Source organism: Sminthopsis crassicaudata, chromosome 3 (genome assembly GCF_048593235.1).
Source record: "Sminthopsis crassicaudata isolate SCR6 chromosome 3, ASM4859323v1, whole genome shotgun sequence".
NCBI lineage: Eukaryota > Metazoa > Chordata > Mammalia > Dasyuromorphia > Dasyuridae > Sminthopsis > Sminthopsis crassicaudata.
The window spans coordinates 310,514,656-310,586,744 of record NC_133619.1 but is presented as its reverse complement, the minus strand read 5'-3'; the positions used below and the strand labels follow the sequence as shown (position 1 = coordinate 310,586,744).

Below are 72,089 nucleotides of genomic sequence, written 5' to 3'. Positions count from 1 at the left end.
CAGAGAAAGAACTATGTACTCTGAATACAGATTGTAACATACTATTTCCACTTTTTCCTTGTTTATTTTTTCTTTCTTGTGTTTTTTCCTTTTTATTCTGATTCTTCTTTCAACATGATTATTGTGGAAATATGTTTAACATGACTGTACATGTAAAACCTATATTAGACTATTTGTTACCTTTAGGAAGGGGGAGAGAAGGGAAATAGAAAGAAATGTTTGGAACTCAAAATATTACAAAATTGAAAATTGACTTTACATGTATTAGAAAAACATAATAATATTAAGTGTAAAAAAAGATTGGAATGTCTAATGCAATATATAGTACATGGCTTGGTTTATGGAATCCCTAGTTGTTGCCCCCCCCCAAAATTTAGCTTGCTTCTAATGCTAAGAGATAATATAATAATGTAATGTACACAGAGTTTCTTCACTCAATATCCTACACCCATCCCAAAAAACTCAAAGCACTTTACAAATAGCATCCCATTATAGTCACACCATTCTCTTGGATATTTTAGGCTATATGTTTATACTACCAATCATCCAAATATTTTACTTTAAGGTCTGTTTCAGCAAAGCAAGGGTAACAACATTGTTGTTGTTCCTCCTGAGTGGGATTGTAAAGCTGACCATTTAAAAATAATTTTGCAACATTAGAAGTGATGGTATGATATTTCTCCAAAGAGCTTGCACACAGTCCTTGGTGAATACATCTTATCTGAAACTATTTACTCATACTTCCACTGACATTTTTTTCCCCTAAGATAAGCACTCCTTCCTTTTACAAGCTTCAAAAACCTAGGCCTTAAACATTTGAAGGCGTCTAACATTCTTTATCTTTCATTCTTTCTGATTCTTTCAGACTTCCCTCCTCTATGTCTTTTTATTTGCTTTGTATATATTTTTGTATTTACTTATTTGCGTGCATTTGTGTTTCTTACCAGTAGAATTTAAACTCATTGAGAGAAGGAGTTATTTTGTTTGTTTACCTTGGATACATAGTGCCTTATGATCAAATCAGATGAGATATTTGAATATTGTAAATGCTCACATATTATATTGATACCTTGGAAATGCTGGACATTAATGTATCCTGGGATAGTCACTGAATCTCTATCTCTGTTTTCTCAACTCCAAAATGGGGAATAATAGAAATGGCTTCACCAGGTTATTGTGAGAATTAAAGCAGATATTTGTAAAGAACAGATATTAGATATAGTAAGTTCTAAATAAATCTTTCCTTCCTTCCTTCCTTCCTTCCTTCCTTCCTTCCTTCTTTCTATCTTAGAAGCTGGATCCTACTTTCCTTTTTGCAGAAAACTAAAGGTGACTCCTGATTTTTTTGATAAGTATTTTTTTTTTTATCAATTTCCCTTATCCTTTCCCTACTATTGAAGTAGAAAGAACACTCAGCTGAAACTTTTTGTTCTAACCTTGCCTCTGTCATAAACTACCTATATGACCTTAAATAAGTTATCTTACTTCCTCATTTTTTATCTATAAAACAAGTTGGTGGGACTCAGTATATATATAAGGCTCCTTTCAGCTCTAATGTTCCATGACTTTATAATTTTCATGCCCACCTGACTTAGAAGCTTTAATGCCTTTATTCTCCATAATATATCATTATTATGATCTCATTCTGATCTTTATAATGATGATAACATCCGTATCTATGATTTTATTGAGTATAGATAACTCCCAGTTTGAAAAATTCCTTTTCTGAATACCAGCAATTTATTTCTATCTTATAGAGTCCCCTTCCTGTGCCTCATCCACCCAACCAGTAACCCTACATCTGACTTGTCAAAAGAATTGATTAACAGATATTGAAGAAAAGAATCATACTGGGGAAAGAGGGCATGGTCAAAATCATGATCCTTGAGAGCAAATATGATGACATTCCCTAGAAAGTCTAAATTCTAAAGTAACCATATACAAAGGAAGAATAAAGGAAAGGAGTGTGTCAGTACCAGTATCAAATTGGGGAGAAAACAGCATGAAGGTCAGTGGCAAGTTTTGGTGGTATGTTGTGTGTCTTAAGCTACCTAATTGCAAGAAGCAGGCTTCCTTTAACTAAGCGTGCTCCATCTTTGCTCTGCTGCAAGAGCCCTTATGCAAGTCAATAGCTTCTGACTCTTCTTGCTTTCCTCTGGCTCTTTATGACTTCTTATTTCTGAGCTCCACATATTCCTTCCCACTCTAGGCAATACACGTAGACAATCAGACCTCTATTCCATGAGGGCACTTAGTCATGTTTTCATTTTGCCTGGCTTGTCTCTAGACTTCTCCAAATCATCATCTTATAGAACTCAGCACCTTCTCTGATGAGGGTACCCCATGCTGGGTGGTCCTGTGCCATTGTCTCCTGTCATGCAATCAGTTCTTAAGTTTTTAAGAGAGACTTTGAGAATGTCCTTGCATTGCTTCTCTGACCACCTTGTGAGTGCTGTCCTGTGTAAGTTCTCCATAAAATAGTCTTTTTGGTAAGAGTACACTTGGCATTCAAACAATGTGGTCAGTCCAATAGTGTTGTGCTCTTTGCACTAGAGTTAGAATGCTTGGCCATTGAGTTTGAAAAAAGATACCAGAGCTCAGTGGCTAGTATCTTGTTGAGTCAGGCAATCATCAGAATCATCCCAAGACAATTCATATGGAAGTAATTCAATTTCCTGGCATGGCCTGATATATTGACCAGGTTTCAAAGGTATACAACCACAAGGTCAGCATAACATCTCTGTAGACCTTTAGTTTGGGAGGCAGTATCATACCTTGCCTCTCCCATGTTTTTCTTCTGAATGTCCCAAACACTGAAATGTAAAGTCTGGCAATGCGTGTGTCAATCTCATTATCAGGGTGCACCTCCCTGGAAAGTATACTGCCAAGGTAAATGAAATTGTCTACAGCATTCACAACTTACCATTTCTTGTAACTGAAGGCTTCACATCTGGATGTGTAGTACTAGCTGATGGACCACTTGTGTTTTCTTGGTTTTAATTGTTAGATCAAAATTAGTACAAGTAGCATAGAATCAATCCATTCTTTGTTGAATCTCAGTTTTCTAGACTGCATTGAGTATACACTTATCTGAAAACAAAAAAGAATTTATCATCAGTGCTCCATGTTTGTCCTCATTGAAGGCATTTAATAGTAGTTGAAAACATAATGCTAAAAAGCATGAAAGCAAATAAAAAACTATGCATCAACACTCTTTCCACTTTAGTTTTGGCTTGTAGCTTTTTCAAGTGAAATAGCCCAGTCTGATGTCATGTTTGTTTTCATTATTATTCATAATTCATAATTATTCACATAATTAGTATGTAGTACAGAGCAGCACAATTGGGTGAGAAAGACTGAGATTGTGACTTTGATTTTCACCTGGAGCAAGATTTCCGGCCAATCATTAGATTGAATATTAGGGTACATTTTTTTTTTTTTGGTAAACTAATTGATATAAAAGTTTTAATACCAACTTGAAATATTTTCCTTCTCCATAGTATTTTCACTTACACAGTGGAAACTGTACTGTATGTGGAAGAGGTGGGGGTTTCAATCCTCATCAGCTACTAACTAATTGTGTCATTTCAGGAAAATCACTTAACTCTTACAGGTCTCAGTTTCCTCATCTTTAAAATATGAAGATTTAAATATATGACACTAAGATATCTTCTGGTACTAAATCTACGATATTATGTTTCTAAAAGTCCAAAGGAAGAAGTATCTAAAAAAGTATGGGCGAGGGCAGGAATGGAGTGCAGTGTTCAGGAACATAGTTTGAATGGTGGGGTATATGCCTATGTCACCATATCGTGGGTCTAGAGTTTGAAGGAATCTCTGAAGCATTTGAATCCAATTGCCCCCAATTTTACAAATGAGCAAACTGATGTGGGGGTGGAATAAATGACTCAATAATCAATCTAAAATAAACATCAAAAGCAGTATTTGAACCCTTCTCCAACTCCAACTGCAGATTCTTTCTACTGCACTATGATATATGTATATGATGGGTGTGTCATAGGGAATCTTTCACTTCAAATCAAATATTTAAGGCCTCCTAGTAGCCAATGTAGTATCATTCTTACAATTTGAAAAAAAAAACTATTCATTTATGTCCAGTCCCTATGTTACATAATTATCATTGTTTATTAAATAACAATATTACTAGCCCAGGCTTTTCTATATGACTCAAATGCTCTTTCTATAAATATTATTTATTGCAAGGATTACGCTATAGAGTGAAGAAATCAATGAAAATCTAGGTTCAAATTCTGTGCTTAATTCTTACTGTCTATGATCTTGGACAGATCAGTTAACCTAATTTCCCTAATTTTTGAAATGAAAGGTTTGGACTATATGACTTCTAACATTTCTGCTAGGTCTAAATCTATGATGCTTGTATACTAGTGTTTTTCAAAAGGAAAATTTACCCCTTCCTTTCAGATGCTTGTATACTTGTGCTTTCCAAAAGGAAAATCTACCCCTTCCTTGCAGCAGCCTCTGGCTCAGTTTTGTAACTGGCTTTCACTGCCACATCTACCCTAACCACCGCCCCAGAGCTGACACAACAGTCCAGGAGAATGAAACAATCATTTTCCTAAGTGTGCACTTCATTAGAGATCATTTCCCTTTCTCCCGTGGTACTCTGCTTGCCTCTGCCTCTCATCATGTGCAGTCACAATGACAGCAAACTCAAAGCAAAATAAACTCTCTCTATAACAATCCTTCAATTTCAGAGTCTGCTGAGACACACACATCCTGCTGGTCTATATGGTAATGTGCGGAGGACAGCCGCTACCCTGAAGCTAAAAGAGCTTTAAGGCTCTCAGAAAATGTATTGCTTCCCTGTACTCCCTCCTTTTCCAGTTCTTTATTACCTAGGATCACTCAAAGTCTGAGACCTACAAAAGTAGTATTTAGAAAAACAAGTTATTTTCATTATTTAGCAGTGATCCCAGGAGATTATGGAATCATAGGCTCATAAATTTAGATTAGAGCTAGGAAAGATTATGGAGGACATGAGTATAACCTGCTTATTTTATAGATAATATCAATAATTAATAATGTCAATATAGTAGTAAATATTGTGTAGCATATTAAGGTTTATAGAATCCTTCTCATATATTATTTCTTTTTATCCTCACAACAATCCTGTTGTATAAATATTGTTATTACCCTTCCCCCTTTTTACAAATGAAGTCTAAGGAAGGTTAAGTGACTTTTCCAGATTTACATATATAGTTAATATCTGAGGCAAGATTCAAACTCAAACATTGCTGATTCCAAGTCCAATACTTTTTCATCTGTGAGACAAATAAATAAAAACTTGTAAAGTGTTCCACAAAGCAAATCATCATCAATATTTTTATTAGTATAATTGTCATCAGCAGTAGCAGCTTCAACAATTTTTAAAAGTTAACACTAGGTACACCTCTCCACCCAATTATCACAAGATCTACCATATGGAAAGGCCTATTGTCTAAATCACATTTAAGTAGGAACCCCTATTTGACATCTTCTGGAAGCAAATTTCAGTGATCACTTGAAATCCTCCAGTGAAAGGGCAAAGGCAGCACATTTTACTTTTCAATAGTTCTCAATTTTAGAGAGCTTTCATTTCTATTAAGTCCAAGCCTCCCAGTTTATATTATTAATCCATTGACCCCAATTCTGCCTTTAGAAATCAAGTAAAAATTTAATACATTTTTCATATGATATCCTTTAGAATATTTGAAGATATGCTTGCCCAAAATCTTTCCTCTCTACCCACTAATTCCACAATCAATCATTTCATGAAATGATTTGGAGATCTTAAATTATCTCTCTCACAGCATGTTAGACATGATCATTTTATCCCTCTCTTTTCTAAAAGGTGGAATCCAAAATAGGAACTAGTACTCAGGATGTAGCATAGCTGAGGCAATTTCAAACAACAGTATAATAACTTTCCTTGTCCTAAAAGGATAAGAATTGGTATTAAAGTGGTGATTTCATTAATATATGTAATGGTATGCTGGGACCAGCTAGTTCTGAATCCCAAGAGTGATTGCTAAATTTTCAGTGTAAGCATTTTTACCTCAGAAATATTCAGATGATACAAATCAGAACTTGATTTATTATTTTATCAATTGCCAAAACTAAAAAGTGATGGTAAACATATTAATAATTTAGATTCATCTTAAAAGTATGCCATATTAAATTTTTGTTCCCAGAAAACTAGTTGTCAGAATGCAAGACTATATGAAATATGTAGATGAAGAAATTACTCCTACCAATGACTATTAGTACCATTTCTATAATTTCTAGCTTTAGAGACTTGCCCAGATCATTGAGAAATTAAATGACTTTTCTACATTCATGTAACCAGGAAGTTTCAGAAGCAGGCTTGACTTTAGGTCTTCCTAGCTTCAAAGTCATTATTCTGTGGTGCCTCTCATATAGTTTGTTCTGAACACTATACTTATGGGCATGTGAATTTCTCAACTGAGTATGTTATTTTTATTGTAAAATCTTCTAGAGAATCTTAACTGATATTTATGGATGAATGGGAGACATCTTATTCTAAACCAGTACTTAGTTTTATCAAATTGCTTTTTTCCCCACAATCAGTAAACAGTAAGCATCATAGAATCATAGGGGAGGATTTCTCAATTAGGAAGGAGTTGATCCTTCTGGGTGTGTTTTATCACAACTGGGTCTATAGATCCAAGGAGAAATAAAAATGATTTATCAAAGCTAAAAAGAAAAGAGAGTTCTTCACTCTCTTAGTATGACTACTCTCTGGTAGCACCTCTGGCATTGTCAAGAAATGGTAGTTGGTTAAGTACGGAACAGAACAGTACAGTAGGTTATGTACAGCATAGTAGTCAGAGTATAGATTATACAGCCATTAAGCATCATTTTGCTGCATTTAACTGGACCAATAGGATAATGTTCTGCCATCCAAGGAAAAATTACTGAATTTATCTTCTATTAACAAGAGGTTCAATAGTTTGGTGCATCGCCTTTTTTCCAGGCTGTTTATCCTTATGTCCTGATTTATTATTTTTAAATATTGATGATTGGGAAGCCCTTCTAAGAGGAAGGAATAGAGGTATCAATTTAGTAACATGATATGTTTCTAAAATTGTGTCTTTTCTTCTACAGGAGCTTAAATTTTCTTCAATCTTTTAATTAATGGTGAAACAATAAAGAAATTGTCTATTCTTGAATTTTGCTTACAAAATCTTATTGTTTCCTATGAATACCCTCATCAAGTGTGCCCATAATTCATTTGCACATGATTCTAACAAAGATTTTGAACAGATGAACAATAGCATTAGAAGTCATTTGATATCCTCTCCTCCTTTTTCTATAGTAATAAGTTCAAATCTCTATTTTTCCCCATAAAGAATCATAGTATTTGAGAATTGTAAAGAAATCCATCAGATATCATCTAACTCTTACACTAAAGGAATTTCCACACAACACCCAAAGGGATTGTCTGGCCTCTGCTTGAAGAGGCAATCCACCACCTTTCCAGACAGCCTATACTACTTTTGGGCAGCTCTAACATCTACAAAGTTTTCCTGACATCAAACCTAAATTGGCTTCTTTGCAAATTCCACCCATTGCTACTAGTTCTGTCCTCAGGGGCCAAAAAGAACAAGTCCAAAACCTGTTCCACATGACAGCCCTTGAAATGCTTGAAGACAGCTCTCAATTCCCTCTGGGTCTTCTTTTCACCAGGCTAAACATACACAGTTCTTTCAATCGATCCCCATATGTCATGGACTCAAGGTCCTTCATTACACTCATTGCCTTCCTCTGGAAAATCTCCAGTTTATCAATGTCTTTTTTTTTAAGCCACAGCACTCAGAACTGAATATAATAATCCCAGATGAGGTCTGACAAGGGCAGAGAACAGCAGGATTTTCATCTCCTTATTCCCTGACTCTCTTTGCACAACCAAGATTGTCTTAGCTATTTTGGCTACCATTGCACATTGATGACTTATAGTATGCTTGTAGTTCCCTTAAAACCCCACATCTTTTTTCAAAACAACCACTCTCTAGATTGCCTCCCAATCTTATATTTGCAAGGTTGATTTTTTTTTGCATTCATATATAAGACTTTACAACTTTTCTTACTGAATTCCATCTTCTTACATTCAGCTCAGTGCAAGATATTGCAAGCTTGGTGTAATCTGGAAATCTGATAAGCATGCTATTTATTCAACCACTGATAAAAGTTGCTTTAAAAAAAAGCATGGGGCCATGTGTAGCTCCCCCGGGGCCTCCCCTTTTTTAGGAGTTCTGTCTTCCAGTTTTGAATTTGTATTATTGTCTAATACAAGAGGTAACTGGTGTTTCAGCAGATAGAGCACTGGGATTTGAATCAGGAAATTGTCATTTTTGAGTTTTATTAGTCATGTCTAAGTCTTCATGAGCTAATTTAGAGTTGATGCAGATATTGAAATAATTTTCCATTTCCCTTTTCAGCTCATTTTATAGATGAGGAAACTGAGGTATACAAGGTTAAGTGACTTTCCTAATGTCACACAGATAGGAAGTGTCTGAGGGCAGGTTTCAACTCCAGGACAGGTGCTTTGTGCACTGTGCTACCTAGCTGCCCCTATTTTTACTCATCATCCTGTACCGAGATATGTCTTTATCTAAGTCATTAATAAAAATGTTAAATGCACTTTGGTCAAGCAGAGAGTCTTGAGAAATTCCATTAGAGACTTTAAGCTATATGAATATCAACCCCTTTTTTAGACTTGATTCACTTTTAATTCAAACAACTCAAGACTTATACACACAATCATCTAAATCCAATTTTCCATCTTTTCTACAAGAACACAAGAGATTTTTAAAAACCTAGATCTTGTTTAAATAATAATTGTTTTTTTTTTTTTTTGTTCTGGCAAGAAACTTTGAGGATGTTTTCCTGCAAGACATATATTTTGTGATGGCAAATTAAACCATCTTCTGTCTCAGTTTTATCTAGCCCTGGTCACTGAATGAACATTGCTTTAGAGAAACTAAAGCCCACAAAAATGACCTTCATTTAGCAAGGCCAAATTCATCTACTGTTTCCTGGGCTTTGGCCACTGGACTTTGATGGCTCTGGAAGAGAGAGTGAAGCTGACAACTTAGTTCTACCTCACTTAATATCAATTCATGCACACGTTTAGACATCATACTCAAGATTGCTTTGGTCCTCTCCAAAAATAAGTGATACACAACAACAGTTGGTGGGCATTTCCCTAGTTTTTAGTTTTTTGTTATGGTAAATGGCATTATATATGTATGTATAAAGCATGTGTATATATATGTATATGTATATACATAATATGTATATATAATATGCATATAAATATGCACATGCATACATATACATATATGCACACGTGTGTACATGTTTATATATACTTATCTAAAATTTGTTTATGAAACATTAAAGTTTCCTAATTATGTGTTTCCTGCTAACTTTAACTGCAATTATTTTGAATATGGAATGTCTTTTAAATTTTACATAGTCAAAATTGTTCTTTTATCTCCTGTGAGATTCTTTATTCTTTACTCATCATGATTTTTTTTCCTATTTATGGATTCCATGATCCTTCAAATATCACTGATATTTGATATCAACAGTCACATATACTATTTCAGACTTGACAATACTTCATTTGAACCAGGTGCCTTGACTTCATGAAGAAAAGATAGGTACTTCAATAGATATGATATATTCCTCACCTTCAGTGCTTTAGATATTATTTCTTCACAATTGTTTTGCTTCCAGCAATATGTTTACTCGATCCAATCTGGTTGTTTCCCCCAGCCTTCTTCTCATCATAAAGATTGTGCTCTTCGCTTTTAAGGATTTAAATGTGGTGAATATACTATCCTTAAGGGAGAAAACAATTTACTGTAATAATATCTGCCATTCTTTTCCATTTTTTTTCTTCTTTTCATAATTGTTTCATTTTTATCTTAGCTTCTTGTGGCACAGTAAGGAGAAGACAAGAGTTGGAAACTGAAAAATCTGAGAATTAAAACCTGACCTTGAATGCTAACTGTATGACGCTGAGCAAGTCACTTTCTTCCTGTTTCAGTTGCCTCATTTGTAAAATGAGAATAATCATAACACTTACCTCCCAAGATTGCTGTGAAAATTAAATAATATTTTAAAGTGTTTTGCAAATCTTAATGAAATAAAGGTTACATATTATATTATTGTTATTTCTATCCTTAACCTTTGGATGACTTTGCTTACTTGAATTTCTTATCATCTTGAAAGTCATACTTATATTATTTCATCTAAAAATAATGTTTGATGATTGTTTCACTGTTGACAGATAAATCTTCTAAAAAAACAAACAAAATCAATCCAAGTCCTTTTCATATGAACATGTCATATTTCTACCACCCTTAGGTAACTGATTTCAAGGGAACCCAAACATTTAAGGACATGAAATTTGTCTCAATTAAATTTCATTTTTCTAGAGTCAGCCTACTATTCTAGCTCACTACTATTCTAGCCTTTGGCTTCTCCATTTTGATTTCAAACATACTATGGTTCCATCTGTATCTTCTACAAACACGAGAAGAATTTTTCTTTATCAAAGTTATTGATAAAAATATTGAAAAATAGAGTGAAGGACAGGACTCTGTGCTTCTTCCCTAGAGATCTTGTTTCAGATTGACATTGATCCACTGATAATCCTTATTTGACATTGCTAGTGGGATTGTGAACTGATGCAACCATTCTGGACAGCAATTTGGAACTATGTCCAAATGTCTATCAAACTGTGCATACCCTTTGATCTTATAGTGTTTCTACTGGGCCTATATCCCAAAGAGATCTTAAAGGAGAGAAAGAGACCCACATGTGCAAAAAGTTTGTGGCAGCCCTTTTTGTAGTAGCAAGAAATTTGGAAACTGAATGGATAGCCATCAGTTGAATAATGGTTGAATAAATTATGGTATATGAGAGTTATGGAATATTATTGTTCTATAAGAATTGAGCAGCAGGATGAATACAGAGGGGCTTGGAGACACTTGCATGAACTGATGATAACCAGGAGATCATTATACACGGCAACAACAAGATTATATGATGATCAATTCTGATGTAAGTGGCTATCTTCAACAATGAAATGATTCAGGCCAGTTCCAATGATCTTATGATGAAGAGAGCTATCAGGGAAAGAACTGTGAGAGGTGAGTGTGAATCACAACCTGGTATTTTCACTCTTTTTGTTGTTGTTTGCTTATATTTTGTTTTCTTTCTCATTTTTTTTCCTTTTTGAGCTAATTTTTCTTGGACAGCATGATAATTGCAAAAATATGTATAAAAGAATTGAACATGTTTAACATAATTTAGATTACTTGCCATCTAGGGAAGGGGTGGGGTGAAAGAAGGAAAAAACTTTGGAACACAAGGTTTTGCAGGGGTGAATGTTGAAAATTATCCATGCCTATGTTTTGAAAATAAAAAGCTTTAATTAAAAAATGATGACTATGGGGAATATAGATGGTGATTCTATGGATATGAAATTTTGTATTCATCAGGATTTTTCTAATTGTATTAGTTGATTTTGACAGATTTCTTTTCTGTTCTTCAAGTCTTTTTTATTGTTCCTGTTAATTTTTATTATAACAAATTACTTTGGGAGTGGAAAGAATATAATATCAAATAATATTTTGATGATATAAAACAAAGTATATTAATAAATTGTTATTTTTTATAAAAAGATAATCCTTCTTTGGAGTTTTAATTATTCAATCAGTTCTGAATCTAGCTATCTGTAATAGAATCTTGAATGCTTCATCTTGTCCATTATGATATTGTGAGTAATTTTAAAAATCTTTTTTGAAATCCAAGTGGAATTATGTATAAATTTCCCTAATATGCCACCCTAGCAAATTTGCTTGTTATTGTTTATGTGACATTATTCCAACCTCCTAAAGCAGATTTCTGTCTCTGATCTTATTCTTGTCCTGAGAATAAGCATAAAATATATTGACTATACAATTTATTGCAAACAGCCTGGTCTGAGCCTTTAGCATTCTTCACATCTTTCTCAGAGAATTATGGTACTTCTTAATATTCATTGTCAGTTATTTGCTCTTGCTTCTCGTTCTTTCATATTTTTCATTCATAGCTTTTATTTTTCATATCACAATCATTTCTAACTATACCTGATCCTTCTTGTCTCCCCTCTCAACCAAAGAATTGAATCCTCTTTTGTAACATTAAAGGGGGATTGGGGAATGGCTAAATAAATAGCGATAGATAGATATGATAGAATTTTACTGTGCAGTAAGAACTGACAAATATGATTTTTAAAATAAGCTTCACTTAGATATAGCAGAAGAATATTCAGCAATGATATGCACTAAAGCCCTGTTGAGTTGAATTAGTTGAGTGAATTTCCTTTGCCTGGCTTGTCCACTCTGATCCATCAATTATTAGAGACTTCTAGAGCTCCTAAAGACGATTTTGTACTCAGATGATCATGAAGTGATAACATTTTGAATCTGTAGTCTTTTGAGCCAAACAAGTTCCAAAGATGCCTTCAAAACCTTTTAAGGAAAAACTAGCCTAACTTGCATGGGGAGTGGAGATTAGTGTATTTCTTCACCTCCCTTTAATAGCCAATAGGCACAATTTGATTAAAATAAAATACTTTTCAAGGTGGCCTGGGTATAAAACAGTTTCGCTCTCAATATGGCACACATGAACACATGTAGTTCTTGTGGAAAAAATTACCACAAACTTGGAGTAAAAGACTCATACTTTGTGGCCCCAAGTCCTTTCTTTTCTCATCTCTGAGAGTGCTCCCTGACTGGCAAAACAATTGAATTCTCAGTTGGACTCGTTGGAGCCAGGGCTTATTCTCCCTGGAATCCATAGTTGCTCTCTTCCCTGCTATCAGAGATCACACGCTTTGAAGCTGCAGTTTTCCTGGAAAGCTCTTTCACTCTGCAGTGTATATAGAGTGTTCAGAGGGACTTCTGACACGAGGGCTTTCCAAGCTCTTTTCAGGGCTATTCATCCACCTTTTGTTGTCTCACCTGTGGCTCCAAGAAGCACACTGTGGTAAAACTATCTCGGCAAACAGTTAAACAAGAGTGAGGGAAGCAACTCAAACCTTGGGCGAGTTAGATGGGCAGACACTGCAGATGGGAAGACTTTGCCCTCACAGAACCAGTATGTAAGAACGATTTGTTCCAGTGCTCTAAAGCAGTTTTTTTTTTTTTTGGGGGGGGGGGGAGTACATATAATACATTGGTATGTTTAATCTACATTGTTACCATTTTACCATAATCTACATTGTTACCGTTTTACCATCAGTTACTTAAGTTAGGACTATCAATAGAACAACAAATCAAACAAAGAATTGTAGGCTTGACAATTTTCAAGGTGTAAATGCTTTTTAACATTTAACAATAGGCTTTCCTGAATCAGTTCATCCTGATTCCAACATGACTTTAACTATACTACAACACTTCTGACAAAATGATTCTAGCTTTCAGCCTCTTCTTAAAAATCAAATTAGCCAATGGTTTATCTATTTTATGATTCCCCCCCAAAAAAAAACAGCTTCTAGTTTTATTTATTAATTCAGTGTATATACACTCAATTTTATTAATTTCATCTTTAATTGTTAGTATTTCTAATTGAGTGTTTAACTGGAGATTTTTAGTTATTTTTTAATATTCAAAAAAATTTCATAGCCAATTCATTAATCTGCTTTTTCTCTACTTTATTGAGACAAGTATTTAGAGACATAAATTTTGCTTTGATTATGGCTTTTGCTGTATCCCATAAATTTTGGTATGTTGTCTCATTATTGTCATTCTCTTAAATGAAATTATTTGTCCTTTCTATTATTTGTTCTTTAACCAATCATTTTTTTAAGATTAGGCTGTTTAATCTCCAAACTGTCTCAAAGTTTTGTAGATGACTCTAGCCAATTTTTGTCTAGTCAATGGCCAGGCTCCCCTTCCAGTTCAATAAGATTTTTTTTTCCTATTTTGTAAAGGAATTACATGACACCATACATCTTTGAAGATTGTTAGGATATCAATTATTTATTGGAGATATTAGGTCATTTTGGAATCCTACCTACCATTGTTTAAGGAAATCTACTCTACTAAAATTGAAGGTATATGTCTGCTAAGATATCTCCTTCCCTTTCAGAAATATTAAGATGAAATAATCATTTCCTTCAAAGGTTTCTGCCCTTTCTACTTATGACAATTAATATCTTGTTATTTGATAGATTCATGTCCAAAATAAATAGTATCTGTCATTTCTTCCTTTATCTTTTTGAGAATAAAATTATCATTAAGGTAAGTTTTGTATTTCTTAGATGTTCCATAGTTAAACAATATCATTCTGTAAGATTTCTATGTTGTTAAAATTGCCTGTCACTGCCTTTATGCCAGATTTAAGACCAATTCCCCAAACTTATTATTCATCTTTTTCTTCCAGCTGTGCTTGTCTATTTCAAATGTCCAATACCTTTTTTTCATTCTCATCTTGATGCTGTCCATAAAACTCACCACTTCTTTTTTTTTACAAATTACATCACATGAAGATAGCTCCATGATATGCAATGCCATTTACCATTTCTTTTACCTCATTTGATTCTAATGTAGACTGGTTAGACAAAATGACAAGGAAGGAAGGAAGGAAGGAAGGAAGGAAGGAAGGAAGGAAGGAAGGAAGGAAGGAAGGAAGGAAGGAAGGAAGGAAGGAAGGGAGGGAGGGAGGGAGGGAGGGAGGGAGGGAGGGAGGGAGGGAGGGAGGGAGGGAGGGAGGAAGGAAGGAAAGAAGGAAGGAAGAAACAAAGAACAAAGGGGAGGGAAAAGGAGAGAGGGAACAAACACTTAAAAATCTTTTATGACAGACATTGTATGGATTGCTTTATAAATATTATCTCATTCAATCTTTATAACAATCCTATAAAGTAGATACTATTATTATCCCAATTTTATAATTGAGGAAACTGAGACAGACAGACATTAAATGACTTACTCAGGATCATATAACTAGTAATTGTTAGAGATTGTAGTGAACTTTGCTTTTCTGACTCCAGGCCCAACTCTATCCATTTTGTTATCTAGGAAAGAAGGACATGTGCCTAACCACAGAAGTTATAATAGAAGAATACATAAATGTCCTCATTCTTCTAAAAAAAAATCCTACTAATTCCTGTGTTTATACTTTTGGGGCCTATTTCTGATAAGTGAATTAATATAAAAATGTCCAGGATTTTATAATTTTTAATTCGTGAATTTAGAAAAAAAAATCTACCTATCTCTTCAGTATAAAATCAGGATCCTACTAACCATCTGAGTCATGTGAAATAAATCCAAGATATAGATAAACTTGATTCAATGGATTTTCCTGTTTATATTATTGAATTAGAATTAGATTGATTTAGATTTATATTATTGAATTAGAGATGAGATGGACAACTTGTCTTCTCATATCCTTTTCATTCGAGTAAATGTTTTGTGTGTGGTTTGGATGTTATCAATACATGTTCTTATTAGCTTACAGGTGGTAGCAAATATATTTCTATTTCTTGAGGTCCAGAACTGTTAGCCAATCTCCTTTTAAATTTAACATAGCTGTCATTGAAATATAGTCATGATTTATCACAAAGTCTTAGTAGTCAACCTATGAGATCTATTTTAGTTCTGTATATTAAAATAGCACTGATTTCATTCCTAAAAGGCCATGACTTTTGTTAAATGACAATAGATAATAATGAGCTAATCAGTTGAAGCAATTCCTATTATTACTCCCCCTCTCCCTCCATCTTTTTAAGCTAATGTATTAACCCTCTGAATACATAATATTTAAATTCAATTCAGATGTCCTTAGAGAATAACTAGCAATTTTGTCTATTCCAAATGATAGCAAGAAAGATTTGGGGGAAGGGACTTTTATTGGAGTTGTTGCTTTATTCTGCTACCCTTAGGCAATCAATGAATTCTTACTTGATAAGAAACAACAAAGAAATCACTATTATTCCAATACTTTTTAAATGGGATTTTATTTTGTATACTTATGATGTTTAAAAGTTGGGAAACTGTATGAAAAAATGCTCTAAATCACTTTTGATTAGAGAAATGCAAGTTAAGACAACTCTGAGGTATAATTACACAACTCTCAGATTGAATAAAATGACAAAAGAAGATAATAATAAATGTTGGAGGGGATGTGGGAAAACTGGGACACTGATACATTGTTGGTGAAGTTGTGAAATGATCCAATCATTGTGAATAACAATCTGGAGCTAAGCACAAAGAGCTATCAAACTGTGCAAACCCTGTGATTCTGTAGTGTCTCTACTGGGTCTGTAACCCAAAAAGATCATAAAATAAGGAAAAAGGACCCACATGTACAAAAATGTTTGTACAGCCCTTTTTGTAATATCAAGGAAGTGGAAATTCAATGCATGCCCATTAGTTATGGAATGGCTGAATAAGTAATGGAATATGAATGTAATGGAATACTATTCTATAAGAAATGGTGAACAGGCTGATTTCAGAAAAACTTGGAAAGATCTCCATGAATTAATGCTAACTGAAGTGAGCAGAACCAAGAGAACAGAGTTCATAGTAGTATGAAATGATAGTGTCATCACATAGTATGTGATGATCACCTGTGATAGGCTTGGCTCTTTTCAACAATGAGGTGATTCAAGACAATTTCAATAGACTTGTGATGGTAAGAGCTATCTATATCTGGAAATAAATATGGAGACTGAATATGTATCAAAGCATAGTATTTTCAGCTTCTTATCATTGCTGTTTGTTTGCTTTTTTCTTGTATTTCCCCCCTATTTCTGGTTTTTCTTATTCAGCATGATGAATATGGAAATATGTTTAGAAAAATTGCAGATGTTTAACCTATATTGCTTGTTGTCAAAGGAAGGGGGAGGATGGCAGAGAGGGAGAAAAATCTGGAGCAAAAGATTTTACAGAGGTGAATATTGCAAAGTATCTTTGCATGTATTTGGAAAAAATAAAATACTATTAATTTTTTTAAAATTTGGGTAAATGCATTAAATTTCCCTGTTCAAAGTAGAGGACTTTAATTCTTCAGTTAGTTTTGAAAGGGAAGAATGACAGCTTTAAATATAATTAATAATAATTATATGGTTTTATATATAATGATTATTATATAATTATATATAATACATTATATAAAATAGTTATATTATATATAATATAAAATGTATATATAATTATATATAATAATTTATATAATATGTGAATTATATAAACATGAATAATAATACATAATAATGATATAATATAATGTAATCATTAGTAATGGAAGAAACAATCATATTGAGTTCCAATGGAGATATTAGGCAATTTACTTCAATTCTTTGATACTAGTATCATCTATAAAATGAGAGTACCAGTAATAAAAAAAAATTATCTCCTTTATAGATATAGTTGTAAGGATCAAGTGATAAGATGCTGTACGTCAACAACTATGTAGATTTTTTTAATTTTGTATTGAAAATATTCCATCAGTGAAACTAGAGACTAAGGCTTCAGAAAAGAGCCCAAATGAAAAAAAAAAGTTCCTGGACAAACTACGTTCTCCCTCTAGTTTCTTCAACTAGTTTTTCTAGCTACCAATCCTTTGATCTATTGATCTGAGAGAAATATGGAACTTTTGTAAATTAACATGTATGTAGGATCAAAAGGGGTTAGTTAAAAGGACCAAATGAACAAATGTTGAATTTTTATGAAGGAAAAAGGAGGGTAAAAGAAGAAGAAAAATTCTTCATTTCCATGCTCCAGAGAATTTTGCATTGCAAAAGTGTCAGGGTCAGAAGGAGCACAGGTTTCACTGGCAAGGCTGTTCAGAATGTTATGGCTCATCAACTACAGCAGATTATTTCCTAGGTGTCTTCATGATTTTTTGCTGATGTACTCATGCTGCAGTGGTTCCTCTCTAGTGAAAAAGATCTGGGCTGAGAAGAAGGGGGAGAAAAGAAAAGAAAGCAACTTTTCCACAATCACATTTTAGCCATATCTATCACTTATTAAAGACCTTTTGGGAGCTGTGAAGGTTACTGAGCATCTCTGACTAATTGTAAAGATCTCCACCATTAGTTAGTTGACATTAAAGCAGAATACTTGAAGCTGTGTGGGCATGTTGAAAGAAAGGGTCATATTTTGAGGTATGAAGCACACAATGGGGTTGATTTCATTTTAAAGAATTAAGGAAAGGGGCAATATGCCAGCATTCTTTGGATGAAATGAATTTCATACTTAGACCAATAATTATATGATGAGAGTCATTATGTAAAAATCACCAGAAGTAATGTAATGAAATCTGAAGTCTGAAAGTTCTGGGAGTTGCTTTCTTTGTAGATTTTTTCCTAATATTCCCAGGCTTGGCAGCTTGAGAACTATGTTTGTCTTTCCTATCACCAAGTGATTACAGTAAGTATACATGATTGTTTGGAAGCAGAGGAGGAAGGAATCATGCAACATCTGTTGTTGAAAAGTAACATTTATTTCTGTCTTAGACATTTTTATGCTTTGTTTCCTTCCTTCCTTCCTTCCTTCCTTCCTTCCTTCCTTCCTTCCTTCCTTCCTTCCTTCCTTCCTTCCTTCCTTCCTTCCTTCCTTCTTTCCTGCTTGTCTTTCTTTCTAATTTGTTCCCACCTCCCCCATCCTCTTTCCATCTTCTTCCTATTCTCTCCCTCTTCTTTCCCATCCTTCCTCCCTTTTCTTACTTTACTCTTCCTCTTCCTCTCCTCTCCTTTAAAAAAGGAAGAAATTTCTTATCTACTGTTAGGAAAATTAATTTGCAAAATATTGGGAAGAGAGAAATCACTTAAGCATTATATAGAACTTTTAATAGCAGTATATGACAAAATTTAGAAAATATAAGAAAATAGGATGAACCTTCAAGTCTTTGCTCATTAAGAACTTATAGTCTAAGAGGAAATCAAAAAAGTATGCAAAAATGTTACAGGTCTTAACAGAAGAAAAAAGAATAATAATTATTTTTTGCATAAAAATTTTCAATTTATGAAGCTTTTCACATGTACAAGATAAGTGTGATTATCTTCATTTTATAATTAAAGAAACATTGTTATTCTCATTTTTAATTGAGTGGTTAGGGTTTGTTCATGTGGGAACTGTCATAAACTAAGCTAAGTCCTGTGTTTTATACCCTACCCAGTACTATTGTGTTTTAGAATCAAGAAAGATCACATTTGATTGGGGGAATCAGGAAAGTCTTCATAAAAGAAGTGGCATTTGAAATGAGCATTGAAATACTCTCAGAGGGGGGCAGGTGCAGATTATGAAATAGTCTTCTCTGAGGGTCTTTAAAAATTATCTGTATTTTCATAACAGCTCTTAACATATACAAATGATTTAGGAAAGAGGGTTAAATTAAAACTGCACAGATTTAAAAGATAATCATCATCAAGTGACTTAAAGCACTTACATCTGTGTAACCATGGTATAAATACTTTTCAGTTTAAAAAAGGTTGTTGGAACTCAAAACTCTTGGTGAATTCTGTGAGGTAAGTTATGGGATGCTTCTAGAATAAGGGGGAAGAAAACAGCAGTGGGGAAATTTTGGAGGAAGTTTAATTTCCAAAAAGTAGGAAAGGATGATTAAAGAAAATTGAAATTGTCAGAAGCATTGTGAGAAGATAAATAGACTAATATTGGTGGACATGTGTGTTTATCTAAATTCTTTGAAAAACAAGTTGGAATTCTGTAAGAAAAGTATGAATATCCTTTGCTCTGTGATACTTCTTTGATAAAGGAATTCAGAGATATGGGGAAAGGTCTCACATATCAAATACTTATACCAGAGCTTTTGATAGATTAAAACCTTAAAATGAAGTAGATGTTGGTTGGTTGGGATATAGCTAAACAAACTGATATATAAACTGGGCTATATAAATTGAATGAAATATCCCTACTGTGTAATACTTTAATGAATATTAGAAATTCAGAGAATTATAGGAAATAATGTATGAGCTGATATAAAAAACATAAGAATTAGCAATATGTACACAATGATTACAATAATATAAAGCAAACATCATTAGAATTCAGGTGAATCCAATAGTCAATCTTTGACTGATAGTAAGACTTAGGGTAAAATGGTATCAGGGAGGATTCTGAGAAGATGGTGGAGTAGGTTGGTAAATTTCAAACTTTCCCAATTTCCCTCACAGAACAAATTTGCCTTTCAGGGTGAACATAGACCGTTGAAAAACCAAGAAGATTTGGGACAAAACAGACCTGTTACAATGGGACATGCTCTGAAGAAAGGCCTTGGCAGGGATTAACCTGTCTGAAGTACAAACACCTCCAGGCTAGCTGCCCAAAAACATCAAGTGAGGAACCCTTGGAGCTACCTGTGGCTGGACCCTCAGGAGAAACCACAGAGACTTTCACCACCTAGACCATTTATTTAATGGGGGGTTGAGTCTGGAAACACAGAGTGAACCACAGTTGATTAGGAATAAAGTTGTGCTACTGAGATGTGGCCCTGGGTGAGAAGGAATCAGTACCTGTTTAGTGCAGAAACAATGGGGAAGGTACACTGGTTGCTGTGGGCGCTTGCAGGAGGATAGATCTTTTGGTTTGGCATTTCTGGTCAGACAGAGAGCTTGAGGGAAGCTTGAGGTACCATCCTCCCATCCCATGATTAGAAGTGCTTACACTAATACCTCTTATCAAAAAAAAAAAAATGAACTGGCAAAGAAGAAAGGATCTCACCATTGAAACATATTACGGGAACAGGGAAGACCAGGATCCATCTTCAGGGAAGGACACTTTAGTTAAAAAAAAAAAGAAAGAAAGAAAGAAAGAAAGAAAAAATAGCATAATTGTGAAAAGTCTCCTTGCCCAGAGGGAATTTATGGAAGAACTCAGAAAAGAATTCAAAAATCAAAGGAGAGACATTGAGGAAAAATTAAAGAAAAAAATTAAAACTATCCAAGAAAAATGAGATTATGAAAAAAGTCACCCAATTAAAAAAGGAGGTACAGAGTTTCAAAGATGAAAATAACTCTGAAAATTAAAGTTGGGTAAGGGGAAGCCAGTGAAGCTATTAGAGACCAAAAAAAAATAACAAAACACATTATAAAGAATGAGAAAATAGAATAAAATGTGAAAAAATGCATAAGAAAAATAACAGATATGGAGAACAGATCAATTGGACTGCCAGAAAATTGTGACCAGAAAGAGGACCTTGACACAATAATGCAGTAAATAATCCTAGAAAATTGTTCTGGAGTGATACAACATTAGGGAAAGTAGAAATAGAAAAAAAATCTACTGATCACCACCTCAAAGACATTCTTTGTGGAAAACACATAGGGATATTATTGCCAAATGTTTAAATCACTAGATCAAAGAAAAAAATTTGCAAGAAACCAAAAAAAAAAAAAAAAAAAAAAAAAGAAGCCAAAAAACTTCCAAACAATTCAAATATGTTGTATTTACAATTAAAATTATATGAGACTTTTCAGCAGCTACAATAAAAGATTGCATATCTTGGAATCATATCTACAGACAAACAAAAGAATTAGGCCTGTGGCCAAAATATCATAGTCAGCAAAATTATCTATAATTTTCAATGAGGAAAAAATGGACATTCAACAAACTTGCAGGTTTTAGGATTTCCTATCAATCAAATCTAACTTAACAGAAAATATAATATATGAATAAATATCAAAGAGCAATTTTAAGTAATTCTACATAAACAAATTGTCTAAACAATGACAAATTATATTTTTTCTATATGGGAAATGTGTACTTTCTGTTTAAGATTTACATCAACAATAAGGTAAACTCAAAAGAAAGATTGGCAGGGTAAAGGTAAAATATTAATCATGTTATACAAATGAGGAAGAAGAAATAGAGACATCAGAGGGGGAGGAAGGCTTGTAGCTCTGGAAATCTACTCACATTGGGAATGGGCTCAATAGCTCAACAGGCAACACTATATATATATCTATATATCTATATATAGATATAGATATATACACACATATGTATGTATATATACACACACACACACACACACACACACATATATATATATATATATATATATATATATATACATACCATAAAGGGAATAGCACCCTCCAAAATCTATAAAGAAATAAGGAAGGAGGGATAGGTGATGGGGAAGCAAAGGGTGAGAGAAGAAGACAAGGGAAGGTTCCCTATGTGGGGGGAGATTAAGTAATAGTAAGTCAAGTTTTGGAGCAGAATTTAATGAAAAAGTCAGCAGGGATGGGAAAGGCATGTATATGTGGGGTATGTGTGTGATTGTGTGTTTGGATATAGCTAAATATTATATATATATATATATATGTATATATATTATATATATTTTTTCTTCTTAACTATAGCTTGCTTGAGGTTGGTGGGGGGATGAAAGGGAGATATGTGTATATCTATGTGTATGTATATGTATATATAAATATATCCTTTCTTAATTATAAATTGGGGTTGGAGAGGGATGAAAGGGGCGAAAGAATAAAGTAAATAAGGTGCACAGCAGAGAACAAAAAAATAATTTACAAGGAGATAAAGAGAAGATGGACACTTATGGATATAATTTATTCTACTAATGCACACACACATACATACACACATACTTTCTTAAATTATTTTTGTTTTGTTTTGTTTTTATATATTTTGAATGCTCTCTGAAGTTCTTCTGGGCAAGCTTTTTTTGTTTGTTTGTTTGTTTTGTTTTGTTTCACTGCTCCTATTCTTCAGATTGTCACTTTGTTCACCATAAGCTTGATCCTATCTGACTAGGAAGAGTATCAACTTTTGTTCATTGACTAGCATTGCTACTTTTATTATGTTTATTTGGAGAAGAAGAAGGCATAGAGGGGAAAGGAAAGAGAAAACATGGGGACAATATTTAATAATGAAATTTCTAAATGTCTTCTTTAGGAAGAAAATTAATGCAATACTAATATTTAGCAACCAGATGTGGGCTCTTCTTTTTAATTAAAAAAACACAATAGTAACTGGATTCTTATTATTTGGAATGCTTGCTGAGTGTGTACCCTTTAATATAAATCCAGGGACAGACCTTCTTTGAATCAACAGCTGTGGTATTCATGAACTTGATTTTTTTTTCCTTTTGAATCTCTTTGGATTTGCTTTCAGGAGGAAACAATAGATAAGGCTTCCTCCTTTCTTTGATTTAATAAATTGAAACTTCCCATGCTTACTAACTAGAAAGTGAGTTGTTTACTAGAGGAAAAACAGAGTTATGCACAAATACCATTAAATTTGTGCTTGTATAAAGACTATTAATGTCTTCCATGAATGCATTTTAAAATTTATTAAATCTTGCTATTCTTCTAAAGCAAGAAAAACAATTATATCTGATTCAAACATTCTCACTCTTTAATAAAAAGCAAATTGGATGAAAGTCAGCTTATCCAGAAAGATGGAATTCCTGTGAAGACAATTACAATGGAAACAGATTGAGTCTGGTTTGTATGAGTGGCCTGTGAAGTTAAGAGATAGGATCTGACTATCTTAGAAGGGAATTTGGCATTTAGTTTTTTGGGGAAACCATTGAATAGCTGGGAGGAAAGGAGGTTCTGTGCTCAGTGACCCCTTGATACTCTGACTAGCTGCAGCACTATAGTACTTGGGAAAGAAATGATCTTTTCCTTATAAATTCCAAGTCCTCTACTTGTGGCTGACATTTTACTTATTATGGTTGTCTTTTTGATCATCCTTTCTCCTCTTCTGATTTTCAAAATTCTTTTCTCACCTTATTATTCATTTTTCTTTAAGTCAACAAATCAACAAATATTTAAGTGCCTTCCATGTGCCAGACACCGTGCTGGGTAGGGATACCTTAAAAGGAAATAACAACAACAAAACACCCCGCTCTTAAGGGATTCCTTGACTAATCAAAAAATAATATGCAAACACATTATAAAAAGAATAAAGTGGAAATAAGTAGCAGAAGAAAGTCTCTATCATTAAGGAATATGAGGGAAAACATTTTTCTAGATGATGAGATTTTAGATGGGACTTGAAAGAAGCCAGGGAAATCAAGAAATGATTAGAAGAATTCCAGGCATGGGGGATAACTCTTAAAAATACATGAAATACCAAAAAAACAAAGGATGAAACCAGCATTTATTACATTTATGCTATGTGCCTAGTGTTAGGATTACTAGGTGAGAAGTCAGGTTGTCTGGAGAGTGACAAGGTGAGAATTCAGGTTGTCTGGACAATTACAAGGTGAGAACTCAGGTTGACTTGACAGTTCTCTGGCTCAGACCTTTGGTTTGGGCCTTTAAAGGGAGTTTACACCTTAGGAATTCTAAGAGGAGCCAGCTCATTGGTTGGAGTACTTCTCCAGAAGCTGCCGATTGCTCTCTGGGAGGATATCTGCTGTGTCAACTCAAATCTCTTGGACAGATTCTTCTTCCTGTAGAGAACCGTTGTCGCCAGACAGTTGCTGTTAACTCTTGTCCAGAGAAGTGACTTCCCTTCCTGCAGAGAGCCACGTCAAGCCTGATGTAGCACAGAGACTTCTATCTCTGGAGTGCTGTCCTCTTTTATCCTCCCAGAGAATGGGCGTGGGATAATGCAAGGGCTTCTGGGAAGAACCACTTCAACCAATGAGCTTGCTCCTCTTAGAATTCCTAAGGTGTAAACTCCCTTTAAAGGCCCAAACCAAAGGTCTGAGCCAGAGAACTGTCAAGTCAACCTGAGTTCTCACCTTGTAATTGTCCAGACAACCTGAATTCTCACCTTGTCACTGTCCAGACAACCTGAGTTCTCACCTAGTAATCCTAACAGCCTAGTACCATATTAACTAATTTATAAATATTGTTTATCTTTACAACTAATAATAAATAACAGCAGGTAAGTGCTATTATTATCCTCATTTTACAGTTGAAGAAATTAAGGCAGATAGAGATTAGATGACTTGTCTAAGATCACATAGCAAGTAAACGAGGCTGAATTTGAATCTAAATGTCTAATAAGCCCAGCACTCTAACTACTGTGCCATTTAGCTGCCCCTTTCAATTCTCCTCTCCCCCTTTTTCTTATATTTTTATTTTCTCTTTCCTTCCTTCCCATAATCTTCCACCAGTCAAAATATCCTCCCAGAATTTAATGTGAAAAATTGAATGATAAACTTTAAAGTAAGTGGACTAGGGGTAACTAAGTGGTGCAATGGATAGAGTACCAGCCCTGAAATCAGGAAGATCTGATTTCAAATGTGACTTCAGACACTTCCTAGCTGTGTGACCCAGGTCAAACCACTTAATCCCAATTGCCTCACGGGGGAAAATAATAATAATAAAGTAAGTGGACTATCTAAGAATATTTGCATTTTGAAAGGTGATAAAACTAATAGGAGAAAAAAATATATCCCTAATGGTAGAATCTTGGTCATTAGTAATATAGGCCTTGTGTTTTGTGTGTTTGTGTGTGTGTGTGTATGTGTGTGTGTGTGTGTGTGTGTGTGTGTGTGTGTGTGTTTGAGTGTGTTGAGGTGGTGGAGGTATTATCCACTTGTATTTTATTTAATAAGGAAATTTTGTGTACCTTTAAAATGAGAACATTTGTTTATTATTTTTTTATTAATTTTATAATTATAAATTTTTTGACAGTACATATGCATGAGTAATTTTTTTTATAACATTATCCCTTGCATTCATTTTTCCAAATTTTCCCCTCCCTCCTTCTGCTCCCTCCTCTAGATAACAGGCAATCCCATAAATATTAAATTTGTTACAGTATAACCTAGATACAATGTATGTGTGTTAATCCAATTTTCTTGTTGCATGTTAAGAATTAGATTCCAAAGTTATAAGTAGCCTGGGTAGAAAGACAATAGTACTAATAGTTTACATTCAATTCCCAGTGTTCTTTCTCTGGGTGTAGCTGTTTCTGTCCATCATTGATCAACTGGAAGTGAGTTGGATCTTCTTTATGTTGAAGATATCCACTTCCATCAGAATACATCTTCATACAGCATTGTTGTTGAAGTGTATGTATAGTGATCTCCTGGTCCTGCTCATTTCACTCAGCATCAGTTGATGTAAGTCTCTCCAAGCCTCTCTGTATTCATCCTGCTGATCATTTCTTACAGAACAATAATATTCCATAACATTCATATACCATAATTTACCCAACCATTCTCCAATTGATGGACATCCATTCATTTTCCAGTTTCTAGCCACTAAAAATGAGAACATTTGGGCAATAATTTATCCTAATGGTTTCTAAGTTTGAATCCATGTTTGGTTTGCTTTTTTATTCGCTTTAACTTTTGTATTTGCATGTAACTAACTGAGGAGCCATTAAATGGTGCATTGGATAGAGTGCCTGTCCTGAAATCAGGTAGACTCAACTTCCTCAGCTCAAATCTGCCCTCGCACTTACTAACTGTGTGACTCTGGGAAAGTCACTTAACCCTGTTTGCCTCCATTTCCTCATCTGTAAAATGGGCTGAAGAAGGCAATGGCAAATCACTCCTGTATTTTTACTGAGAAGACTGCAAAAGGGGTCATGCAGGGCTGGATACAACTGAAAAGGACTGAACAACAAGAACATGTTCCAGACACTGTGCTAATCCCTTTGTAAATATGGCCACAATGATCCTAGGAGGTAGGTGCTATTATTATTTCTATTCCAAAATGAATTAAACTGATGGAGAGAGAATGTGACTTGCTCAGAGTTATACAGCTAGTATGTAAGATTTGTGTTCTTTATACTCACCAATCAAAGAATATATAGTGCTGTGCATTCCACAAGACTGTTGCAGTTGGAGCTGTAGGACATGAATTCAGATCCTGTGTCTGCCTTTATTTTAGCTCTGATGGTTAGTACCTCTGTGACTTTGGACTTGAGTTTCTTCATTTGTAATATGAAGTGGTTGGATAAAGTGACCTGTCAGATTCCTTCTACTTCTTAATCTATGAAATTAGAGTCTTCAAATTAGAAGATTTTTCATTCATAGTACAATTTGTAACTATCAAAGCCAGGATTTCAGTCAAAGATTTTCCTGATTTCAACTCTATTGCCTTTGACACTGAAGGTAACCTCTCAGTCTGTTAACTTATGAATAAATATACTCAGGATTTATATATATATAACATACACACACATATATATGTATATATATAATATACACACATATATATGTATACATACATATATATGTATATACATACATATATACATGTAGATAAAACTATATACATGTGTATATATGTACATATACTTTATACACATAGATAATTGATACTTGAATACATTAGTATAGAGAAATACTTCCTGATATGGAGATTCCTTCCTATGACTGTCTTCTATCAAAAAGACCCGAATTCAAAACTCACCTTACACACTTACTAGCTGTGTGATTCTGGGCAAAGCATTCAACCTCTTAAATGTAAAACAGGAATGATTATAGCAACTACCTCACAGGGCTCTTGTGAGGATCAAATGAGAATATTTGTAAAATGCTTAGTATAGTACCTAATGTGTAGTAGGTACTCATTCCCTTTCTTTCCATTTTTCTTCTCCATCTCACCTAATAAATGGTCTCATAGAGTCTCATAGTTCACTAGTGTCAAACTCAAATAGAATTGGAGGCCACTTATACATAATGCTTGAGGACTGCATATTGACTTAGAAATCCATAAAATAATATTATGTTTTATTGTATTTCTATTAATTATGTTAAATATTTTTCAATTATATTTTAATCCAATAGTATTGACAACTGGTAGTATGTTTGATTCTCCAGCTGGATCACTAAGTTTTTAATTCATTTATTTGATCGTCTATAGCTCAGCAAATCCAGGGCTCCCTGATTTCAAGGCCAGATATTCGTCTAGTCTTCTATACATCAGAGCAGCATAATATATGTTAGTGATTAATAAATATTTGTTGACTGACATATACATATATTTAGACACACAACACATATACTATGTCTACATATATATTATAAGCAGCATAAATGTAGGCAAACAAAATACTTTTCAAAGAGTTGTCTAATTACACAGAACACTGAACTAATTAAAATCCTGGTTAGGCTGAGTAGTAGCAGACAAGTAAGGTCAATGAATATTAATGTATAAATCCTTTAAACACAGTTAACACTCCAAACCAAGAGGCTATAAAATATTCTATTTATAAAAATGCAGTATATCAGATCAACACTTCATTTTGTTTATAGTCTTGTAATGATTTGTCCTGGAATTCAGCAAAAAGGGACATAACAACTTACAAGGATAATATAATATTTTATTATAAATGTTTCATTTGGATTGTTGTTTAGTCATTTCAGCCATGTGTGACTCTCATGACCTATTTGGGATTTTCTTGGCAAAAGTATCATAGTGGTTTGCCATTTCCTTCTCCAGCTCATTTTATAGATTAGGAAACTGAGGGAAAAAGGATTAAGTGACTTATCCAGGGTCAAACAGCTAGTAAATGTCTCAGACTAGACAGGTTTTCCTGACTCCAGACCCAGTACTCTATTTATTGTGTCACTTAGCTGTCCACCTGTAACACAGTAGTCACTAAATGTTTGTTCTTTTCATCACCAAATCTTCTACTTCCCCCAATTCAATTTGAATGTGTGTTGTAACATCCTAACAGATTTCAAATCTTATAAAGTTAAGGACTATATCTTACTTAGTGTTTTCCTTGCCCTCATTGCCTAAAAAAGTGTTCTGTGCAAAATGCAAAATATTTGTAGAATTGTTCATATGGATGTGAGTGTTGGTTAAAAAAATTGATCAGGAAATGTAAAAGAGAATTATTTTGGATAGTGGAATTGTAAAACTTGGGAATGAGGAGAACCTGGCATCTGAGTATCTCTTTCTTCTGAAATAGGTTGTGTGATCATGGGCAAATCAATCTCCTTGAGCCTTAGTTTTTTTCACCTATAAAATGGGGATAATAATACCTCTCAAAGCACATGGCATAGATATCTCTTTCCCTTCTAACCAAAGGCATTACTTCATAATACTTTTGTCTCTAAAATGAAACCTCAGGATATAAGTTTTCATTTTTATGCATTAAAAAACTTAAGTGCTTCTCCTTCCTAGATTTCAGTTTCCTGGATATAACCTGACTTTACCAAACTAAGAGGAAACTAGCCTACCACTGCTGTTTAAAATCTTGGAGAAGAGGAATATCAACAAATATAGATGATAGATAAAGAAAAATTTAGTGAAGAAAAAAAAAAAAGAAAACTTGAACAAAAAGGTCAGAAATAGAAATCCTCTGTTTATCCCCTCAGATAAAGGGACTGAGTATGGGTAATAGAGTTAGACCCTGGAAATGTCAAAACAATATAAGATATATTCCAATGCCTCTTCCTCAACCAAAGACTCAAGGAGAGTGAGAGAAATAGGGAAAATGCAGCTAGAAGAGATGTCAGGGAGATTGCCATTGGGAGGATACCAGGACCCTATGAGAACCAGAAAAAGGAAGGGATAGGAAAAGAAAAAAGTTAAGATGAAAAGAAGTTTGTTATTTATAAAATCTTAAACTTCCACCTATTGCTACTAGTTCTGTCATCTGGACCAAACAGAACAAATGTAATGTTTCTTCCCATGTTAGCTCTTCAAATGCTTAATAGCAGAGCCTTCCATTTCTATTTTTTATTTCTTTTTTGTCCCTTTCTTCCTGTGTACAGACTAAACATCACCATGTCTTTCAATTGATTCTCATATGATTCGTTTATCAAGCACTCCATAACTTGGTTTGCATATGCTTATCTGGATCTGCTGCACCTTATCCAGGCACTGCCCAGAATTAAACAATATACTGGGCTTCTTAAATTGTGGGTTGCAACTACATATAGGATCATGCAGCTGAATGCTATGGATGTGAAATTATGATTTATTATCAGTAAATGTCTAATTTACATACCTATATAACAGTGATTACATAAAATTTTTCAGACAAAAAGGGATCATGACTACAAAAACTTTAAGATGGATCTTTCTATAGGTACTCTAGCAAAACTATTAATTCTCTCATTCTTGATGTTATGCCTCTCAAAGCAGGTTTGTGTATATTTTGTGCTTCATTCTACATCTATTAATATTCTTTTCATTTATGTCTGAATTCTCCATATTTGTTAATTTTATGGTGCAGCAGTATTACATTCCATTCCTATACAAAGTCCCTTGAATGAATGGGCACCCTCTTTCTTTCTAGATTTTCGCCTCTGAACATTTATTTCTCAACAATTAGCATAGCATACATTACCTCATATCCCTGAAGTTGTTTGTTAATTTGTTCATATGTGCCTAATATCTGAAGACTGGAGCAGAGTTTGTAATCATCTTGGTGACTTGATAGAGCTGTAGTTTAATTGCCTTTGTCTTTCTAAAGCTTCTGTTTGATATACCACTTTGGAGTTCACTTCATTAAAGGTCTCCTTGCCATATTCACTTGCCAGCAATAATTATTTTAGGGATCAACTTTTAACATCTTTGCCCCTAGGATTGCATTGCCTCTGATAACAAGGTGGAAAAATATTCCCAAGATTTTAGACAAAATTGTCAGACATCATAAATCACCATTGTTCTTTCCCTACTTTGCTAAAAGTCCAGGTTTTCCCAAAGACCCACTTGCCTTTAGTTTTCTGAAGCGAACATTTACTGCTTTTAAGTTCCAAGGGGCTATTTTTGTCCTTTAGACTGGGCAGTAAAAGAAAAATGACTTGTCTACTTCAAATTGCACCTGTTTGGTCAGTGGTTTACAAGTTATTTAACTGTTTTTATAAGTTAGAAGATCAAGACTTTATTCTCACTTACCGCACCGATTGTGTGCCCATATGAAAATCATGTTAAATTTTTTTAAATGTAACTTTCTGGTTTTCTGGTTTTCAGTTTTCTCATGTGTAAAATGAGAAATTAATCATATGATCCCCCTCCCAGTTCTAAATCTATGGTTCTTTGATCTTGAAGTGGATACTCTCTCACTTAGCAACATAATTTCATTGAAGTAACCTCTATTTCCCTACGTTTATTTAAGTTGCATTATTCTTCTAAAATGTGTCATTCCATTTCAAAAATAGAGGATAATAGAAGATAATATCCTTAATAGTTATAGATATGGAAAAACTGTAACCAGAAAAGGAGCTAGTATAGATGATAAAAGATAAATTTTCACTGATATAAAATAGAAAATATTTTGCAAAAATAAAATTAACAAAGAAATAATCAGAAAAATACAGCTTAAGAAAATGTTTGCATTATTTCTGATTCTATAGGGAATTGGTGCAAAGCCATAGGAAATGAAATGTTATATGATTATTGTTTGTCCTTCATCCTCAAAGAGGATCATGATATCAGGGAGGTAATGCCATGACAAGCAAGTGAATTAGATTTAAATGATGGAGACTCACTCACCTCACTTTGCCATCCAGAGCTATATAATTCCAGTAGCCAGATTATATGGTAGTAACAAAAATAGGCCAGTATGACTATTAGACCAAAAATTGTATGGATAGAATGAAATCTAAAATATGAGGAATGCAGGAAAGGGTTCATATTGGAAAGGGCTTTTAATGTCAGAGTGTTTGGTTCTGCAAATAATAGTGAACCATGGGAGTCAATTTAACTGAAGGGTCATGGGATCAGTCCTGTGCTTTGGGGAAAATCACTTTGCCGGATGAGTGGAGAAAAGATTGGAGTAAAGAGAGAGTTGAGATAGGAAGACTAATTAGAAGACTATTGTAATAGCCCAAGAGAGAAATGATATGGGCCTGTACCAGAGTGATAACTATGTGAGTCTGCAGAAAGAACATGTAGGGCAAATGTGATGATAGTAACAAGATTGACAACTGATTAGATATATGGAGAAACTGTGAGATTAAAAGTTAACAGTAAGACCAAGGCTGTGGATGTGGCTGACTGGAAGGATGGTATTATCTCCAAATATTGAAAGAAAGTTCAGAAAAAGATCAAGTTTTAGGAAAAAAGATAATGAGATCTCTTTTTGGATATGCTGAATTTGAGATGTCTCTGGGTTGTGTAATTTGAGAAACAGTTGAAGATGCAAAAGTGAAGATCAGCAGAGAGTTTGGGGCAAGATAGGTAGATTTAAGAATCATCAGCATAGAGATGGTAATTAAATCCAAGGAAGATGAGATCACCATGTGAAGTGATATAGAGGAAAAAGTTAAGAGGGCCCAAGACAGAATCCTGAGGGACACCCATAATTAAAATGTATAATCTACAAGAAGGCACAGCAAAGGAGACTACAATAGGTAGCACAGGTGAGAGAGGAATTCCAAAACCTGGAGAGAATAAATTATCAAGTAATCAACAGTTTCAGAAGAGAGTTAAAATAGAATAAGGATTAAGAAGAGGCCACTGAATTTACCAATTAAAAGATCATTAGTAACTTTGGAGAGCACTTTTGATAGATGATAAAATCAGAAGACAGATTGTAAGGGATTAAGAAGAAAGCAGGGTTAAAGAAATAGAGGCATCTATTGAAGGTAAGCTTTTGAAGGAATTTATTGATAGCTTGTATTTTGACCCACCACCTTAAATCTCTACCACCTTAAATATGTTTGTGTTGTTTACAATAAAAGAGTGTTGTATTCTTTAATTTTGATGTCATGATACTAACAATGGTCATTGGCTTTTCTTCTGATTCTCTGGAATTTGCCACTATTCAACCTCTCCATTTTAAAAACAAAATAAGTTGTTTGTGTATCTAATTTCAATGACTTTCAGAAAACTCAATATTTTCAAGGGAATATCTGCAGATGTCTACCTATCTGGACACAGGTGTGCCTCAGAGACTAGAGAACAACAATATCTGCTTCCACACATAAGTCTGTTGAACACATTGCTGTGCCTTCTGTTTCTACACAGTAGGAAGCTAAGTATTACATGGTAAAAATTTGCAATAAGGCACATGCTGTGTTGAATTGTATAATAAATTCAGAAAATCCTGGCTTTATTCCATTTTTTTTCATATTTGTTCTCTCAAAGCATTTCCTATTTGCAATTATTGTATTAAAAGATGTAGTTTTAAGTGAACATCTATTACATAGAAACAATCATCCCTAATTTCATTTTTTCCCAAGCTGAAAATCATTTTTCTTAACATTGTTATTTTGCTTAGTATTGGAAGAACATCCATACATAAACTTTTTAAAAAAGAGAAACAATAAAGCCTTTTCCCCCACAACTTGCCCATGAACTTAAAAATATAACAGCTATAAAGACTTTGAGCACTAAAAATGTTCAGGAAATAACATTTACTTCCCTTGTTTTAAATGGTAGCATATAGATCCTAGTCTTCATGTTTTCTATTCACTTTTTCACTGTAACAATTAATTGTAGATTAAGAATTTTAATAGAATATGGAATGGAACTTTGTGTTTGTAATTGTCAGATGATTTCTAGTGCATGGAAATCATAAGAATATTGGAAAGGAAAATTAAAATCCCAAATTATCCAGGATCTAAATAAAATGGAAGAATAAATGATATTAAGTATGATCAAATTTAGCAAGGTTAAAGGTAATAGTGAGGTAATGCATTTGATGAATTCCTATAAAATGTAAATTAGAAAATGATTAGCTGGGAAGGCCATAAAATAGATTTTAAAAATAAAAAGATATAAGATTCAAAATCAAATCCAAATTTAAAACTTTATACCCAGGAAAAATATAACTGCCAAATTTAAATATATCTTGAAAGTTGATGTAGCATCAGAAGTATGTGTAAAATAAATGCAATAAATTATACTACAAGATTTACTCAAACTTAAGTTAAATAAACAGTATCTAAGTGCCTAATCTGTTGTTATTCAATTACATTTGATTCTTCATGACTCTACATACTACAGAATGCTAGGTCCATCTATCCTTCATTTTTTTCCCCTGAAGTCTACCCTTGTTTGTTGCTATATAATATATCCATTTCATTCTCTGCTGCGAAGCTCACTTTTATCCTCAATCTTTCCCAATATCAGGGTCTTTTCCAATAAGTGCTGTCAGCTCCAGCTCCAAGTATTTGTTCTTCCAAATAATATCATTTTACAATAATATTCCAAATAATATGAATTAAATATTTTAAATGTTGAAGATTTGATCTCCTTACTGTCCAAGGGCCTCTAAAAAGTCTTTTCCAGCCCCACAATTTGAAATCATTGATTTTACAACACTCTTTTTATTACAATTCAACTCTCACAGTCATACATTACTAGTGGAAAAACCATAGATTTGGCTATATGGATATTTGGTAGCAAGATGCTATGTGTCCTTTTTAATCTGCTGTCCAGATTTGCCATAGCTTTCTTTCCAATAAGCATCTTTTAAAATTTCATTATTGTAGTCATTGTTTGCAGTGATCCTTGAGCCTAAGAATATAAAATCTGAAAACTGCTTTCATTTCTTCTCCCTCTATTTTCCAGGAAATGATAGGAGATAGATAGTTGCCATAATCTTAAATTGTTATTTATTTTTCTTTTAAGTGTCAAGTTTTAATCCAGCTTTTACACTCTTCTTTCATTCATAAGAGGTACAAATTTGTGCATATGTATAAGCTGCTATTATATAAGTTGATTCTAAAGACAAAATAGAGCAGCCCATGTCTTTAAGGAGCTTATACTCTACTAGGGTAAAGTAGCAAGTATGAGCTTGGATTTGAACTTAGGTCCTCCTGATTTAATAGCCGGTGCTCTATCCATGTTTAGTCTCTTAATAAAGGCGCTCACAGTTTCTCATATAAAGAGAGATGTCCAGTGTCACAGTCACTCTTCAAATCATGAAGGGAAAAGCAGACTCTGGAAGAGGTTGACAAGAAATCTTGGAGCTGGCATCTCAACTGTGCTTTGAAAGAATAAAGGAAACCTAAGGGGTGAAAATAAAACCAGAGACCCATTATAATAAAAACTACCACTCATATTGTACTTTGAGATTTATAAAGTGCTAAACAAATATCATCTTCATCACAACTTTAGAAGGTAAATGTTATCTCTGATTTTGCAAATGAGGTAATTTATCAGGCAAGCAAAAGTTAAATGACTTAAGAAGAGTCACATAAAGACAGGTAGATGGTAAACTGGATATGATGTAATAGGAACTGTGTCCCCCTGATCTTTGAGGGGGTAGACCTGGGTTGGAAAAACCTAAATCTCAACCCTTCCTGGTCTTTGGGAGAAACTCCATTTTCTTATTCATAGGGGAAACTCTCATAATAATACCTACCTACAATTCAATTAGAGATCTTGACCTGGGACATAATTACCATCCATTATTGATTAGTCTCTCAATTTCATCTAAAGATCACTCCCTATCCCTGGGATGTAGAAACCTAAATATAATCAAAAGCTGTGTACCCAAACCTTGCTAATTCTCTAATTCTTATCTGGAAGAGCCCACTGAGGGAACTTCTCAGTGTAAAATAAATCTTTTTTTTTTCTCCCAAAAATCTCACCTGGAGATCAGGACTGTGAATTCTTTTGCAAAAACCTGTGACACTGGCCTGGGTACCCCCACTGTTAGGGTATGTCTCACCCCACATTTCTCATACCTCCACATTTGGTGACCCTCTATGGGGATTCTTGAGATTTTACATCCTCCTGGCTAAGGTAAGCCTCTCTTTGCTTCTGTTATCACTTTTCTATAGCAAAGGACACCCAAACACCCGGGAAGGTTTGGGCTGTTGGGAGCTCTACACTCAGCAGACTTCCTTGACTAGAGATGCTTAGACTAAGAATTCCCATGTCTTTTAGCAAAAGTACTCTTAACCAGAGGACTGCTGTCACCTGGCTCCCTCTCTAGTTGGAGGTGTCTACCTGAGAGGACAGGGTGTTATAGAATCTGTAAAATTTAAGACTTGTGGCAAAAAAAAGGGATAATCCACCTCTGCCTCTATCCTTAAGGATTCTCCCTTAGTCTGTCTCTTAAACAGAAACAGATTTGGCTTAAAGGAGCTGCTAAAATTTACTGCAGGGAAATCAAAATTAGATACTAACCTTTTAAATAATCCCCTCCTTTCTACTCCTCTAGAGACACAGGATCTCTCTTCTGTACTCCCATGTAATCCTTATCAGGAGACCTGTGAATCTCTTCCAGAACCACCTCCTTATCAAAGATAGGACTTTATGTATGATAATATTTCTTTAACTCTATCCCTCTCACCAGATCCTGAGACTTTCCTATCCCCACTCTTCATTCCCTCTCATACAAGGAGTGGGACCCCTTTTTCTACTTTCTACTTTCAGCCACTCCTTCTAACCTCTGCATGCTGAGAGAGGCAGCAGACTCTCAAGGAGGGACACTCAGGGTACAGATGCCTTTTTTCTTTGCCAAATCTCTCCCAGATTAAGGCCATTACTCTGAGGACCCCACCAAGTTCATTGAAGGATCTAAGACCAATGCCCTCAATTTGATCTTTCCTGGGGAGATATTAATATTAAACAATCTGTCCCAGATATACAAAGGAAGCTGCAGAAGCCAGCTTTGGGTCCTCAAACTTCTCCAACTCAGCTGTTAGAAACAACTTTTGGAGTCTTTAATAATAGATAGAACTGCAGCAGAGAAAAAAAATACTGCAGAGTTAAAGTGAGAAATGGAGAACAGTTCCAAATTTTAGCTGCAATCATATCCAGGAACCATAAACCAAAAGTTTGTGCTTCAGGTATAATAGACAGGGCCATTGGGCTTGAAACTGTCCTAGGAAGAAACCCCCTGGTCTTTGTCCCAAGTGCAACCAGGAGGAGCACTGGAGGAGAGACTGTATACAGGGGACAAACTATCCCCCAATGCCCTGCCCTCCAGAAGGAGTTTAAGGTCAAGCTCCCCCTTGCTCGACCATGATAGCCCAGTTGGTAGGTAAGACCATTGGATTTCTTTTTGCTATAGTGGCCTTTCTATCTTGCTTCAACACTCTGGTCTCAGCCACCCTTTCCCCCATAGGATAATGGAATTAGAAGGGAAATTTAAGAGTTGTTTGGAGACCCCTCTGCCTTTCCAGTTTGATGACCTGTTATTTAAACACTCTTTTCTTATTTTTCCCTCCTATCCTGCTCTGGGGTGTGATTTAATGGTGAAGTTGGGAACTCAATTTTCTCTTCTCAAACCTCCAGGTGACCCTTTTGTGCTTTCAAAGCTCTCCTACATTCCCTCTGAAATCTGGGAAAACATAGATTCCTCTGTCTGGGACCAAGGAATCTCCAGGCAAGCCACTTACACCACACCAACCTTAGTCAGGCTGTGGAACCCAGTGTATTCCCACCTAACCACCAATACCCAATAAAGGCAGAGGCTAGGGAGGGATTGCAACCCTTGATTGAGAAATTTAAGCACAAATTTTTAACACCAGCTAAAGTTTTAAGGGATTTAGAGCTGATTAACAGCAGTCTCATGCAGTATGTGGATGATATCTTGGTCTGTAGCCCTCCCTGAAAGGCTTCCTTATGCAGCCATAAAAACTCTTTATTTTCTGGCCTCTAGAGGCTACAGGGTCTCCTTATCCAAAGTTTACATTGCCTGCCAGTCTGCCAAATATTTGGGCCATAACCCAACCCCGATTCAAGGCCCTGACAACCTTCCTTTTCAATGGGGCCTGATCAGGCCAAGGCTTTTAAGACCCTGAAAGCCAAACTGACTTCTGCCCCTACTCTGGCCCTAACTAACTTAGAAAGAGATTTTCACTCTGTATGTAGATGAAAGATGGGGCCTTGCCCTGGGGATCTTAACTCAGGCTCTTGGACCTGATATTAGTCTGGTGTCTTACTTCTCAAAGAAACTGGATTCAAATCCCCTAGAATGACCCTCTTGCCTTAGAGCAGTGGCTGCTACAGTCCTTAATTGAAGAAGCCTCAAAACTCACCCTAGGGCACCAGATCCTTTTAGAAGCCAAAGGACATCAGTGGCTGCTATTGGGAGGCTTACTAGTTATCAGGCTCTCCTGCTGGACATCCCTGACCCCGACCCTCCAGGTGTGACACACTCTTAACCCTGTCACCCTGCTTCCTGAAAACACCCAGTCAGGAGACATCATTCATAATTGCAAGGAAGCTTTAGATTCTGTCTAGTCCAGCCGACCTGACTTCAGGAAAATTCCTCTTGATAACCCAGATGGGTAGAGTTTTCTTGAAGGTAGGGAAAGAAAGGCAAGTTATTCTGTGGTGACCCTCAATGGCAACCTAGAAGCTAAGCCATTGCCCCCTGGAACTTCTGCACAGAAAGTTGAACTCATTGCCCTAACCAGAGCTTTGGAACTAGGGAAGGGAATGAGAGTTAACATCTATACTGACTCCAAATATGCTTTTCATAGTTTGCATGTTCATGGGGCTATATGGAAAGAAAGGGGACTTTTGATAGCAAAGACCTCTCCTATTAAATATGCAGGAGAAATGCTACAGCTACTACAGATTGTCCATAAACCCAGAGAGGTTTCAGTCATATTTTGTAAAGGACACCAGAAGGGAGATTCACTTTAGACCTAGAGTAATAGGTTTGCAGATTCAGCTGCTAGAGGTGCTGCCCATTCACCCCAACTATGACACATTTAATCTCCCAACTCCTGATTCTTATACCCTTTCATATAGCAGCCCACAGATGGGACCTGATGCATTATTTGCAAGGGCTCCATTCAGAAATGTCTCCATCTCCACTCTGGATGCCACCCCACTTTTAATATGCTTGGGAGATTTGTTTTCTCCATACTCCAAGCTATAAACTTTCAACTGCTCATTCACTCTGAAGATCATGGGACATCATGGGACAACTGATGTGGACACTCAACATCCCCTGGATGCTGCTACTGCCATCTTCAGATCTTGCACTTCCCCTCCTGGCCTGTATCCCCATTGAGCATAGGGCCAGCTCTATAGCCCCTGTCAGTCTGAAACAGTTCCAGAAGATGAGACCTCCATCCCTTTGTCCCGTGAATTTGGGGTGACTGCTTGAGGGGGGAATGATGTATTAGGAACTCTGTCCCCCTGATCCAGGAGTGGGTCTAGGTTGGAAAAACCCTAAATCTCAACTCCTCCCAATGGTTTTATTCATAGGAGAAACTCCCATAATTATCTCCACCTACAATTGAATTGTAGATCTTGGCTTGGACCATAATTAGTAGTCCCTCAATTTCATCTGGAGATCACTCCCTAGCCCCAGACAATAGGAACCTAAATGTAATCAAAGGCTCTGTACCCAAACCTTTGCTAATTCCTATCTGGAAAAGCCTGCTGAGAGAACTTCTCAGTGTAAATTTTTCTTTTTTTGCCAAAAAACCTCCTCTGGAGAGTATGACTGCAAATTCTTTTACAAAAACCTGCAACACTGGCCTGGGAAACCCATCACTGTTAGGATATCTCTCATACCTCAACAAATAGAACACTGGTACTGGAATAAAGAGGACCTGAATTCAAATCTGGCCTTAAATAATTAAACTCGCTAGTTGTGTGATGCTGGGCAAGTCACCTAACCAGAGAAAGAGGGAGAAAGAGAGAGAAGGATAGAGAAGGGGGGGAGGAAGGAGAGAGAGAGAAGGAAAGGGAGGGAGAAGAAGGTAGTAGGCTGAAGTAGGTGCTGGGAAGTGCTTAAAGCTTGATCAGATATTAAAGAGTATAAGGTCATTCAATGCATACTAGGCTTCCCTAAGTGGGCTCCACTTTTGTCCTGCCACTGGATTTCCATGAATCTGGAAGAGAGTAAAGCTGATGATTTTGTGCAATTTGGCCTCACTTAAATCCAATTCATTCACAAGTCAAGATTTCACCCCATGATCTTATTGTCCTTTTAAAAAATGAAGAAGGAATAACAACAATTAAGCACTAATTGTATTTAATATATTGAACTGGACGGTGAGTGAGATAAAACTAAGACTTACTGTCTTCAAAGATTTTACACCTTGATAAAGGATAATAAGAAAGAAAAGCAAATAGAAAGAATACAAACACATATACTACAAAGTAGAATCTGATATGTAAAAGAAGAGGCAAACATATAGCCTGATCTTATGAATCCATCATATTTTAGGTAAAGACATATTTTAATACCAGCAACAAGAAAGGCCAGGCTTTATATAACACTCTAAGGTTTCCAAAGTGCTTTACCTAAGTTACCTCATTTTATCCTCTCAACAACCCTGTGAGGTAGATGTCATTAGTATTATCATTTTACAGATGAGGCAATTGAGCCTAGAAGATACTGGGAATGAGAAAGGTTTAGTGAGATGCCCAGGATAACACAATTAGTAAGAGTCTAAGGCAGGATTTAAACTTATATCTTTTCTGAATCAAGTCTCATGACCTATCTATTGTGACACTTAGGTGTCCTATTTTGCCAATATTTTCTTTTTATACCCTGAGAATAATTATTCAATATCATTTATGTAAATTAATGATACTTTATTTCTATAGACATAACTCTACCATTAGAGTATTTTGTTTAGATGAAAAGAAAACTTTGAGATCAAGTAGAACTTATCTCTGAAGCTAAGTTGGATAAATAGATTTTCCCACATACGAATTGCTTATGCTGCCTTTCTATTTATTATCAAAGTCATTAAATGTTCTCTAATACTGAATATTTCACCAATTTCCTTGCAAAGGCTTGATTGTTTTGCTTATTTCAGATTCCCTTAAAATAGTGATAAGTCGTTAATAGCCTTTCTTTGAAAAGGTGTTGACATCTTCAGTTGATTTTGAACGGTCCTACGTCTGGATTTCTTTTTTGAAGGGAGTATAGGAAGAAGTACAAAGGACAAAATCATATAAAAAGGATTACATAAATAAGCAAATTAATTTTATTAATTCCTCCTTTCTTAGGATTACAAAAACAGTTAACTCATGTTATAAAAATTAAGAAAAAAAATATAAAATTTTATAAAGCAAATCATAAAATATGTTTTTCAATTATATTTTTGAATAAAGAGAGAAGGGGAATAAAGGGGAAAAGAAGATATTAATAAAAAAAGACTGAAATACAGAGGGAAAGAGAGGATACATGGCAAAGATGAAGAGGTGGGAAAAAATAATGTTTTGGAAGGGCATACCAAAAGATAAGCAAAAAGAAGCAAAGAAGAATAAAAAAGAGGTAGAGAAATTGACAAAAAATAGAGAAAAAAGGAGATGTATAAAAACAGCAGGAGGGAGGACCATAGCCTTTTGTTTTGTAGCTTTCCTAGACTTTTATGACAATCTATTATTATTTTATTTATCTCATCATTCCTTTTGGAGCATATGCTAAAAGAGGATAATGACATAGTCATCCAAGAAGTCAGAACTGCATTAGGAAAAGAGCACTAAGAAGTAAGTAAGTAGTACTTATTAAGTAAGTAAAGTAAGAAGACATACACTTATGAATATAATTTCTACTACTATTATATATCCTTTTTTGAACTGGTAATTTATTGTTATATATTTTAAATCCTTGCTGATGCTCTGCTGGGCACATGATAATGTTCTCTTCTGTTTTGTTTTGTTTTCCTTTTCTGTTTTTCTTTTTTTCTATTTTGTTTTTAAAAATACATTTCTTTTAAAAAGAAAAGAACATTAATTAATTAATTAAAAAATAAAAGATATATTTTGATTCCAGTTTTCCATTAAATTTCTAGGGATCTCAGATTCCTCAGCTTAAATGAGGGAGTTTTGAATACTTAGTTTCTAAGGTTTCTTCTACTTTTGACATTTTGAGATTCTGAGATAAAAAAATCCCAAGGAATGATATTTCTAATAAGAAAGGAACCTACAACATGTGTAAAAGAAGTAATATGGATGTTCTGGGAACTAACCAACCACTTTAAATTTTCGAAACGCATGTACAAATGTCTCCTATTCCAACGCCTCATCATGGTCTTCTGATTACCCAGAGGACTTGAAGGCTTTAGCAGAGAGGTATAAACTTTAACAAGTTGTTCTCACTGACTAGTCTTCTGAGTTATATAGTAGAAAACCATAGATTTTGTTATATTTTAAAAAAAACTTTTCAATTCACAGGGCAAAACAAGCATTTCCATAACATAATATAATTAAAAATAGATGCTGGCACATGAAACTGGAAATCTATTATATACAACTTGCTATTCTTTTTAAATATATAATAGCCATCATGTAAATTTCTCATCCTCCCCAGAGGTGGCTACTATTAAACACAACTAGGACACATACACACAGATATATAGGTAAAATTATTCTATACATGCTTCTATTTATCAGTTCTTTCTCTTAATATTTAATTCCAAATTATCTTTCTCCCTTCCTCACCTCTCCTCAAGATGGGGAGCAATTTAATGTCGAAGATAAGTATATATATATATATATATATACATACACATATATGTATGTATATATATATATAAACTTACACACATATGTGTGTGTAATCATCTAAAACATAGTTTCATGTTGTAAAAGAAAAAACGGAACAAAAGGAAAAAAAATTTAAAGTAAAAATAGCATGCTTCGATCTCCATTCAGACTCCAATTCTTTCTATGAATGTAGATAGAATTTTCTATCGTGAGATTTTTTGGAACTGTCTTGGATCACTATATTGCTAAGAAGAGCTAAGTCAAATATAGTTATCACACAATATTGCTATTATTGTACAGGTATAACGTTATCCTGCTTATGTTCACTTTACTTTAAATCAATTTATGTGAGTTTTTCCAAGTATTTCTGAGAGTATTCTGTTCTTTGTTTCTTATGGCACAGTAGTTTAACATTACATTAATATACCATAATTTGTACAACCATTTCCCAATTGATCGGCATGCCTTCAATTTCCAGTTTTTTGCCACCACAAAAAGAACTGCTATAAACATTTTTGTACCTGTGAGTCCTTTCCCTCTTTTATTTTCCCTTTGAGATACAGACCTGGTAGTAGTATTGCTGTATGAAAGGGCATACAGAGATTTATTGCCCTTTGAACATAGTTCCAACTTATTCTCCAGAATGGTTAGATCAGTTCAAAATTTCACTAACAATGCATTTGTGTTTCAAATTTCCACATCCTCTCCAATATTAGTCTAGTTCCCTTTTTGCCATATGAGTCAATCTGATAGGTGTGAGATGGTACTTTAGAATTTTTAAAATTTGCATTTCTCTGATCAATTGTGATTTTAAAGTATTTTTAAATATAATTATAAATAGTTTTGATTTCTTCATCTGAAAGCTGCCTATTCATTTCCTTTTACCAAGTATCAATTGGCAAGTATCCTTTATTTTTAATTTGTTTATTAATAATAGTCAGAATGGCTTAACCACTTAAAGTCATTCTTAAAGCAATATTACTGTTACCTCATACATATTCTCTTAGTTTTGTTCACTTCATTCTTAATCATTTTTTATAAATCTTTCCATGACCTAAGATCATCAAACTCATTATATCTTACACCATAGTAGTATTCCACCAAAATCATACAGCTTAACTTTTTCAGTCATTTCTCCAATTGACATGGATCCCTGCAATTTCTAGTTCTTTGCCACCACAAAGAGAGCTGTTTTAAATATCCAATTCATATTGAAAGTTATAATTACTATTTGTGAATTTACCTCTATCTTATTTTTACTATTTTCTTTCTCAACCATTTTCTTTACTATATATCCCTATTACCTTATCTTTTTTCTTCACCCCCACATCCCTACCACTTTATCTACCCCTCCATGAGAATTCTCATCCCCAGTCCCCACTCCATACTAATTCATACACCCTTCCAAAAGTCCCTCCTCTCCCCTGTCCCCCATTTTTCTCACCTCTTTACATGTTCAGAAGACTTTTACACATTTCCAGATATATACTTTGTTTCATCTCCATTCCAGATGGGAGTAAAGTTCCAACATTACCAGCCCTCCACCCCTATCTGCTTCCTCTATATTAGTTCGTCCACTCCTCTCTGATTTGTTTAATATATATATATATATACATATATATACATATATATATATATATGTATATATATATATACGTATATATATGTATATATATATATATTAAGAATCATGTTATCATACACAATCCAACTTCAACCTTTCTTTGAAACTATCTTAGTAATGATGACAATTTTAAGACTACTGATACAAATTCCACGTGTGTGTATGTGTGTGTGTGTGTGTGTGTGTGTGTGTGTGTGTGTGGATTATAGTAACCAGTTTGACCTTAATGAGTTATTAATATTTTCCTTACTGTTTCTTCTGAATCTTTGATATCAATTTTTCCATTGAGTTCTGGTCTTTTTGTTACAAATACATGAAAAGTCTTTCAATTCTTCAAATGTCTTTTTTAAAATTCAGGATTATATTCAATTTTGCTGGGTAAATTATTCTTGGACACAACCCCTGCTCTTTGCTTTTCAAAAATACTGTTCCTTCCTATGGTCTTTTGGAGTAAAAGCTGCTAGGTTATATTAGATTGTTATATTTTACAATAAAACAATTTGAATTTAGATCTCATTATTTCCACTGAGCACAGTTGAGCTAAAATAAGAGTGGAAGTGAAAAACAAGATTGAGAAGCAGGATGATGCTTCTTTCAAAATCACTTAGACTCAGATAATTTTAATGCTGTAACCTGAATCCCAAGGCTTATTAGTATGGGGTTGTCTTTTATTGGTGGAGATCAATGCTTTGTGCTTGTATGAGAGGCAGAGTTTTCAGGAGCAAGAGAGAAGAGATAGTCATTCTTTTGACTTTTTGAATCTTTTCATGTCTTTCCAGGCTCTGCAGTCACTTAAGGCACTTATGACTTCCAGTTACAAAATAGAAGATAGGTTATGTCAACCCCAATTCAGGTTGCTGAGGGGATAATAAGACTCCAGGAAGAAACTGACATAAGAGGAGCAGGCAATCTCCATCTGTCCTTAGTTTGCTATACTAGAAGCTTGGGAAGGTGATGTGTGTGTGGAATATGTGGTATATATATATATATATACATATATATACATATATATATATACACATATATAAATGTATATGTGTATTTATGTATATGGATGGATGATATACACATGAATTGTATATATGTGTGTATATATATGTGCTATATATATTATCTATATACTGTTATACTATGTATGTGTATATACATGTATACACACTTTCTCTGATTTCTGTTTTGTTGTTGACTTAGATAAATGAGTTACTTTGCTACTTCTTATGAGTGTTCATTATAGGACTGGTATTTGATGGGAAGGAAGTCATGCCTTGAATATAAAGCTAGAATTTCCCTTTCCTTTTAAGAAATAGTAGAACTTTAGCTTGAACATAAAAATCATATCTCTTAGATTAACTACATATAAGGGATCAGAAAGATATAATTCTAGCTTCCCACTAACTTTTTCTGAGAAGAGTAGAACTATGGAACTTCTGGCCCTAGCCATGAACTTCTCTAACTGACAAAGTCTCCCTTGGAGAAGAATGGGAGTAGATCAGGCTAGAGATTTTTTTTTAATTTTCATTTTTAATTACAACAGTACAACTGAGCATTTATTCTTGCATCTTCTCAGTGGTTTTTTCTTTATATTTTGTCCTCCTTTCCAACATATTGGGATTTAATTTTACACTCAAGAATTCTTTTATCTTTGCCCTCTTTTGACTTGGAGATAACTACCTTGGCAGAATGAATGCAAATGTGTACAATTATGCCATTAGCTTGTTTACACTGCACACATTCAATGTAGATGACGTATTTTTTCTGTAGACCTGTATTAACTTGCTAATTTTCTGACTTTCATAGTGTCTACTAATCACCGGACCTCATTGTCCTTTCAAATGGTAATGGAGATAGTGTTTTTCTACCTCAGGTCTTTGGAGAGTGGCAAATATATGATATTGTGGTTGATGTGTGAGGGTGTGATGAAGTACATCTTTTGGTACTTGCTTTGTTCCACAGTCATAAAGGCATTGAATTTCATTTTGGCAAGTGGAATCACCCTAAGAGAGCCATACAATGACATCCAACTCTATTTACACTTCTACTGTTATCTTTTATATTCAGGGACTTCATTTGACCCTAAGTGAAGATAGGTATTAAATAAATGAAAGTTATATTCTTGGGACCTGTTAAAGGGAAGAGTTAGGAAAGATTAGCTCCAGTTACACAAATTTGGGGTTTGAGAAAGAAGACGGTTTTATAGTCAAGTTACCACCTTTTCCCAGCCACAGCAACAATGTGAGTTGGTGAAATTGTATCATTTCCAGATAAATTCTGGAGATTATTTGGATAAATATAAAGATTAAGACCAAAATAGAAGAAAAAAATGAAATTTGTTATTATTGAAGCAATACAAGCAGTCTATTGAACAAAAACTGATTTAAAAATGGGAAATGAATGATTGGGCAGATATTAAGTAGAAAAATTCTCTAAAAAGTTTAGGTGAGGTAAAATAGTTGATATGATTTGGAGACCAAAAGAACCTTAAAAAGCACTCTTATTAGCTTGGTCTTTTTACTTAATTGGGAAACAAAGGATCCAAGTGTAACATTTTGAATTTAGAATATTGACTCATTTGTGAAATCTGAGTATTTTAGAAAGGCCTCACGTAAGAAATGATACTTCATAGCTCAGACTACTTCCTATATAAGACTTTTCCTGATACCTGTGTGTGTTAATATATGCTTTCCAATAAAAATTATTGTGTATTTATTTTGCATATATTTTATCTATGCTTATATATGAACATGGAATTTCCTGCAATATAAGTTCCTTTGACCAAGAACTATTTTATATTTGTGTTTGAATCTCTTGTACTGATCTTGCAAATATCTTGCATAGATACTGACACATAATGGATGTTTAATAAAAGTTTATTGATTGATTTATCAGAAGATTATAATTAGTCTTGCTCATAAACTATTTAAGGAAAAAAAAAGCAGGTATAGGGGAAATTTGGAGTGAAACTGAATTATGAATCTCTCTCTTCTCTCCCCCCCTTTCTTGCTTCTTTCTTTCTTTTCCTTTCTCTTTTTTAGCCTCAATTTTCTATCCACTGAACTAATGTTTTCCTTTTTGTCTACAAATATATTCAAGTCATTTCATCCTTAAAACAACAACAAAACTTTTTCTTGAACAAAACTTTTTCATCCCCTAGATTTGATTTATAAATTCATTCATTCAGGAAAGTCCCAGGTGAGAGAAGTCCCTCTTCCAATGAAATTTGGTGCTTTCAATGCAACTTACTAAAATCCTAAAGCACTGAGGTGTTAACTACTAGCCCAGGGACATGTGTCAGTATATGTCAGTCAAAACTTCCTGATTCTGAAACCAGTCCTCTAAGCATTCTGCCATATTGCCTTTCTGTTGTGAGGAAAATAATTTCTAAACTATGAAGTAATATAATGTTATTCATTGTTATCATTCAAGTACACGTAGCTAATTAGCTCCAATCTAAATCTAGGTCTGCAAGATATTTACAGTTTCCATGTTTCCATATGTAATTGGTCAAGTTTCTCCATATGGGCTAAAATATTTATATAAACAAGTACATATTTTCATAATATGAAGATGATGGATGATATCATTGAGGGGTAGCTCCCTTTTGTTTGTAAATCTGAAATACCAACCCTCCCAACCTTATTGTTCAAATTATTATAGCTACAGCTAGATGCTAGCTGAGAAATTGTGTTTTGTGGGGGCCAACTTGTTTTCAGAAAAAAAGGTAAGCATGTTGCCATGGAGAATAGAGATGAAAAGAAGGAAAAATGATAGGAAGTTTGGAAACCATCATTTATAAATGGCCATATAATTAGAAAATGAAATCTGCTTGTTTAATATGTAGCATTAGAAGAGAGAAGCACATACATGTGTGTGTATTTAAATATACAAAGGTGCAGTTTTACGTGGGAAGAGAATAATGGTAAAGGACTAATGAAAGTATATCTTCATAATCTATTAATATTCAAAATATTAATAAAGCACAGATGATGTTTTTAAAAATTTTATAGATAGGATATTCCTGTCTTGTGCTAATACACAGTCTTTCCCCTTTATCATTTACATATACACATACATATGAACATACATATGCATGCATTGATCATATGTGCACATTTGTGTAAGTCATGACCTCACTGATGTAAAAAATCCCCAATGTGGGAAAATCTTATTATCTAAGCATACTGGCAAACCATCTATTACTTATATTCTTAAAGAACTCCTAGGGACACAGAGAGGTTCAAAATAACATGATAACATAGCTAGTATATGTAAGAGTCACAACTTGAACCCTCATCTTCTTGGCTATGAGGCCAGGCCTATGATCTATACTTTGTGATATTATATTATCTAAATTAAATTATTAATGTCCAGGGCCACTGAACACTATTATCTAGGGAAAGGAAGCAGGAATAGCATTTGGCTGATACAATTTAGATAGACTCTTCTGTAGTCCATCTAATAGCCAAGCTTCATCATTAATTGTTCTTCATTTATTTTTATTATTTGGGAGTGGACTTAATTAATACTTTGAGACATTCCCTTGACAAACACCTGAAATGCAAAAATGGCCCTTGCTCTGACTGTTTTTTGTATTTGGAATGTACATGATCCTTACTTGCTTTTGTTAGACTCTCTAGTTTCCTTTAGCACTCAATTTAATTCAACTCAATACTACCTTCGACATTCAACCTTTTCTGAGTCTACCAGCTACTCATGTTTTCCTTTTCCAACTGCCTTACACATATACATGCACATATTATTATATTATTATACACATACATATATTCACACATACATGCATATATACATAGTCTTATTCTACAAAATGTAAGTTCCTTGAAGTTTGTGGGGCATTTTTCACTGTTATTTTTTAAAAATTCCCATTGCCTAGTAGCTAATGAATCCTTATTGACAAGTTTATTGGGCCATGATGAATAAATTTACTTGAATTTTTGGATTTGTTGACTCTAGCATTCAATGGAACAAATGAAAATATGTAAGAGCACCGGTCCTAAGTGATGACTATAGCAGAAGAAGATGCAGAGACTCCTAATGATCAAATTAATTTTAGGCCATCTTCAAAACTTAAAGTCATCTTATCCTAAGCATATTCTTCTTCCAATGAGCAGTTAGTTTCTAAATTGTTACCTAGTCTGTCAACATTTATTAAAAGTGCTTATTATATAGCAGACATTGTGCTAAATACTGGAAATGAAGGCAAAACTGCTTCCAACTTTTAAGATAATCATGCTTCTAATTGGGGAGACAATGTGTAATTAAGTAGCTAGATATATAAAGATACATACAGAACTGATGAAAACTAATCTGATAATTAAAGGAATAGAACTTACCGAAATCAGGAAAAACCATCTTCAGGATGTGGAATTAGAGATAAATCTTAAGAAAATTCAGAGAAATTAAGATACTCTGATGTAGAGAAAGAGCATTCTGGACTTGAGGAATAGCCAATGCAAAGCCATTAAGCAGGAAAATGGAGTCTGCTATATTAGGAACATGAATTAGGCCAGTAGCTGGATTAGGTAGTGAGTTCATGGAGAGAGGAACTATCTCTTGCTTTCTTTATATTTCCAGTTTCTGGCACATAGTAGGTACTTAACATTATTGACTGATTAAAGATTGTATTAAATCAAATAAAGCATAAGAAAAGTACAAACATAGGAAGAGGTCAGATTGTGAAGAACTTGAAATTTCAAACAGAAGGCCTTCTATTTGATCATAGAGGTAATAAGAAGCAGGTAGAGTTTACTGAATGAGAAGGCATATATAACATGATCAGATCTAAACTGTAGAAAAAATCACTTTGGTAACTAGATGAAAGAGGAATTAGAGTGGCAAGATTTGAAACAGGGAGCCTAATTAGAATATTATTACAACATCTGAGAGGTAATGAGGACATGAACTAGCATTGTAACTATGAATCTAAAGAGAAAGAGATATGGATGACAGATGCTTCAAAAGTATAAATGACAACATTAGACAATAAGTATAGTGAATGAGAGAGGGAGAGGGAGGAAGAGAAAGGGAGGGGAGAAAAGGAAGGGAGGGAGAAAGAAGAAGGAGGAGGAAAAAAGGTTAGGGAGAGGGGAAGGATGACACCAAGATTTGGAGCCTTGGTAAATAAGGGGATTATATTGTCCTCAAAAGAAATAGGAAATTTGGGAGTAAATGCTATATGGATTTTTGACAACAAATATGTGGGGCAAGAGAGAGAGAAACTGAAGTCTTAGAGTGAATGATATGATGGTGGTGCCCTCAACTATAATAAGCATTTTGGGGATATAAGAGGGTGTGATAGTAAAGTTAGTGAATTTTAGTTTTGGACATATTGAGTTTAAGATGTCTACAGGACATTCAACTTGAGATTTTCAGAAGTAGGTCAGTGTTGTTTTAAGCTTAGAAACAGACTAAGGCTTTATTTATAGATTTTGGAATTGCTTGGGAGAAAAGTTAATGAGTTCAGTTTTGGACATGTTGAGTTTGAGATGTCTACAAGACATTCAACTTGAGATTTTTAGAAGTAGGTCAGTGTTGCCTTAAGCTCAGGAACAAACTCAGACTGTATTTATAGATTTTGGAATTGCTCGCATAAAGGAAATTACATATGCATATTGACATTCTTGGGATAAATGAAGCCACACGAAGACATATAGCTTAATCAGAGTTTAATAAATAGGATCTCTTTGAAGAGATTAATAAAAGGATTGCTGTAAGGGCCCTTTAAATGGGCTGCGCCACAGCGCATCATTGAGGCCCGGAAGTAATTTCTATGGATATTAGGACTGCCTTGTAGGTGGGATCCTGTCCATTTTGAGATAGCTTCGTAATGGGTGACTCTCTCGCTGATTGGCTCACAGGCCCTATGTAAGCCCACTGCAGGCAGCGGTCGCTCTTTAACCTGGCGCTCTTCACCCTGGCTTCCTAGCCTGGATGGCCAAGCCAAGATGGATAGCCAAAAGAGGTAAGGAGTTTGGAAGTGAACACGTGGGTCTTCTGACCAGGTGTTCACTCGGGAACCAACAAGTCAGGGCATCAGTCAGGGCATTATGTGAGTAGGTATAATAAAGGCTTTTAAGATTACATGTGGCTATTCTTGAGTGTGCTACCGGTTATTAAACTATAGATTCAAGAGTTCATGGCCAGAGACCTTTGAAGGCCTCAGAGGAGGCGAGCCGGGTAGAGTTCACACTGCTAAGCACAATGGTCAAAGGTACTCTGGTGGGTCTAGGACAGACTAGTAATTGTAACTGCCAGGAGAGCACGTTACAAATGGTGCCCAATGTGGGGCGCCAAATGCTGGAACTCTATCTTCCAGAAATCAGCAGGAGTCAGGATCACTAAATGTCTTTATTCTAGATCTTTACCGTCACCTCCAACGCCAGGTCACGAGTGCAAGTGAGCGTGAGTTCCACCACCCAAGTTTTTCTTACTCCTCCCACACAAGTCACTTCCCTCTCTTTGTCCCACCAATCAAGTCAGCACAGAACAGCTGGGGAGGGTCAACCTTCAAACAAGTTAATAGGGAACCGTCCAATTGGCAATTAGTCTCACGTGCTTCATTATCCAAGTGCATTGCTCAGTTCTAGCCCTTTACAGATTGCTATAGTTAATTTCACTATTCGTCTAAAGGTAACAAATAGACATTTCAATTTTCTATCCCCCTGATGAGTACAGGTAAAAAAGACTATAGCTCTTGTTCTCAGCAAAGGCCATATAGAACCCCCCAAATTCTAAGAAGTACTTTACAAGATCTTTCAAATTAAATGAGCATATACTTTCATATTTAGTGACTAGGTGACTTCCGAGGTCCCTTTTAGCTCTTTACCCTATGACCCTATGAATTTCTATATAGAGCTTTCACAGTGAAAAAATATGATTAGATAAAGAAATATAGAAATTGCAATAATTAAATATAAAATAACATAAAGATTGGCTATATATTCAGTTGTATAATGCTATGGAATATTAAACATCTCCAAATCATTAAAATCATGATATAGATTATAGAAAAATGTTTAAATATGTAGAAAACTGGGCTTGCCATTCACTAGCTATGTGACTTTGGGGAAGTCATTTAATCCCTCTAAGCCTTAATATCTTTATCTTTAGGAGGGGTGTTAATATCTCCTTTAGTAGGGATGTTAAATCAAATTACCTGGAATAAAATATTTTCTGTCTTTTAATTGGTACCAATCTATATTTTCATTGTCATTAATGGTATTTTTCTAAGCTATTTGATTGGAGGAGGATCTTGCTGTTTCCATGAAATGGCATTTAAGATCAACTAATCTAACACCCACATTTTACAAATAAGGAAAACAAAACTGAAAGTTAAGGTGTCAAAATAGTGTACAATACCTTAAATGCCTGGTAAAGGATTCTGAATTTTACTTTGTAGACAAAGGAAAGTATTAAAGACAACCGTGTTCGAGTTAAGAATAGATCAAAAGCCACAGCAGATATAAAATTCATCAATTAGAAACTTGAAATAAATAGAGCTATCATGTCAGTCAGTAAGCAGCCCTATATAGAGAACTAAATAGAGCAAATAGATTTTCTGAGTTTTTGTTAATGGGAGTAGCATCTTTGATCACATTGGGACTTCTCCCCATGGACCTCTACCTTTGTCTCAGGTTGGGGTCTGAACAAGTTATGCTCCAAAAATTTACTTATTGAGATGCCAGAATTCATTTTCAATGCTTTAAAAAAGTGTTACTTTGTCCCTCCAAAAAGAACCACCCCAAACTTCCATTTAACTCAGCTGTATATATGTATGCACACACACATACACATATAGTACACATACAAATAAAATATGTGTGAGTATTAAAATAATAAAATATAATTATATAATTTAATAATAATTATAGAAGATATATGACTAATATGTTGGCTAATACATAATTAGGTAAATACCTTGTTATAATATACATGTAATATGTACAATAATATGCTTCTTTGTTATAGTTTTAATTGGACTTCTGAATCATGGTCAACAAGATGGAGGAATCTTTCTTCAAACTTCTCCCCTCTCAAATCTCTATGGAGATCTGAGATTATTTGCAAGAGATAAAGGAATTTTAGATATCTCCATGGTCTAAAATGATAAAAACTCTAAACAGATATAAACTAACAGCAGAGCAGGCAAGTTTGTAACTCCTATGACTTGGTTTCCCTCTCCCCCAGTAGCTCCTTTGCTCTGGCACGTCTATAGGAGCAGGGCAACTGACCCAAAAGGTTGCTACAGAACTAACACTCTGGGCCTCAGAAAACCAAAATTGTTTTAACTGGGACTACAGTCTGGCAGCACTGTCTCACAACAGTTCTAGGGCAAAGAACTGAGAAACAAAAGGAAATGAGGTAAGATGTCTACATGTTTGTAGACCCATGAAGTCCAAAGCAAAGGGCACTAGCATTTACCTGGGATCAATTTTATTTCCTCACATATTGAATGGGGTAGAAATTGAGGTAGGTGAAACAATAATTATCTAGTGTGACAGAAAGCTGAAACAGTTTCAATACAGAGGCCCAGGATGACCACCATCAAAAGGGAAGTTGCTGTCAGAAAGTAAGTGATAGGATAATGTAAAATAGTTGGGAATGGGGACGAAATTATCACAGATTGAGGGACAAAAAAACCCTCAAAATTTTGAGCATAAACAATGGGGAAAATATTAAGAAGAGAAGGGAATATTCACTCTAGATCAGCTAAATAAATTCAGATATCTATGAATATAGTTCTAGTAATTTTATTTCTAGTAATTTACAACCAACCATCATTTATAATAGGTTTTCTTCTGAAATGTGAATGCTCAAATTTCAAATGATGAGACCAAGAAAAGATGTTTTCTTCACAACAATTAATTAAAATTTTTTCTCTAACTCTCCTATTACATTTGGTGATCCCACTGAATTCTACTTCATTGAAAATATTTATTCTTTGTTGTGTCCTGTTTTCTAGAGCCAGAGTGGTTAAAACATATCCTCTTAGTGGAGGAGTGATGAGTCGGGACTCCTAAGGATGGTGGAAAAATAGAGTCCATTTATTCCCAGTTCTTTCACCCTTATATACCCTCATGTAACCAAGACAACAGTAGGCATGTGCTAAGTATATACTATGCACATGGGACCACATAAACAACTTGCTATTGTATGTAGATTGCCACCTAGTATCACTCTTCCACCTGGTCTCACTCTGCTTCAATCACAACACAGGTTGTCATAGCCCCCTGACTTCTAAGGAAGGGTGAAAGCCCTTAGGGGAGATGGGGAACCGAATCAAACATTGTCACCAGGTTTCCTCTGGGCTGAAGGGTCTTATTCCTTACCCAATGTTCCCCCACTGTCTGTAGCACTCTGCAATTCTTGATGTTGTTCAGTTGTTTCAATTGTATCCAACTCTTGGTGACTCATTGGATTTCTGTGTTGTTGTTGTTGGCAAAGATATGGAAGTGATTTTTACAATTTCCTTCTCAAGCTCATTTTATAGATAAGCAAACTAAAGCAACAAGGTTAACTGAACTAGACTTAGTTAGTAATTTCAGGAAAAGGGTTATTGGAATGGAGTTGTTCAGTTGTGTCTGACTCTTTGTGATATTGTATAAATAATTTTGGGTATTGGAATGAAATCCTATTTCTTTTTCCAGTGGCTTAAGATAAACAGGGTTAAACACTTTGTCTATGGTCAGCTAGTAAGTTTCTGTGGCTAACTTTGAACTCAGGACTTCCTGCCTTTAGGTCCAGCAATCTATCTACTGAGCTTCCTAGATACTCCAAAATATCCCAACCATGCTATTTCTCTATAAAAGTTCTACACTTGTAAACCCTACTGATATATTTGTGTTTTGATAATTTTTCCTCCTTTTTTATTGTTATGATAAAAGGGGTAGTTTGTTGAGTAGGAAAAGAAAACGTATTTGGAAATGAAGGTGATGGAAAAAGAAAATATACTTATGTGTATTTATGTGTGTACATATATTTGTATATGTATTTAAAACATGTGTATGTATATTTACATATGCATGTGTGTCTATTTAAAAGTGCTGGACTATAAGTTTGGAGACTAAGGCTTCAGTCCTAGCGTCATCTCTTACTAGCTCTGGAATCATAGGTAAATTTAAATCACATTTGTACTACCTACTTTACAGGATGGTTGCATTTTGTAAACTTGAAAGCACTACATAGCTGTGGGATTATTATTGCTGTTGTTTGCCCCAAAGGGAAGGCATCATTCTAGTTCAATTACTAGAAAGGCATTTTGGATTGTTAAATAAAGGACATTCTATCTCTTTAAAACTGAGCTCAGACACTTAGGAGAGGCCAGAATTTCAGAAGTGAACTTCTATGATACACATTAAGTTTTTTAATGGTGACTTCATGAATTGGCAAATTCTTATAATTTTGTGCATGTGAAGTAAAAGATAAAAATGTCATTTTTGACCAAGTCATGAAACAAAGGAGTGATTTTTAATATTAGTGGCATACAAATTCCAAAGATAGATAGGTGAACATTTTGTTTTTTGTATCAGTTCTACTATAAAATCTCAAATATCATCAGATAATAATAATACTTTACATTTATTTCTAAGGGGCTTTTTAATGTGTTCACATATGTTACCTCATTTGATTCACGCAACCAAATGCATTTGAAATGGGAAAGTGATTATCACACATAGTTCTTTATCCATAAAAGGAACACTATTTCAAGCATCCATTATTAACAAGTCCCAGTATTGGCCATATAAAAAGTATAATATGAGCAGTTTATCTCATCAAGTACATCTGTAGCACAGATTGCTTAATGTGAATGCTATTGTTTTTAAAGTGGTAGGACTACTACTGTTAGGCATATATTCCAAAGGGATCAAAGTTGGCAATATACTAATATACATTTAAAATTTTTCTTATACTACTTTTTGTGTAGCCAAGAAGTGGAAACATAGTAAATACCCACCAAATCGGAATAATTAAACATTGTGATAGCTGACTATAATATCCTATGTTCTAAGAAACAACGTATATGAAGAATTCAGAAAAGCCTAGAAAGATTTTGGTGAAATGATGCAGAATGAAATAAGTCGAACTCCCAAAACTACAAACACAAGGACTACAATAATGCATATTGGGAGAAAAATAAAAGCAATAAGAGAAACTGAGTTCTAAATAATTACAGCGACCAAACTTATGGTTGTTTAGTTATGTCAGACTCCATTATCAAATTTGGGGTTTTCTTAGCAAAATGCTAAAGTGATATGTTATTTCCTTTTCTACAATTCATTTGGTAGATGCGGAAACTGAGACAAACAGATTTAAGTAACTTGCTCAGGATCACATAGCTATTTAGTATCTGAAGTCAGATTGAAACTTGGTCTTCCTAACTCTAGAGCCAGCACTCTACAGGCTGAGCTACCTATCTGCCCTATTAGATCCCATTCCTGTTTAATCATAACTTAGTGCTTATTTAATGAGAATAAAAGGAAAGGTCATTGAGTCTTGGAATGAGGCAGCATGGTCTAAGGAAAAAAAGTGTTGTTCAATTATGTCCAATTCTTTGTAACCCCAATTCAAGTTTTCTTAAAAAAGATACTGGAATGGTTTGTCATTTCCTTCTGTAAGCTTATTTTACAAATGAGAAAATTGAAGCAAAAAGTTAAGTGACTTGCCTAGAGTAATACAGCTAATAAGCATCTTAGGACAGATTTGAACTCAAAGAGATGAGTCTGCCTGACTAAAGATCCAGCACTCTATTCACTATGTCACCTATAACTTAAAAATCAAATCTGGGTTCTATCACAACTCTGCTGATGACTGAATATATGATGTTGATAATTTGCTTATCTTTCATGGCCTCAATTTATAATCTAACCCAATAAACATTTATTAAGTGCCTACCATGTGCTAGTTACTGTGATAAAGAGCTGAAGAGACAATGAAAAGAAAGATAATGGTAGTCTCTTAGGAGAAACACCAAGGTGACCCTAGCATGAGGGCTTCTTTTTTGACGGGGTTAAAATCAGGTCAGCAACATTTGCAAAATAGAGTAACAAGAGACATAAAGAATGACATTGGAAGGACTTCAGGGCACCAGTCTCTAGCTTTCCAAATAGAGGAAAAAAGAGGCCAAGGGTTGAGATAGCAGCATGATGTGAGTTTAGAAGTGATAAACTTACCATGAGAAGCATCTTGTTCCCTAGTGTCAAACCAGGAATCAACTATTAAAAAAAAAAAAGGAATTTGGTTCAATGTTCTATGTGAAAAATCCCCTTCAAATTGTATTATTCTTATTACAATTAAACTAATATTTATTAAGCTTGCACTGTGTACAAAATACTGTCCTGAGTTTCAGGAATCAAAAGTTTGCAACATAGTAGGGAAATGTGATATATAAACCAACAGTTATTATAATGACAAAAATAAAAGCTATCAAAGTATTATTTTAAAAGTGTAGGGGGAGGGGCAGCTAGGTGGCACAGTGGATAGAGCACCAGCCCTGAAGTCAGGAGGACCTGAGTTTAAATCTGAGTTCAGACACTTAACACTTCCTAGCTGTGTGACCCTGGGCAAGTCACTTAACCTCAATTGCTTCAGCAAAAATAAATAAATAAATAAATAAATGAAAATAAAAATAAAAAAATAAAAATAAAAAGTGTAGGTGGGGAGAGAGAGAGAAAATCCCTTTTAGGTAAGTTTCAAGTAAGAGGATAATAAGAGAATTCGTCAAGGAGTGAGTAGCACCTAGACCTTACTAGAAGAAAAGATTTCAATATGTAGCAATGTGGAGGGAATGTGGTGTTACAGATTATGAACTGATTCTCTGATGCTTGTGCTAATTTTAGTCTGACAACACCAAGTTGTCAAGAGATTTCCCACCAGCAGACACTGCATTATCCATATATGGAATCATTGTTTATAGCAAATAAATAAATGCTGAATGCTATGAATAAGTTCATTTGTCTTGGCAGCATACTCTTTAAGGATATACACATGGATGATGAAGTTGGTGCACATATTGCAAGAGCTAGCTCAGTATTTGGAAAATCTAAAGGAAAGTGTGGGAATGAAGAGGTATTAGTCCACTTACCACTCTGAAGGTCTACAGAGCCATTGTGCTGACCTCACTGTTGAATATCTATGAAAACTGGACAGTGTACCATCCCCAGGCCAGGAAACACGATCACTTCCATTTGAATTGTATTAGGAAGATTCTGAAGATTACATGGTGAGATAAGATACCAGATATTGAGATCCTTTTTCAAGCTTAACTGCTAAGGCTATAAACACTACCACAGAGAGTATAACTCTGATGGGCTAGCCATGTTTTTCGAATGGCAAATGTATATTTGCCTAAAAGACTGTTTTACAGAGAACTCGTATAAATCAAGTATTCACACAGAGATTAAAGGAAATAATACAAAGACACTCTCAAAGTTTCTCTAAAGAACTTTGGAATTGATTGTGAGACATAGAAGACTCTGGCACAGACCACTTATGTGTGTCTGCATTAGAGAAAGTGTTGTTCTTTATGAGCAAAGCAGAATTGCAGTAATTCAAAAGAAATGTGAGATCATTAGATTTAGAGATGACTCCATACCAAGTATCTATATGAACAATTTCTACTTGAACTGCTGAATTAGAGCCTTCCAAGATGATTAGCCACAGTTGCACAAACATACTTGACCATGACAATATAAAATAGAGATTTTTTTTCGAGTTCTCTAAATACAAAAGATAACAACTATATTGCTGTCATATTTAGGAGTGATGACATAAAAAGAAAGGTTGAAACCTTTCAAAGTACAAAATATAAAAATAAAGAATAAACAAATAATACCATGTACTCTAGTCCATCACTTTAATTTATCAATGCTTTCAAATGAATTTATGTAAATCCATTCTATTTGATGTCTACAAGTTGTATCCCAAACCTTGATCTGTTTAAATTACTACATGATCTTGTGTCATCAGTCTGATGAGAAATGAGGTAAGAATATAAATGAAGCTGCTCATCCTATTTGCTTCTAGGCTATTCTATTCAGATGATAATTTATCAATTGACTACCTAACATCTGCCTACCACTGTGTTAGGTAATGTGGAAGATTCAAAAATATATGAGCTACATTTATTTTCCTTTTTGATCTTATTTTTTTGTGCAGCAAGAGAATTGTATGAATATGTTTACACGTATTGAATTTAACATATTTTAACATGTATAATATATATTAGACTGCTTGCCATATGGGGAGGGAGTGGGGGGAAGGAGGGAAAAATCTGAAATACAAGGCTATGCAAGGGTCAATGTTGAAAAATTATCCATGCATATATTTTGAAAATAAAAAAAAAACTTTAAAAAACATATGTGTGTATGTATATATATATATGTATATATGTATGTATACATATATATATGCACTATTCTCTAGGAGCTTATAGCCTATTTTGAGTTAAGACATATAGTTTCTGAATTAGATAGTCAAATTCCAGAGCAATCAAGAATAATCTGGGCTAAGCAATTTGAATTTCATATTACATATCCAAGGTATCAAATATGATAACTGACAATACTGCCAAGTTGAACTTGTAAGAAACAAAATGCCTTACCAAGAACTCCATTGACTTGATAATGAATCCAGGAAAATATTTTATTTTATGTTCTTGCAAGAGCAGAAGCTGCTCAAGCTCTCCCAGTTTCCCTCAAAAAACACATGAAGCCAAGCTTCTGAACTGAGTCTAAAGGAATGAAACCACTCTCCAGCTCAAGACAGATTGTAAAAATTTCAAGAAAGGTCAGTCTCACTGGGGTGAAAAAAAGTATTCAGCTCAGTTCAGACAGAGTCTGGCAAAACTGGTGAGAAGGTTTTAATCACAGCAAATCAGCAACTAAGACCCTCAATCCTGGCTCAGGAGCCAAATCTAGTTCCATCTCAGAAAGCAAACTCTGGGAAACTAGGCTGTTTCCTGAAAAGAGTAGGGGAAACTACTCCTATAAACACAAGATGCCCCTGTGCTCAAAGCCAAGGCTCAGAGCTGCATAGGAAGCTACCCCAGGAGTAGAACTCAACCATAAAATAAAAAAAAGAGGAAATACCAAAAGAAAAGGAAAGAAAATGGGCAAGAAACACAAAAGAATCATAGAAAGCTACTATGGTGACAGGGTAGACCAAAAACACTGACTCAGATGAGGATAAAATGAGGAAAAAATCTTAAAGAGTGATGTGAATTGGTCTCAAGCCCAAAGAAATTTCTTGGACGACTCATGAAAGACTTTAAAAAGTCAAATAAAAGAGGTAGAAGAAAAAAATTAGAAAGGAAATGAGAAGTATGCATTAGACAGTTAATAGCTTGAAAAAGGAAGGAAAAAATTGACAGAAGAAAACAACTTCTTAAAAAATATAATTGGCCAAATGCAAAAAAAAAAAAAAAAATCCACTGAAGAAAACACCTTCAAAAGTAAAATTAACCAAATGTAAGAAAAAGAAATATAAAAATTAACTGAAGAAAATTACACATTAAAAATTACAACAGGGCAAATGGAAGCTAATGACTCTGTGAACTGCAAGTTTTAGTCAAACAAACTAAAAAGAATGAAAAACTGGAATAAAATGTGAAATATCTCATTGAAAAAAACAACCCACCTGGAAAAATTGATCCTGAAGAAAATTTAAAAATTTTGGCCTACCTGAAGGACATGCCCCCCCCCCCAAAAAAAGATCCTGAATAACATATTTCAAGAGATAATTAAGGAAAACTTCTCTGACATTCTAGAAACACAGGGTAAATAATCATTGAAAGAATCCATTCACCTTTGGAAAGAGATCCCACAAGGAAAAGCCCCAAAAATATTGTTGCAAAACTACAATCTCAAAGAAAAATACTGCAAGCTGCCAGATAAAAACCATTCAAATATGAAGGAGCAAAAGTCAGGATTATCCAGGATCTGCAGCTTCTACAATAAAGAATCAGAGGAGCTGGAATGCCATAGTCTGGAAGTCAAAGGACATAGAGTTACAACCAAGAATTAATTTTCCAGCAAGACTCAGCATCATGTTTCAGGGGAGGTCATGGATTTTCAATGAAGTAAGAAGCTTTCAATCATTTCTATTGGAAAAAAACAAAAACAACAACAACAAAAAAAACATACAAACAAATAAAAAACCGAAGTAAACAGAAAATGATGACAGTTGTCTGAAACTTGATCTCATCGATTTTGGCTCTAAAAAGGAATAACAACCATTCAGTTGGATATAAAAATTTTTCTAACCCTATAAAGAAGTAAGAAGAGAAAGAAGAAAGAAAAGGAAGGGGTAGGATAGAAGAGAGAATAGATAACAAGGAGAAAAGGTAAGAGAAGGAGAGAAGGAGTGATAGAAGATAAGGTAATAGAGTGGGATGGGATAAAAAAACACTACTTAAAGAAGAGGAGAGGAGTGAAAGGAGAAAAGGGAGAGGTGGGGTGGGTAAAAAACTACAACTAAGGATAGGGTGGAAAGTGAAAACAAAAGTATATAAGGGGAAGAAAACAGGATGGGGGAAAATAAGGAGTTGGTAATCATAACTGTGAATGGGATGAACTCCCTCATAAAATGGAAGCAAATATCAGAATAGATTAAAAAATAGAATCCTACAATATGTTGTTTACAAAAAACACATTTGATACAGAGGGACACATAAAGTAAAACTAAAAGGGAGGGACAGGTTTTATTATGCTTCAGCTGAAGTAAAAAAATGGCAGGGGGAACAATTCTCATCTCAGATAAAGCAAAAGTAAAAACAGATCTAAGAGATAAGGAAGGAAAGTACATCTTAATAAAAGTACTATAAACAGTGAAGTAATGACACACTAAATGTGTATGTACAAAATGGTAGAGAAGCTAATTTCCTAGAGAAGATTTTAGGTCAGCTATAGGAAGAAATAGATAGCAAAACTATAGTAGTGGGGGACTTCAACTTTCTACTCTCAGAGATAAAATCTATAAACAAAATAAACAAGAAAAAAAAAACTAAGGAGGTTAATAGAATCCTAGAAAACCTAGATATGATAGATCTCTGGAGATAATTGAGTAAAGACAGAAAGGAATACCCCTTCTTCTCAGCAATACATGGCACTTACACAAAAACTGATCATGTATTAGAGCATAAAAACCTCACAATTAAATGCAAAAAGGAAGAAATAGTAAATGCTGTCCTTTCAGAACACAATGCAATTAAAATTATATTCAAACAAAGGTAGAGTAAAATCCCATTGGAAATTAAATAATCTAATTTTTAAAAATGACATGGTCAAATAACAATTCACAGAAACAATCCATAATTTCATCCAAGAGAATGACAATAATGAGATAACTTACCAAAACCTATGAGATGCAGCCAAAGCAGTTCTTAGGGGAAAGTTTATATTGCTAAGTACATGAAGAAAATAGGGAAAGAGAAGATGAATGAATTGAGCATGCAACTAAAAAAGCTAGATAAAGACCAAATTAATCACCAATTGAAAACTGAGTTAGAAATTCTGACACTAAAAGGAGAGATTAATAAAATTGAAACTAAGAAAACTATTGAACTAATAAAGAAAAATAAGAGTTGATTTTATGAAAACAACAACAACAAAATAAGTAAACTTTTAGTTAACTTGATGAGAAAAAGGAAAGAAAAAAAAATCACCAGCATCAAAAATGAAAAAGTTGAACTTATCAATAATGAAAAAGAAATTAAAGCAGTAATAATTATGAGCTATTTTGCCCCTCTGTATGCCTGCAAGTCTGCCAATTTAACTGAAATTTCACTATTTGGCAAAAAATGCTGTGAAACCTGTAAAATAATATCAGAAACTCAGTATGTACCTACATCTTACACATCATACCACAAAAAGGTCAAAATGGATACATGATTTGGGCATAAAGGATGATACCATAAACAAATTAAGAGAGTAAGGGATAATTTGCTTATCAGATTTTTGAAGAAGGGTGTGATTTATGACCAAAAAAGTATTAGAGAACATTATGAAAGGCAAAATGGGCAATTTTAGTTACATTAAATTTAAAAGTTTTTGTACAAACAAAACCAAAGAAACAAGATTAAAAGGAAAGCACAAAGCTGGGGGAAAATTGTAACTTAGTATTTCTGATAAAGGCCTCATTTCTAAAATATATAAAAGAACTATGTGAAATTAATATGAATATAAGTCATTCCCTAATTGATAAATGATCAAAGGATATGAATAGATAATTTTCATATGATGAAATTAAAGCCATCTATAGTTATATGAAAAAATGTTCTGAATCACTATTGATTAGAGAAATGCAAATTAAAACAACTCTGAGGTACCACCTTATACCTCTCAGATTGGCTAACATGAAAGGAAGAGATAATGATAAATGTTAGAGAGGAGATGGGAAAACTGGGACACTAATGCACTGTTAGTGAAGTTGTGAAATGATCCAAACATTTTCGAAAACAATTTGGACCTATGCCAAAAGGGCCTCAGCAGTGCCATTACTAGGTCTATATCGCAAGAAAATCATAAAGAAGGGAAATGGACTCATGTGCAAAATTTGTTTGTAGCAGCTTTTTTTTTTTGTTTGTTTATTAGCAAAGAATTGGAAAAAGAAATAGACGCTCATCAATTGGGAAATAGGTGAACAAGTTGTGGTATATGAAGATAAAGGAATATCATTCATTTATATAAAATGAAGAACAAGCTGATTTTTGAAAGGCTCAGAAAGATTTATGTCAACTGATGCTGAATGAAACAAGCAGAACAAGGAATACATTGTACACAATAAAAGCAAGAATGTGTGATGATCAACTATGAAAGATTGCTTTTTTTCATTGGTTCAGTGATCCAAGGCAATTGCAATAGACTTTGGACAGAAAATGCCATCTCCATTCAGAAAAAGAATTATGGAGACTGAATGTATACCTGTTTTTTTTTTTTCTATGATCTGTTATTTTTAATTTCTCCCATGGTTTTTCCCGTTCACTCTGATTTTTCTCTCCCAACATGATTCATAAAGCAATGTGTATTAAAACTAAATAAATTTTAAAAAGAGGAGGTATATAATCTAGTAACACACCCAAAATCAATAAAACATACTTTTTATACCTTATCCTTTAAACTTTAGTTCCTCTCCTGAATTCCCATTGACTAGGTACCACAGAGATTATTATCTGGAGCACCTAATTCCCCCCTGTGACAGTAAGTCCCCAGTCCTATTCATATCTCCCATCAGCATTCATCTTATTTGGACATAGTTCAGTCCCTTCCCTAATTCCTGTTGGCTGGATAGGTTATAACCTATTGGGAGCATCTAATTCTTCCACATGGGTCTCCATTCCTAATTACATCTTCCCTTGCTGTTCATCTTGTTTGGTTGTGTATATGCCCCTGCTACATCTAATAGCATGTTTCTTATTCTAATTTATGACTTCCCTCTCTAGCCTAACTACATAGCTTTCTGGAAACTAAACCCTTATTCAATTCTCACAGACCTGAACCACATTAAATTGTAATTTGGAAATACTCAACAAAATAAATATAAATACTATAAAACATAGATAATAAATTTAAAAACTAAGTGAATAGGCTGCTTGCATAGATCTTTATGTATAATTCAATGGCCCCATTTCTGTTTGAGATTAATAAAACCTAAGGTTAGCTAGATAGCATAGTGAATGGAACACCAGCTCTGGAGTCAAGAGGACCTGAGTTCAAATCAGAATAATAAAACCTAAGGTTAGCTAGATAATGTACTGAATGGAATACCAGCTCTGGAATCAGGAGGACCTGAGTTCAATTTATACCTCATGTAGTTAACATTTACTAGCTGTGTGACTCTGGGCAAACCACTTAACACCAATTACCTCAAAGAAAAAGAGAGAAAAAGAGAGAGAGAGAGAGAGAGAGAGAGAGAGAGAGAGAGAGAGAGAGAGAGAGAGAGAGAGAGAGAGAGAGAGATTAATAAAACCTCCTTAGGCAGTATAAACAATAGAAGCAGCCTTGGATTTGAAGTCTATCTAGATTTAAATCCCAGCTCTGCTTACATCATTTCTGAAACCTTAAAAGTCTTAAAGTACAGGTCTCCTCATTTGTAAAATGAACTGGAGAAGAAAATGGCAAATTACCCCAGTATCTTTGCCAAGAAAACTCAAATGGGATCATGAAGAGTCAGACACCACTGAACAACAAAAACAATAATAAATGATAGAGTTGGATTAGACAGCATCTAAAATCTCTTCTAGCTCTAAATCGGTTATCATGTTATCCTTCACTAATTAACTGGAAACCTTAACTCTTATTCAATTAACTTTAGAAACTGGGTTATTGACTTTTTTCTTTTCCCCAAACCCCAAGTTTCTTAGTATTTCCTTCTCCCATTATATTCATTTTTTTCCAGTATTTTTTGTTTGCATGTGCACTCTATTTTCAACAGATGTTATTTACCATCTTTTCACAGCTTTTAAAAGAGGATTTGTTGTCTAGATGCTTTTTTCTTCTGACTGTAATACATAAGCCCAGTAAACCTGAGCCGGAAACCTGACCTAACAGCTGGAGAATGACACTGAAATGAAGGTCATAGTTCTGGCTCTTAATTCTGCTGAGCAGTTTCTATATAAATACTGTTTAAATAGAATGAATCTGCAAATAGACATGCTTAAATATATTAAATCCCAGCTTTCTAACTGATGGGCAAGCAAGAGCAAACCACAGTCATGTATAAGCTCCCTGCCTCCCCCCACCCTCAACCTTCTCTTTTGTGTAAAAAGGTTATCCAGCCATGCAAACCTCTTAGGGTAAGCTTAATTAAAGTCAATGGAGGGAGAAATGTAAGCCTTTAAAGAGTACAACTTCAAAAACATTGAAAAATGACAGTATTGGGTGTATTTAGTTGTAGCTTAGGGTAGGAAAATGAAAGGGAGAAAGAAGAGTAGGTCTTTTTAGCTTGGGAAGAATGGGCAAATGATGCTTGAGAGACACCAAGAGATCAATGTCCCTTCCTGGTTAAATTTGGACTGGCCACACCAAGAGTAAAGCTTGGTAAGAGTCCCACTGAGAACAAAGCAGGACTGAATTTGCTTGGTAGGCCTTTTACTATGATTTGCATTTTTCTGTAAATCAATTCAAAGGGTTTAATAAAACATTGATTTACAAGCTGTTTCAAAAGTACATCATCTTCTGGGTTTTAAATTAAACATTTCTGTAGCGGATGTGGGACAGATGAGCTAGATTCTTTGCCCTAAGGGGAGCATCTTTACTGCCCCATCTGGCCTCTTTAAATGCAAAGACTTAGTTGTCCACTTTGTGAGTAGTTTACCGATCTCTAATTTCTGTTTAATTTCATAAGACCTCCCACATTTGCATTTCCAGGGCTATTAGATAATACTTAGTGCTTTTCATCTTCAAAGCATTTTATAAATATTCACTAATGAATGCTCCCAGCACTCCTACCAGGTCAAACATTTTATTTATTTTTTATTCCAATTTCCTTATAAATGCTTCAATTCTGTTCAAAACACATTTACTGTTACTCACTTTGTAGTTTAAGGACCTGCATTTGAATCCTGACCTTGCCACTTACTTGGTGATCTTCTGAAAGACAATTAACATCTCTGAATATCAACTGTAAAATGGTGTTGGACCAGATGATTATTAAAGTCTTTTCTAAATCTAAATCCTATGATCCTTGTAACTTACTATTTGCACAGAACTGTGACAGGCACAAGGGAAGATCTAAAGTTTAGGTAATGTATCTTCCTTTCTATGGCTATGAATTAGGAGAGGGACATGACACAGCCCAAGACTAAAGATAATCATATTAGAGAAGTGGAGAGCAACATGTCTTAAAAATGTTCACGGAGCAAAATGATATTGATCAAAAAATGGAAAAAGTAATCCTTTAACCCATTTTTCCTAAAATTCTATGCCTTTACAAGCAAGGTTGTTTCTTCTGCTCTATGGAAAAAAAAAATAAACCTCACATTGACAGTATGACAAGGTGGAAACTTTATAGATGGTAACAAAGACTGCCAACGGAGAACAATGGGATCCCAAATCCCATTTTTTTAAAGAATTTGGAAGAAAAAGAAAAATGTTCCTTATAGTGGGAATTATGCCACTCAGGCCTCAGACCTGAATCTGGGGAGGGATGGGGAATGAAACAAGAAGGTTTGCCCCTAATCCTAGGAGGAGTATTCAGGTTATTTCTGAAAGAGTCTCACATGGTCAGGGATTTCAGTTTAACCAGTTCCTAGAGTACCAGAAGATTATGTATAGCCAATTAGGGGATCAGAGTGCTCAGTAGTGAGCAGGCCCATTGAACTCAATGAATCAATCAAAAAGACCCAGTGAATCTGGCACAACAATGAATCTGACCAAGATATCTGATTTATCAGGAAACAAGTCAGGGGATATCACAAGAGAATATCAGGAGCTAAATAGCACAAAAGGTTTGAAATACCCCTCTACACATGGTTCTGATCTGTGGGGCCTTCCTGAGAAATCCCTGTATATGATTCCTCTTTCCTTTGATGGTATATATATTTGCAGGAAAATATACCTTAACTTTATGAATTGGTTAAAAAAAAAAAAACTTCTATTGTAAATCTTCTACTATGCTATGCTGATAAATGCCTTTGTTTTGAACTGACCGTTGAAAAGTAGACAGAACAGGGGAGGTTGATGAATAACAGTTTTAGGGGTATAGGCCAGGGCCCACAGAGCATCTTGAATTTAGAGTAGCTATTCCCTAGGAAACTCAGTCTGTGAGAACTATGATATGAGGGGGCAGAGAAAAAGAGCATTTCCTTAAAGTAGAAGATCAAGGATGAGAATTTAGATTTTCTTGTATTCAGCCCAGTAACATTTCAACTTTACAATCCAACTATACCGAGCTGCTCCAATGTGTTTAATCAAGCCCAACAGCACTAACAATAACACTCTACAAACAGAAACATGTGGTATTGACTTAGAGGAGACCATACGGAAAAAAACAAAGTCAATAAAGTTGGATATTTTCCCCTACCCTAATGTGCCCTTGATAGCTAAGAACCCATTTTGCAAATGAAAGAAAGATGGGCCTATGAGCCTGGAAGAGAAGGTCAAACTCCATATATGTCTATGATTTGAGATTGTAGATCCAGTCTCTTGATTTCTTTTTATGCAGGGGTTTGTTAATGGTTAACTTAAATAATCATAAACTAAATACCTACTACATGCATGACACAGTATGTTAGGCACTGGGGAGCTAAAGATTAAACATGAAGAGAACATTCCAAATTTTAGTAGTCAATCAACAATCCTTCTTAGTAAGGATGAAGAGCAGTCACAAGGGAATTAGACCATGACAGCAACTGGGTTATGCTACAACCCCAGGGAATATCCTACAAATAATGTGGCAGTGTGAATATACTAGATGTGTGAAATTACCACTCAATACATATATCACATGAAGTCTAGGAGTCTTTTGCATTATTCCTGGCATAGAGCTTTCCATGGGATCAGTTCAAACTTGAAGCTGCTATTTTTTAATTGTTATTTTCCTAAACTAAGCTGAAACTGACCTCTGAGATTCAAAACAGTGGCTAAATCTAGACTTTTCTCATATCATTCTACAAACCTTGGTTTGTCCCAGAAGTTTAGCAAGTACCATTGTTGAGCTAATTATATTAGTTCTAAAGTTTAAAAACTATACATAGCACATGGTTATGATACTGCATGCCTTTAATAATTGTTACTGGGGAAGCTGAAGCTAATGGATCATTCGGGATCAAGAGTTCTGAACTATAGTAAGGTAAAGTCAATCACGAACAGAGGATAGAATACTAGCCCTGGAAGCAGAGGATATGAATTCAAATATGGCCTTATATACTTAGTAGCTGTGTGGCCCTGGGAAAGTCACTTCATTCTATTTACTCAGTTTCCTCATCTGTAAAGTGAAATGGAGAAGGATATGACTAACAACTCCAGTATCTCTACCAATAAAATCCCAAATGGGGTCACAAAGAATGAATGAATGAAAATGATCATTTCTATTCTGGTCATGAGGACTTCATTTCTAGCATGTATTTTTCTTTGCTAGAGACAGATACCTTGGGACATACATAAATAATAAGGTGGAGAAAAAAGAGACAGAAAGAAAAAAATGGAGGAGGAGATGAGAAGGAAGAAAGGGCAGAGGGAGGGAGGAGAAACACTCTCCTAGAAAAAGAGAGACAAGAGAGAAGGGTAGGAATGGGCAGGAGAGGTAAGGGGGAGGGAAAAGTATACACAACTACTCAAGTATCACCTAAGGTCAACAACCAATAAGATAGAACCCCAGTACTAAGGTGAAACCAATCTGCCTGAGTAGGAGTGAACTGGTACAGGTTAGAAATAGAACAAGTCAAACTGTTTCATGTGGATCAGTAGGGCTGATCAGCAGCAGGATCTGGTCCATGAGCTTCTGTCTGCTGACCTTCCAAATAGGGTGTGATAGGAAAACCTAGTTTAAAAAAATACACTTAGTAATTTTCATGAACATAATTCAAGGTTTTGTCAATAGTCCCTTTGACTATCCCACTATATTCTCTCCTTTAATGACCTCATTTGCTTCCATAGATATAATCATCAGACATCTATGCAGATAACTGCCAAATCTATTATTTCCACCTAAATCTCTTCTACAGTTTTCTAGTCCAATATTTTTTAACTTTTCACTGAATACCTTTATCTAGATACCTTACTGGGACTGGGACTTAAAACCAAGCCTGTCCTAAAAATCGTATTCCTCTCAAAAATTCCTTCTTTTAGGGAAATAAGGAAATATTCTTCCCTAACTTCTCTACCTCTATTGGTAGAACAACCATCCTTCCAGGGACCTCAGCTTCCCTCACCTTCATCCCTCCACCTCTAAACATTGGATATCTTCTGTTAGTTAAAGTTTATCTCTGAAATATCTCTTGAACCTTTAGGGTTTTTTTTTTTTTTTTTGCATTCTTATTCCAACCTTACCTTTCCTCCCACCCCCAACCATTTTTTCATTTAAAATAGCTTCTTAGCAAACTTTTTTATCTATCCCTTGCTCAATGTATTCTCCACATTGCCAAAATATTTTCTGAAAGCCCAGTCTGACCAATCTCATTATTTCTGTTGAAAAAGAAATTTCCAATGGCTATTTATTACCTATTGAATAAAGTATAAGTTTGTGATTCAGGTATTCAAAACCCTCTACAATTTGATCCCATCCCTTCTTCTTTTTTTCAGTTTTACCTTTTATAACTAATTCCTCATGCCAGCTAAATTGCCATTTTCTCATTGGACCCTCTTCCATTCTGCCTTTGTTCATTCCATTCCCTGCACCTGAAATAGATTCCATTTCTACTCAAGACTGTTTCTCTCCCTTTTCCTTTCCTCTTTCCTCTCTTCTTTACCCCTTTTCCTCCTTTTTCCCTTCCCCTTCCTCTCCCCTGCATGCCCCTACCCTTCTCTCTTATCTCTGTTTTTCTCTATGTGTTTCTTCTCCCTCCATCTGCCCTTTCTTCGTTCTCATATCCTTCTCCATTTTTTTCCCTCTGTCTTTTTTCCCTCCACTTATTATTTATGTATGTTCCAAGGTACCTATCTCTAGAAAGGAAAAATCCATGCTAGAAATGAAGTTCTCATGACCAGAATAGAAATTCTTTTGTTCTTTATGATCCATGGACTGTGTTTTTAAAGAAATGTACTGATTTTCTCTTATCCTAGAGCTAATTCGTGTGAGACTCAAAGAATGGTTAGTGAATCTCTAGCATAGGTTTTCAGAGGGAAAAGGGGTTCAAGCAAGTGGGTAGGAAAGGAAAAAAAACACCCAAGAACCTGCCAGAACTGCTACAACTTTTGATACCAGCTTGTGATGGGGGTGAGAGATAGTATAAACCACATGAATATCACCTGGGGCTGAAAAGAAGGAAAGATTTTAGCTGTCTACTTTAATCTATAAATGAAGATTTTAATGTTTCACTTTTTCCTCTTCTCACCAAGGAGAGTGAGTTCCTACTCTAAAGCTTATTTCTGTTCTTTTAAACTACATTTCTACCTTTTGTGTATAATTAGTAGCAATGTTGTCTTACATAAAAATTTGATCGATCATAGCTACTCTTAGCTGTGTGTATCATTATTGAAATGGGAAATCTGAGAGAAAGGAGCAGTGAGGCATGTAATGCAAAAAAAGAAAAAAAGAAAGAAAATAAGATTCTTTCTCAAATGGAATTTTTTTCTCCAGCTGGGGGCTCTAGTGTTATATGAAAGAGAATCTTATACCAATAATATATCTTCTAGGCAAGATGCAAGCTTCTAAACTAGTAATAGTTCTCCAAGCTAGAATTAGACTGCATTGGCCATATATCTCTTTCTCCCATAATTATCTCCATTCATGGACACAAAGATTCCTCCCATTAGAAAGGAGTAGAAGGTGGTGACTAAAACATAAATTAAGTCTGATGAAAAGAGAAGAGGAGAATCTGGTTAACACTGGAGGTAATTCCTATATTCTAAAGATAGGGGCCAGAGGAAAGAATTGAACACCCAAAATCCTATGATAGTTTGGAAAAAATTTTTGCCTTAAACAACTATCATAGATACACTATTAAAATGTTTTGTCCCCTCCATGCACAAATAGATTAGGTTGTAGTTTCCTCGAGTGCAGTAGCTATTTCATTGGTGTGGTGTATTTATATTTGTATTTTTTCAGAATGTCTTGTATGTAGCAGACATTATATTAACGTTTTAAGAATTTAGTTTAATTTTACTAGCTAAGGATCCTTCTACTCTAAGGTAGATATCACTTAGGAATTGGTTGACTTTATTTCAAGGAAGAAATACTAGTTATTCATTGCTCACTCTACTTTTCTAGGGCATTTTCTTGTTTTGTTTTGTTTTGTTTCCTTAAAATTTATTACATTTAGAAAGAGAATAAAAATAGTCTCAATTAGCAAAAAAAAGAAAAAAATAAAAAAGTTAGCTATAACTGGTAAATTCTAATATGCTGAATAATAGGTTGTATTTTGTACTTAGAACAAATTCCAGAATTTTTCTTTTCTTTAAAATCCAGTGTTTTGACTAAAAAAAACTGTGTTGTCACATGTTAATAAATTCATAGTAAACAGAG

At 34.6% G+C, this 72,089-nt stretch overlaps 1 long non-coding RNA gene across 1 annotated transcript; it reads right to left on the bottom strand.

Annotated features, from left to right (window-relative positions):
• Positions 1-33,955: 33,955 nt before the first annotated feature.
• On the bottom strand, positions 33,956-58,139 carry LOC141559527 (uncharacterized). Its single transcript, XR_012487461.1, has 3 exons — positions 58,054-58,139; positions 57,143-57,184; positions 33,956-34,922 (listed from the first exon to the last, which is right to left on the bottom strand). It is a non-coding gene; the product is annotated as an uncharacterized LOC141559527 (long non-coding RNA).
• Positions 58,140-72,089: the final 13,950 nt, after the last annotated feature.